The sequence below is a fragment of the Meriones unguiculatus genome (assembly GCF_030254825.1).
Source record: "Meriones unguiculatus strain TT.TT164.6M chromosome Y unlocalized genomic scaffold, Bangor_MerUng_6.1 ChrY_unordered_Scaffold_32, whole genome shotgun sequence".
In the NCBI taxonomy this organism is placed as follows: Eukaryota; Metazoa; Chordata; class Mammalia; order Rodentia; family Muridae; genus Meriones; species Meriones unguiculatus.
Window position 1 is genome coordinate 863,590 of NW_026843711.1, and position 72,089 is coordinate 935,678.

The following is a 72,089-nucleotide window of genomic DNA, read 5'->3' on the forward strand; positions in this document are numbered from 1 at the left end:
ATTTGATACAGATGTAAGCATCTCTGTGGATCCAAAAATATGACACTGATCTATCAGTTGAGGGCAGAGAGCAGCATATTTGAATAACAACAGCCTGGGTTGCTTGAAAATTTCCATAGGATGCCCTGGTCCTACATCTCTATTAACTGCTATGTAACCACCCTGTGGAAGATTGGCTTGATCACAATATATGGCCTATTGGAACTTTATCCCCCACAATTAGGAGACCTACTAATAAGGGAATACATACCATATTTTTCTTTCTGTATTTTAGTTACTTTACCCAGGATAATTTTTTTCCTGCTACCATCCATTTGCCTGCTAATATATTTTTGTCATTTTCTTAGGTAAATCATACTTTGTTATGGAAATATTCCACATTTTCCCTAAAGGACACTGCCAGTCCTAATCTTTAGAACTTGGAAACATTTTGATCTTTAAACATTGTATTGAATGACAAACTATCTGATACCTATGTTCTTTTAGCCTAGAAATCCCTCCATCTTCTTCCACCTGCAGTGATTTGAATTGCACTGTCCTTTTGAAGCTCATCTATTTATGTGTGGAGTCCCCAGTAAAGACATGTTGGAGAAGGGTTAGGAAGTGTGGCTTTTTTAGATAATATAATACCTTTTTTTCCCTATTTTTTCTCAGCCATATTTTCTTTTGTATATAGGAGGGCTACTGATTTTTTTTTTTTGTATCCAGCCACTTTGCTGAAGGGGATTATCAGCTGTAGGAGTTCCCTGGTAAAATTTTTTGGGTCACTTGGGTATGCAACAAAAACATCTGCAAATAGTGATACTCTGATTTTTTCCTTTCTGATTTCTATCCACTTGATCTCTTTCCATTGTATTATTGCTCTAGCAATGACTTCCAGAACAATGTTGAAGAAATATGCAGAGTGGGAGTCTTAACTTGTCCCTGATTTCAGTGGGATTGCTTTAAGTTTCTCTCTGTTTAGGTTGATGTTGGCTATAGGCTTGCTGTTTATTGTCTTTACTGTATTTATATATGTGCCTTGTATCCCTGATCTCTCCAATATTTAAACATGAATGGATTCTAGATTTAATCAAATGCTTTTTCATCATCTAAGGAGATTATCATGTTTTTTTTTTCTTTCAATTTGTTAACATGGTGTATTACATTAATGGATTTCCATGTATTGAACCACCCCTGCATAACTGGGATGAAGCCTAATTAGTCATAGTGGATGATATCTTTGATGTGTTATTGTATTCGGTCAAAGACATAAAGTACCATGGTGTGACCCTAGCAAGCAAGTCAAAGACCTGTATGAAAATAATTTCAATTCTATGAAGAAAGAATTAGAAGAAGATATCAGGAGATGGAAAGAGCTCATAACTTGGCAGGATTAACATAGAAAAATGGCCCTCTTACCAAAAGCCATCTACATATTCAATGCAATTCCCAAATAATTCCCAACACAATTATTTACAGACCTTGAAAGAAAATTCTCAACTTCATATGGAAAAACAAGAAACCCAGAATTGCCAAAAAATCCTCTACAATAAAAGATCTTCTGGACATATGTCCATCCCTGATCTCTTGCTTTACTATAGAGCAACAGTAATAAAAACTGCATGGTACTGTCATAGAAACAGAATGATGGATCAATAGAACAAAATAGAAGATCCACAAATAAACCCACATGCTATGGACACCTGAGTTTTGACAAAGAAGCCAAAACCATACAATGGATAGAAGACAGCATGTTCAACAAATGGTCCTGGTCTAACTGATGTCTATATGTGGAGAAATGTAAATAGATCAAGGCTTATCACCCTGCACAAAACTAAAGTGCAAGTGGATCAAAGACCTCAACATAAAACCAGTTATATTAAATTGGTTAGAAGAAAAAATGGGGAAGAGCCTTGAAATGTTTGACACAGGAGACAACTTCCTGTACAGAACACCAACAGCACAGGCTCTAAAAGCAACAATCAATACATGAAACCTTATCAAACTGAAAAGCTTCTGTAAAGCTTCTGTTAAGATTGGGAAACAATCTTAACCCACCCTCTATGTGACAGAGGACTAGTATCCAGTATGTATAAAAAACTAAAGAAGTTGAAAAAGGACAAATCAGATAATCCAATTTAAAAAATGGGGAACAGAGCTGAACAGAAAAGTCTCCATGAAGGAATATCAAATGGTAGAGAAACACTTAAAGAAATGCTCACTGTCATTAGCCATCAGGGAAATGCAAATCAAAAGTAACCTGAGGTTGCACCTTACACCCTTCAGAATGTCCAAGATCAAAAACTCAAATGACAACACTTGCTGGAGAGGTTGTGGACAATGGGAAACCTTCCTCCACTGCTGGTGAGAATGTAAACTTGTACAACCATGCTGTAAATAATTCTGGTGCTTTCTCAGACAACTAGGAATAGCACTTCCTCAAGATCTAGCTATTCCACTACTAGACATATATCCAAAATGGGCTCAAGTGTACATTAAGGACATGTGGTCAAACATGTTTGTAGCAACTTTATTTTTAATAGACAACGTGGAAACAACCCAGATACCACCCACTCACTGAAAAATGGATACAGAAATTGTGGTATTTTTACAAATTGAAATATCATGCAGCAATAAAAAAAAAAAAAAGGAAATCATGAAATTTGCAGGTAAATGGTAGAAACTGGAAAAGATCATCCTGAGTGAGCTATCCCAGAAGGAAAAAGACACACAACTATATACTGACTCATGTAGACATATAATATAGAATAAACCTACTATAATCCGTACTCTTAAAGAAACTAATCAAGAAAGAGGACTCTGGCTAAGATGCTCAATCCCTATCCCCAAAAGCAAAGAGGTCACACATCAGGAGAAGGAGAAAACAGGAAAGAAGTTAGGAGCCTGCCACAGGGAGCCTCTGCAAAGGCTCTGCCCTTCAGACTATCAAAGCAAATGCTGAGATATGGCCAACTGATGGGCAAAGTGCATGGAATGTAATGAAAGCAATGGGAAATAGTAATATCTGGAGAGGACAGGAGCTCCACAAGAGCAACCTAACCAAAAAATCTGAGCACAGGGGTATTTCCTGAGACTCATACTCCAAATGAGGACCATGCATGGAGAAAAACTAGAGCCCCTGTACAAATATAGCCCATGGCAGTTCAGTGTCCAAGTGGGTTCCATAGTGATGGCAATCTGGACTGCCTCTGACATGCACTGATTAGCCTGCTCTTTGATCAAATCACCCTGATGGGGGAACAGGCCACAGAGGAAGACAATGCAGCCACTGCTAATGAGGTCTGACAGACTTGCATCAGAAGGAAGGAGTGGAAGATCTCACCTAACAGTGGACTTGTGAAGGAGCCTAGGTAGAGAATGGGGAGGGAAGGTAAGAATAAGAGGGGAGTGAGAAGGGATTATGGGGGGATTCAAAGAGAATGAAGTGTAATTAATAAAAATTAAAACAAAAATATTGAAAAAATATATTTTCTTTTGGTGTTATAGTATAAGAGGATGTGCTTTGAGGTTGATATGCCAATAAAAGTGGTCAGACAGAATGCACTCTCACTCTCTCAGCCTCTGCCAATTTATGTCTGTGTTTCTGTCTGTTCAGGTCTCTTTCTTTCTGAATCTGTTGCCCTAGCTCTTTCTCTCTGTCTCCCTCTCTCTGCCTGCAGCTTCAGGTTCAGTATGAAAATCTCTCAGTTCTGCTGTAGGACTGCAACAAGATGACTGCTTGCTAACATGACATTCTGGATGGTCTCTGAAAAAAATATAAGCAAGGTCCCATTTAAACAGTTTTTTTTTTTTTCAAAGAGTTGCCTTGATCAGGGAACATTTTCCCAGTAAGTAATTCACTGACTGAGGACATATCTGTTTATTTAATAAAATCTAATAAAATCTGTGATAATGTAAAACACACATGTCAAAGACTACTGACTTTATTAATGACACTTGAAAGAAATATATGACAATTTTCCTGAAATAAGAGTCTGGACATAAGAACTGTCATCTATGGGTTTGTGCTTTCAGTTGAACAGATTGAGGCATGTAGGTCTGCTCAGCCTTTCTCTAAAGCAGGCTGTCCACTTGGCCTTTTTAATAACTGGCTCCTGAAATTCATACTGGCTTTCACCTGTTGCATGACATCATTCTCCTTCTCAGCAAATCAGCACCTGAGAGAATCTTGAGGTTTCCCTGGAGATGAGTAAACAAACTTTCATAGGTTTCCAGTATCTCTGGCACAGATGACTTTTTCTTGTGAAACCCAAGAAACCATTATCTCATCACTTTTTAACACATCCCACAACTTACTCCTTTTTACCACTGTGACAATGTCAGGTAGTAAATGAAATTTTAATGTTTATTTAACTGGACAGGTTTGTAATTAGGGAAGATTTATAGAGATGTGGGATTAAGGGGAATGTACCAAATTAGAAGGTGGTCTCCTACTGTGCCCTTGGAACTGAAATTTCCTAGTATGTGACTTAGAATTGAGCAGTTACTCATGTACTCAATAAATGTACCTTCAGATTCTTATTGATATAATAGGCTGGCTGGGTCTAGGGTTCCCTGAAATATCGAGTCTTTAAGAGCAGAGAAATAGAAAGAAACCCGATAATTCTTGGGACTTGTTTGATTGAAACAGAAAGAGATAAGTGTACATAAAGGGAGAAATTAGTGGCAATCAACTGTTGATGCTGTTCCACACTTCTATGAGCAGGATTGCCTTGGCTGTCCTGGCTGCATTGGCAGCTGTGTCCTACAGAGTAGTCAGAGAGCAAGCTTCATATGGTCCTGGTGTTTAAACTTAAAAATGGCCCTTCAGAACAAAGAGATGTTTCCGTGTTATATCATATGCCCAACAAACACAGCAGCTGTGTTTCTTGCTGTGTTCCCCCAGACAAACCCTCTAAACATATGGTTAGTGCCAGGACTGTTTGTTCAGTGCTGCCACCTGAGCTCATGGGGTATGAGATAGCTGGGTAACCAATAATTCATGGCTAGGATTCTTTGCTACATACATAGTTCCTGGAAAAAAAAAGTCTTAAAATTAAAATGTCTGCCCCCCTTTAGTGGAATCTATTCTCCATTATAAAGTCATTGTAAAAGTTGTCAACATATAATTTTTATTGATTATGTAGAAATTTCATATAATATACATTATATATCTTTTCCATTGCTCCTAGTTTCAAATTCCTACTCATGTGTCACACTAAATTTTTTCATTAAAATACATTAATTGAAATATGTGTTGTTCATATACTCATTGAAACATGATCACAGTCTCAGTGTCAAGTCCCTTAAAGAAAGCTGAGTTCATCCTTGCTGTATGCTACTACGACCCCAGTAAGAAACCATCAGTCCTGAAGAGCTCTATAGCTCTATAGCTCTGAGTTGATCAAGCTCCTCAACTTGATCACAGTTTTTCTCATGTATTTGCTTATAATGATATTTGTTCAATTTGTATCCCTGATACTGCTTCCTCCCCTTCTCCTGCCCATCCCACCATGCCTCCTTCTCTACCCAAATGCCCTTTCTTTAGTACCCTGATAGGGAAGTTGTTCCTCCTCTTTCTTTTATTTAACTTTATTAATTACACTTTATTAATTTTGTATCCCCCCCATAAGCCCCTTCCTCCTCCCCTCCCAGTCCCACCCTCTCCCCCTTTCTGCATGCATGCCCCTCCCCAAGTCCACTGATAGGGGAGGTCCTCCTCTCCTTTCTGATCTTCCTCTATCAGTTCTCATCAGAAGTGGCTGCATTGTCAGGGTTCTAGGTGATCTCCATGAATAGTCCTTGGTTGGAGTATGAGTCTCTGGGAAGTTCCCTGTGTTCAAATTTTCTTGTTCTATTGCTCTTCTTGTGGAGTTCCTATCCTCTTCAGCTCTTACTATTTCCCACTTCTTACAAAAAATTCCATTTACTCTGCCTGCCAGTTGTCCATCAGGCTCAGCATCTGCTTTGACAGTCTGCAAGGCAGAGGCTTTCAGAGGCCCTCTGTGGCAGATTCCTAGGTTATTTCCTGTTTTCTTTTTCTTTTGATGTCCATCCTCTTTGCCTTTCATGAAGGGGATTGAACATTTTAGTTACCGTCCTCTCTTTTGCTTTGTTTAGATGCACATATCTTAGTGGGTTTATTCTAAGTTGTATGTTTATATGAGTGAGTATATACCATGTTTGTCTATAGCTTCTGGGACAACTCAGTCAGGATGATCCTTTCCAGGTCCCACCCACCATTTACCTGTAAATTTCATGATTTCCTTATTTTTCATTGCTGAGTAATACTCCATTGTATTACTCCATTGTATTACATTGTACATAGATGTACCACAGTTTCTGCATCCATTTTCCAGTTGAGGGGCATCTGGGCTATTTCCAGCTTCTGGCTATTACAAATAAAGCTGCTACAAACATGGTTGAGCAAATGTCCTTTTTGTGTACTTGAGCCTCTTTTTGATATATACCTAGGAGTGGTATGGCTAGAACTTGAGGAAGCTCTATTCCTAGATGTCTGAAAAAAGGAGCCACATTGATTTCCAGAATGGTTGTACAAGTTTACATTCTCACCAGAAGTGGAGAAGGGTTCCCCTTTCTCCACAACCTCTCCAGCATGTGTTGTCACTTGAGTTTTTGATCATGGCCATTGTGATGGGTGTAAGGTGAAATCTCAGGGTTGTTTTGATTTGCATTTCCCTAATGGCTAATGAGGTTGAGCATTTCTTTAAGTGCTTCTCTACCATTCCCTATTCCTCTACAGAGAATTCTCTGTTTAGCTCTGTTCCCCATTTTTATAGTGGATAACTTGGTTTGTTGCTTTTCAGCTTCTTTTGTTCTTTATATATACTGGATATGAGTCCTCTCTCAGATAAAGGGTTGGTGATGAATATTTCCCAATCTGTAGTCAGTCACTTTGTTTTGATGATGGTGTCTTTTGCTTCATTAGAAGCTTTTCAGTTTTATGAGGTCCCATTTATTGATTGTTGCTCTTAGAGACTGTGCTGTTGGTGTTCTGTTCAGGAAGTTTTCTCCTGTACCAATGAGTTCTAGGGTATTCGCCACTTTTTTTTCTAGCCAATTTAATGTGTCTGGGTTTATGTTGAGGTCTTTGATCCACTTGTACTTCAGTTTTTTGCAGGGTGATAAGTATTGATCTATTTTCATTTTTCTACATGTAGACATCCAGTTGGACCAGCATCATTTGTTGAAGATGCTATCTTTTTTCCATTGTATGGTTTTGGAGTCTTTGTCAAAAATCAGGTGTCTATAAGTGTGTGGGTTTATTTCTAGGTCTTCTGTTTGGATCCATTGATTCACCATTCTGTTTCTATGCCAGTACCATGCAGTTTTTATAACTGTTGCTCTATAGTACAGCTTGAGATCATGGATGGATATACCTCCAGAAGATCTTTTATTGTAGAGGATTATTTTAGCAATTCTGGGTTTCATGTTATTTCAGATGAAGTTGAGAATTTTTCTTTCCAGATCTATAAAGAATTGTTGGCAATTTGATGGGAATTGCATTAAATCTATAGATTGCTTTTGGTAAGATGGCCACTTTTACTATGTTAATCCTGCCAAGCCATGAGCATGGGACATCTTTCCATCTTCTCAGATCTTCTCATTCTTTCTTCAGAGGCTTGAAATTTTTTTCATATAAGTCTTTAACTTGCTTTGTTAGGGTTACACCAAGGTCCTTTATGGCATTTGTGGCTATTGTGTAGGGTGTTGTTTCTCTAATTTCTTCCTCAGCACTTTTGTCTTTTGTATACAGGAGGGCTATTGAATTTTTTTGAGTTAATTTTGTATCCAGCCACTTTGCTGAAGGTGTTAATCAGCTGTAGGAGTACCCTCGGAGAGTTGTTGGGGTCACTCATGTATACTATCATATCATCTGAATATAGTGATAATTTTACTTCTTTCCAATTTGTATCCCCTTGATCTGCTTCAGCTGTCTTTTTGCTCTAACAAGGACTTGCAGCAGAATGTTGAAGAGATATGGAGAAAGTCTTGTCCCTGATTTCAGTGGGATTGCTTTAAGTTTCTCTTTGTTCAGTTTGATGTTGCCTATAGGCTTGCTGTATATTGCCTTTACTATGTTTATGTATGTGCCTTGTATCCCTGATCTCTCCAATACTTTAAACATGAATGGGTGTTGGATTTTGTCAAATGTTTTTCAGCATCTAGGGAGATTATCATGTGTTTGTTTTTTCTTGCAGTTTGTTAATATGGAGGATCACATTGATGGACTTGCATATATTAAACCACCCCTGAATACCTTGGATGAAGCCTACTTGGTCATAGTGGATAATATCTTTGATGTGTTCTTGTATTCGGTTTGCAAGTATTTTGTTAACTATTTTTGCATCAATGTTGATAAGGGACATTGGCCTGAAATTCTTTCTTTGTTGAGTTTAGGTACCTAAGTCACTGTAGCTTTATAGAATGAGTTTGGTAATGTTCCTACTGTTTCTATTTTGTGGAATAGTTTGAAGAGAATTGGTGTTCGCTCTTCTTTGAAGGTCTGATAGAATTCTGTGCTGAAGCCATATGGTCCTGGGCTTTTTTTTTTTTTTTTTTTTTTTTTTGGATGAGAGACTTTTGACTGCTTCTATTTCTTTGGGGGACATAGGACTATTTAATTGATTTACCTGGTCCTGATTCAGCTTTGGTAAGTCAAATTGATCAAGAAAATTATCCATTTCATTTAGATTTTCACATTTTTTTTTTTGGCATATAGACTCTTGAAGTAAGTCCTGATGATTGGAATTCCTCAGTGTCTGTAATTATATCCCCCTTTTCATTTCTGATTTTGTTGATTTGGGTGGTGTCTCTCTGCCTTTTAGTTAGTTTGGCTAAGAATTTTTCTATCTTATTGATTTTCTCAAAGAACCAGTCTTGGTTTCATTGATTCTTTGAATTGTTTTACTTGTTTCTAATTGATTGATTTCAGCCCTGATTTTGATTATTTCCAGCTGTATACTCTTTTTTGGTGTGTCTGTTTCTTCTTTTTCTAGGCTTTTTAAGTGGGCCATTAAGTTGCTTGAATGAGCTCTCTCCAATTTTTTCTTGAAGTCACTTAGTGCTAAGAACTTTCCTATTAGCACTGCTTTCATTGTGTTCCACAAGTTTGGGTATGTTTGTCTTCATTTTCATTGATTTCTAAGAAGAATTTAAATTCTTTCTTTATTTCTTCCCTGACCCAGCTCTCGTTTAGTAACAACTTGTTGAGTTTCCATGTGTGTGTATCCTTTTTGCTATTTCTGTTGTTGTTGATGTCCAGCTTTATTCCATGGTGATCAGACAAGATACAAGAGATTTTTTCAATCTTCTTTTATCCTTTCAGGCTTGCTTTGTGATCAACTATATGGTCTATTTTGGAGAAGGTTCCATGAGGTGTTGAGAAGAAGGTAAATTCTTTTGTGTTTGGGTGTAAAGTTCTGTAAATGTCTGTGAAGTCCATTTGATTCATGACCTCTGTCAGAGTTATTGTTTCTTTGTTTAATTTCTTTTTGTTGACCTGTCCTTTGTTGAGAGTGGGCTGTTGAAGTCTCCCATTATTAATGTGTGGGGATCTATATACGGTTTAAATTTTATCAATGTTTCTTTTACAAATGTGGGTGCTCTTGTATTTGGGGCATAGATGTTCAGGATTGTCATGTCTTCCTGGTGGAATTTTCCCTTGATGAGTATGAAGTGTCCTTCCCCATATCTTTTTATTAATTTTGGTTGAAAGTCTATTTTATCAGATATTAAATGGCTACTCCTGCTTGTTTCTTGGGTCCATTTGCTTGGAAAGTCAGCTGCCAAACTCTTACCCTCAGGTAATGTCTATCTTTGTGCCTTAGGCGTTTTTCTTGTATGCAACAGATTGCTGGGTTTTGTTTACATATCCATTCTGTTAATCTGTGTCTTTTTACTGGAGAGTTGAGTCCATTGATGTTGAGAGAGATTAATGACCAGTGGCTGTTAGATCCTTTGATTTTGATGTTGGCTGTGGTCATAAGGTTTTGTGATTTGTTGCTTTTTGTTTTATTGTAGTAAGGTCAATTATTTCCTGTGTTTTCTTGACAGAAGCTAATTTTCTTGGGTTATTTTTCCTTCCAGTGACTTCTGTAATGCTGGATTTGTGTGTTGGTATTGTTGAAATTTGTTTTTGTCATTGAATATGTTGTTTTCTCCATCTATGACGACTGAGAGTTTTGCATGGTATAGTAGCCTGGGCTGACACCTGTGTTCTCTTAGGGGTGCATGATATCCGTCCAGGCCCTTCTAGCTTTCATAGTCTATGTTGAAAATTCAGGTGTGATTCTAAGGGGTTTGCCACTATATGTTACTTGGCCTTTTTCCCTTACAGCTTTTAGTATTTGTTTTTTGTTCTGTATTCTTTCTGTTTTGATTATTATGTGGCGGGAGGATTTTCTTTTCTGGTCAAATTTGTTAGGTGTTTTGTAGGCCTCATGTATTCTTATTGGCCTCTCCTTTAACTTGGGTAAATTTTCTTCAATAATTTTGTTGAAAATATTTTCTGGGCCTTGGAGAAGGGAGCCTTCTTTTTCCTCTATACCTATTATTCTTAGGTTTTGTCTTTTCATATTGTCTTGGATTTCTTGGACTGTCTGTGTCAGGAATTTTTTGGATTTAACATTTTTTTTGACAGATACATCAATTTCTTCCATTGTATCTTCTACACCTGAGAGTCTTTTTTTTCCATCTCTTGTAATCTGTTGGTTATGCTTACCTCTGTAGTTCCTGTTTTCTTCTCTAAATTCTTCCTCTCCATTATCTCCTCCATTTGTGTTTTCTTTAATTTTTCCAGTTCTATCTTCAGGTCTTGATTTGTTTTGTTTACTTCACCTGTCTGATTGTATTTTCCTATTTTTCTTTTAGTTCCTTCTACTCTGTTTCTTTTATTTCTTTTAGTGATTTAATTATTTCTTCTCTGAAGGCTGCAAGGTGTTTGGCTGTATCTTCCCATATTTCTTCATGGATGGCCATAATCTGCTTGTCTTTAACTTCCTCCATTTCTTTACAGATAGCCTTGATCTGTTTGGTTTTATCTTCCTCTAATTCTTTATATATTTTATTTGTTTCCTCTATTATCCTCTTCATCAGCATGGATGTAAGGTCATCTTGATTTTCTATTATGCTGCATTGTCTGGGGCTGTTCGCCCCTGGATGGCTGGGTTCTGGAGATGCCATACTGCTCTGTCTTTTTTTTGGTTGAGCTTTTACGCTGACATCTACCCATTGGGCTATTTTAGGTGTTGGCTGATAGTTTCTGTGCTTCCTGGAGTCCCGAGGTAGGGAGAATCTTGTTGGCCAGAAGATGATATTTCCTGAAGGAGTCCTCCTCTGGTTTTTGGGTATGGTCACTGTATGGCCAATGTTTCCCAGGAATTGCCACTGCTCACCTCAGGTGTATAGACCTGAGTAGTAGCTGTGGTCTTTGTTACGCGGGGGGTGGGATTGTCTCCTCTTACCCATAGAAGTCCTCAAGACAGTTGCCCCACTGCTGTGTTTCTCATTATAAATTTAGTGAGCTGCTGATGTTGTTACAGCTTTCCAGGTACAGTCCTTTTGAAGAACCTGCTGATTCCCTAGCTTTGGGGTTTTCTCCCAACAGGAAAACTCAGTCTGTTATCCTGGGGCACACAGTTCTGTCCGGGAAAGTGAGAAGAGCGCACAGCAAGTGTCTGGGCCAGAGGCTGAGTGCTCCGCTCTGGGCCTGGAGAATGTGAACCTAGGTTGAATTGGCACCTGGGGGCGCCACTATGGTCTGGAGGCTGGTAACTGAGGGCTCCACTCTGGTTTGAAGGCTGGATGCCTCACTCTGGACCGGAAGCTGTGTGTCCCTGTCTGGGATGTTGGCTGCAGGCACTGCTCTGGTCTGGACACTGTGGGTGCAGCCCTCTTGAAGGACCAGGGATTCCCATAGTTTTGTCAGTCTTGCTAGGGATAACTGGTTTTGATTCTTGTCACAGTATCTGAGGGCTGCTGTAATGGCACTCTGGCTTTTGTAGGTCTGAGGATGCAGCTGTGTGCTCCAGTGCCCTAGGGGTATTCAATAATGGCAGCTGAGCACAATGCTCCTGCCTGCATTAGAAAGCTTGAGCCTAGAGTCTGCATGATTCCAGAATGTCTTTTGGTTTTGGGTGTCCTGAGCTTTAGACCTGATGATCCCCAACCCCGCTGTAGGGTTTCCTCCTGCCAGGGACACCCAGTCTTTGCTTTGGGACCACTGATCTCTCTGGGGTGGTGAGTAGACCCCACAGACACAGACTCCTACCCATGGCTCTGCCTTTCTGGCCTTTGGGAGCCTGGGTGTCTGCCTAAACTGGGTAAGTTTCCTTAGACCTTTTTGGGGTGGTGGTATCAGCTGAGTGCTTTGAGATCAGACCAGCCTTTTCACTCCCTGTGGGTTTGCATCCAACAGTGAAACTCAGTCTCTGGTCCCCTGGGGCCCAAGGTTCTATCTAGGGTGACAAATCAGGCGCCCAGGCAGGGCTGTGTGCCGGAGCCTAAGTTCCCTGGCTCTGGCTCCAGGCTGGCTCCTGGGGTGCCTGTGGAACCCGAGTATTTTCCAGGGGATGTCTGGGTGACCTAAGGTCGGTCCCAATTGTTCCCTGCTCCATGGGGTTATCTCTTGACTGGAAAATCCAGTCTGTGATGTTGTGGGCCCACATTTCAGTCTGGAACCATGACCAGATCACACTGGCTTGTGGATCTGGGCTGGTGACCAAGCATCTGGTGAAATGGGGATCTCTTCCAGGGCTTAGCTGGGTGAGTTAAAAGCCGATTGAATTCCCCACCTTGGGGTATCCTCTCACCTGGGAAAAACAGGTCTTTTATGGCTGCAAGTTCTGATTGCTGGTCACTGTGCCGATCCTGCTGTGCTATTGCTCAGAATGAGAGTCCTCCTGGTACGGCCATCTTGTCCCGCCCTCGCTCTTCCCCTTTCTATCTGAACCTAGCATATTAGGTCTCATGAAGGAAAGCTGGACCATCTTCTTCTGTGGCCTGATTCTCAAGGCATTGTTTTCTTTGTGTCCTCAATTTCCTCTACTTATGACAGTTTTTCTGCCTCCTCTCCTGCAGGGTTTACAGAACTCTGAGGGGATGGAGGAGAATTTAATAGGGAAATCCCATTTATACCTGTGTGTTTTAAGATCTGTTTTTGCATAATATCAGACTATGGGTCTCTGCACGCAAGACCATTTGATGCAGAAAGAAAGAAGCATCTCTGTGGATCAAAGAACATGACACTGATCTATGAGTTGAGGGCAGATAGCAGCATATTTTAATAAAAACAGCCTGAACTGATTGAAAATTTCAATAGGATGCCCAAAAGCTCAATTCATTGCATCCAATACCCCTAGAATAAAATGGGTTTGGTCAGAATTGGAATCCTATTGGAACTTTATCTCCCAGTATTATGTGATTTTCTATTAAGTGAATGCATACCTTATTTGTCCTCTGCTTTTTGGTTACTTTACCCATTATGAATTTTCCTGGTTTCACATATTTGCCTGAAAATATCATGTCATTTCACAGCTGAATAATACTCAGTTATGGAGATATTCCACATTTTCCCCAAAGGAGATTGTTAGTCCTGTTCTTTAGAACTTGGAAGTTGCTGGAATTTTAATCATTGTATTGAATGACAAACTATAAATGACAAAGGACAAACTATGTGTTCTTTTAGCATAGATGTCCCTCGATCTTTTTCCAGTTCCTGGTGATTTGAATTGTAATGTCCCCTTGAAGCTCCTCTCTTTCTATGTTGGGTCTCCAGTGAGGAAATATCTGGGAAGTGTTAACAGGTATGGCCTTGTTAGATAATGTAATTCCTATTTGACTTATATTATAGGAGGCTGTGCATTGAGGTTGATATGGCAATGAAAGTAACCAGAGAGAATGGAGTCTGTCTCTCTATTTCTGTCACTTTATATCTTTGTTTCTATATGTTTCGGTCTCTCTATTTCTGAATCTATCTCTCTACCTCTTTTTATCTCTGTCTCTCTCAGACTCCCTTTCAGTGCCTTTCAATTTTGGTTCAGTATGAAAAGGTCTTAGTTCTGCTGAAGAATTACAACATGTTGTCTGCTTGCTGTTATGACATCATGGATAGTCTCTGTAAAAATATAAGCAAGGTCCCAATTAACTGCTTTTTGTTCAATGAGTTGCCTTGTCATGTAGTGTTTTCTCATTAAGTAATTCACTGATTGAGGATGTATCTGTGCATGTAACAAATAATAATGGATTCTGTGATATTATGGGACTCACATGTCAAGGATAAGTGACTTTATTAATGACCACATGAAAGAAATATGTGACAGTTTAACAGAACTATGAGTGTTAGAAACAGGAACTATTATCTCTGTGTTGTGTGTTTTCAGCTGCCCAGATTGAGAAATGTAGGGTTGCCCAGCCTGTCTCTCAATTAGGCTATCCCCTTTGCCCTTTTAATAAATGGCTCCTTAAACTCTTACTTGATTTCACCTATTGTATAACATCATTCTAAATCTAAGCTAATCAGCACATGAGAGAATCTTGAGGTTTCCATGGAGATAAGCAACAAATTTTCCTCAGTGTCCACTGTTTCTGTACATACTTGACTCGTTCTTATGTAACCCAACAAGCATTTATCTCACCCCTTTATCCACATCCTACACCTTTACTCCTGTTTACCTATGTGAAACTGTCAGGTAGGAAATGAATCTTTAATGTTTATTTAATTGGACAGCTTCCTAAGTAGGGAAGATTTAAAGTGATGTGGCATTAAGTGGAATGTACCAAATGACAAGATGGTCTCCTACTGTGGTATTGGATCTGAAATTTCCTAGGTTGTGAATTTGAACTGAGCAGTTACTGGCATACTGACTAAATGTACCTTCACATTCTTGCTGATATTATTGTCTGGCAGTGTTTATGGTTCCCTGGGCTACTGAGTCTTTACGAGAAGGAAAAGAGAAGGTAATTTGACAGTCCAGGCTGCTAGTAAAACAGGGACCACCTGTAAGAGGGAGTATACATAGGGGACAGAGACAGGAAGACTGGAGACAAGACAGATTCCTTATCAAGTCTCAGTTTCCTGAAGGTGAAAATAACACTTATAAAGCAAAGGGTACAAGTAATTTTTTTTTCACAGTAGCAACACATCTGTGCCACCAGACAAGGAATCCAGTAATTCATTCAAGGTTATACCACTTTTGCTCTCTGGTTCCCAAGATTGCAGAGAGCTTGCTATTTACTTCTCAGGCTCAGAACACCCCACATGCAGACTGCCGAGGACTGTCTCTGAGACACTGAACTTAAGTTAGACCCATATCTCCCTTGGGTCAGGAGGCAGAATTCTAATTACCAGATTCCTTCATTTCGCCCTTATGGAGAGTTTGTCTTAGATTGGTGAAATATGTATTTTTCCTTATTTGTCATCAAAGTCTAGGATGCAATTTTTCCAAACCTCTGTCTTTGTTTGAAAAAACCACAATTTTACTTTTACATATCATTGACATACTTCCATTTCAAATGGGGTTGTTAGAGACCTTTAATTTAAATTCATGCAACTGCACTTGCATGAGTTGAAGTTGTTGAAGAAGGAACTGTAACACACAAGGAAGGCAGGCACAGGCCAACATACTCATAGCCACCATGCTCAGAAGTGTCAGGAGAAAATTCCTCACCCACTTGTTGCACCAGACGTTCCAGTCGTTATTAAGCTGCATCATTTTCCTGTGAAAAAACACAGACAAATCCTCATCCCCATATGATTACAGATTAATATTTGCAAATAAATCTTATTCTAGTGGGCATGCGCTACAATGCCTTGTCCTTGAGGATTGTAAGGTATTTTAATTATATGAAAAGATTGAATATGTTAACAAAATCTTTTAAAAGATTTGTTAGTATATCCTGTTCCATTGTCATTTTACAATTGCTTAGGAACTGCTAGACCATTAAAATCCTTTAGACAATGAGTAATTACATACTTTTCAGCTTTTCCTGGTTGAGTAGTGGCAAAAATAAATCCAGAATAGGTATCTATACAAACATGTATTTTAATTGTTTAAATTCTAGTATAGGAGTAATATCCATTCACCAAATCAAATTTTCAACCAGTCCTTTAGGACTGACTCACAAATGAGGAACAGTTTGAAATTGAGGACAAGTACAACAAGGCTTGACTATACTATGGGTCTGTTCCCTAGTCAATCCATATTTAAGTCTCAAGGTTTGACTATTAAGATGATGCATATTATGGGCATCCTGGGCTCTTCTTAACTGTGAACAATAAATTTTGGTGACTTTATCTGCCAATGCATATCCTTTAGACAGGGGTCCTGGCAAATTAGAATGAGCTCTCAAATGTCCTATAAAAAAAAGGGGAAATTTTTTATCAAATTTTGAATTTGTAAAACTAAAATTCCAGCAGGAGAAGATGTTTGAATTTGACCTGCAGTCTCTAACCCAGGCAAAGACTGAGCTACATTTGCAGTATCTGTAAACATGTTCAAAGACTGATTATTAAAACTTTGAAGTGGGAAATAGTTAGCGCTGGAGAGGATGGGAACCCCACAAGGAGAGCAACAGAACCAAAAAATTTGAAAACAGGGAACTTTCCAGAGACTCATACTCCAACCAAATACTCTTCATGGAGATAACCTAGAACCCCTGCACAGATGTAGCACATGATAGTTCAGTGTCCAAGTGGTTTACATAGTAATGGGAAGAGGGACTGCCTCTGACATAATCTGATTGGCCTGCTCTTTGATCACCTCCTCTGAGGGAGTAGCAGCCTTAACAGGCCACAGAAGTTTACAAGGCAGCCACTCCTGATGTGATCTGATAGACTAAGATCAGAAGGAAGAAGAGGACTTGGGGAGGGGCATGGGTGAAGAAGGGGAAAGGAGGTTGGGATCGAGAGGAGAGAAAGGCTTATGGGGGGATACAAAGTGAATAAAGTGTAATTTAAAAAAAAATTGAAACTTAGCCAATACTGCAGATAACTCTGTAATTTGCACAAATATATTAGACACTTGACAAGATTTTTTTTATTAGCATAGGCAGCAACTCCAGATAATGAATCATCAAAGTATTAAAAAAATATTAAAGTATCAACAATTGGGCTAACTTTTGTTTTAAATGGAAAAATCTATAGATTGCACCTATAAAAACTGAATTAATTTCTTTTCTTTTTTTTGTGCCTCAACAGGTTGGACTTTGTCATAATAAGCTTACATATGTTAAAATGTCATATTTATCGGATCTCAGACAAGTCTGAGGGCCAGCATATTTGATTTACTCTTTGTCTACCTTTATCAGCTATATAACATCCTATAAAACATGACGTAATAATCTCAATTTTGGCATATTTTGTAAATGTATGTTGTAGAACCAAATTTTAGGTAGATCTGTATAGGCAAACTTTAATGGTTACCCATTTTAGATTTAACCTAAAAAAAAAAATAATCTGTATATCTAAACAAACTTAACAAAAGAGAAGAACCTAACTAAAATGTTCTATCCCCATCCTGAAAGGCAAAGAGGATGGACATCAGAAGTAAAAGAAAACAGGAAACAACCTAGGAACCTGCCACAGAGGGCCTCTGAAAGCCTCTGCCTTGCAGACTGTCAAAGCAGATGCTGAGCCTGATGACCAACTGACAGGCAGAGTGAATGGAATTTTATGTAAGAAGTGGGAAATAGTTAAGAGCTGGAGAGGACAGGAACTCCACAAGGAGAGCAACAGAACAAGAAAATTTGAACACAGGGAATTTCCCAGAGACTCATACTCCAACCAAGGACTATTCATGGAGATAACCTAGAACCCTGACAATGCAGCCACTTCTCATGAGAACAGATAGATGAAGATTAGAAAGAAAGAGAAAAGGACCTTCCCTATCAGTGGACTTGGGGAGGGGCATGCAAGCAAAAGGGGGGGGGGGAGGAGGGGACCAGGAGGGGAAAAGAGAGGGGCTTATGGGGGATACAAAATGAATAAAGTGTAATTAATAAAAGTTAAATAAAAAAACTATCTAAATAGAGACTAGGTAAAACTCAAATCTTGTACTCAACTATAATCTTTAGCATAACTTTAAATCTGCTAGTTTTAAAGTAAAATCTAAGCAAAACTTGTAAGTCATACTAGGCAGACTGCTCAGACCCTGAATAATCATTTAGCCAGTGTAGCTCATGCCTTAGTTGTACATAAAGGAATTAATGCTCAACTAAAAGGAAGCTTGATGGTGGTCAATCAGAGGATTGACCTCTTGCAGGAGCAAATTGATACCCTATGGCAAATCGCTCAACCTGGCTGTCAATGAAAGTATGCTGGACTTTGTGTCACTAGCATACAACATGAGAATTTTTCCTGTGCTGCAAATCTGTCTAAACAATTGTCGAGCTATATTTTAGGTAATTGGACTGGAGAATTCGATACTACGATGGAGCAGCTGAGAGTGGCCATTGTCACAGTAAATTCTACCAGAGTGGACGCAGAACTAGCCACAGGATTATCAACATGGATTGCTGCAGCCATGAATCATCTGAAGGAATGGGCAGGCATGGGAGCGTTAGCAGGCCTTCTGGTGTTGGTCTCCTTGGTTTGCCTGTGGTATATATGCAAGATTAGAGTCTCACAACAGTGTGATGCAGCCACGATCATTCAGGACTTTACAGCCATTGAAGCAGGACAGTCTCCCCAAGCATGGTTGGATACCATAAAAAGCTAAAATGATATGCTCAGGATGCGAGGCTAAGCACTGCACTCAGGGTCAGCCGCTTTCGACCCAGAGAAGAGCATGTCTGATTGCATGCGGGTTGATGCCCCAGGTCCCGCCTCTGAGAAAAAGGTATCAGACGGGTCTGATGCTCTTTGGGTGGATGACACCTAAATGAACATCGGTACAAAGTCCCAATTTGTTTCTAATATCAGAGATCAGACCTCTACTCTTGCCTGATGCGTCTAAAACAAAAAGGGGGAACTGTAGAGAGCTTCGGAATGCTATGCCTTAAAGATGGAGCTGGTTTCCGCCTTCCACCTTCCCGATGGTGAGTGCTCTCTGTCACGAACAATTCCACATTTGGCTAAGGCTGAGGATCTGGCTTGCTTCCATGTATGTGGACCTATCTGCATTGCCCACGTGGCACGCCTGGGTTGGCTACCCAGAGGCTATTTAAGCTGTGGGCTGGCTTTCCACAGGGTCCAAGGATTGTTCAAGGTTCCTGAATAAACTGCATTGAAAAAAAAAAAAACAATTTATAAAAAGGCTAGCAAATCTTATTAATCCTATCATATTTTATTAAAACTTAACAACAAAAAATTAAAGGTAAAGTTTTATTTAGCATTATACAGAGTTCTAAAATTAGACTGTAGCCCTCAGCAAAAATTCGCTACTCTGGCCCTACCAAATCTATAGGCCAGAAAGAAACAGCATTAAATCATTTATGTAGGTACTGGCAGCCAGGCATATATATAACTGTGCACAACCCTGGGCTAACATAGAACTATAGTCCTACTTTTTGTGTAAAAGAGTATAAGCAAATATTTTGCATTGAAGAATCTCCAGCTTTTTAAATGAAGAACAATATATTTTATAGTTATTTTTTACATGATATATTGTAATGACTGCAATTTTTGTTTAATTGTCTTAAACAGCATGGCTTGGTTTTACTTTGTGAACTTAATTAAATAAATACAAAGATTTTTTATTTCCAAAGTGTTGAGAAACTGTTTTAAGTTCTTTGTTAGTCTGCCCAAGGGTTACTATTTTTAAAATAACAATAACTTTTAAAATGTTTTATAGCTTTTAAAATGATATAATAGCATGAAATATCATAATGCCATTGGGAATTCATGACACAAATGTTATATCACAATATTATTTGATATCATGATACCATTATGATCTTATAACAGCATTTGGATGTCATACTATTGTGATGTCTAATACTATGTGATATCATAAAACAATTTTGCTGTCATAATACTACTGATATAATATTGTTGTGACATTATGAGTGCATTGTGATGATTTATTAGTATTTTTAGGTCATAATGCCATTGTTATGTCAAAATTTCATTGTGATGTCATTCCGCAGTTATGTTAGACAAGCATTATGATGTCATAATAGCATTCTGAACTCATTATACTATTGTGATGTCATAAAACCTTTGTGAAATCATATTACCATTGGATGTCAAACCACTTTCCTGTCATAATAGCATTGTGATATAATTATATTATTATGTTATATTATAATTTTGATGTTCTAATTCTATTGTCATAGTATACCACATGATCTCATAATAGCATTGTGATGTCATAATTCCATTGTGATTTCATACTACCATTATGATGCCAAAATACCATTGTGATATTATAATAGCATTTTGAGGTCACAATGAAATTGTGATCTCAAAATTCCATTGTTATATCATAAGACAACATGTCGTAAAAGCATTTTGGTGTCATAATAACATTTTGATGTCATATTGTCATTAGGATGTTATTTTCACTATTGTGATGCCATCATAGCCTTGTGATGTCATAATTCCTTCATGATGTCATAATTGTTATGTCAAGTGCCATTGTGATATCATAATAGCATTTGGAAGTAAAATTTCCTTTATGATGTCATAATAGCATTTTTGAAGCCATTATATCATTTTGATGTGAGCATAGCATAGGGTTAGGGTTAGGTTTACAATTAGGGTTTTGGATTTGGGTTTTGACATTTATTTGGGCTTTTGCTTCTGCCTTGTTTGACATGGGATGGACAGTTTTGCCTTTTAAATATATAAAGTATAATTTTCGAGTTTTTAGTACTTAACTAGGATGGTGTGTACTTTGTCAACTGTAAGCATCCTGTGTCTATCTTCATTAGGCATTACCAATATTTATTCACCTTGAAAATATCTCATGTTGAAAGGATAAGTCTGCTTCCAGGGCAGTGTGACATGTTAATTTAGTCAGCATATAATTTTTTTTTTTTTTTAATGATATGGCAGGTGTGCAGTTTCCCTATTTTTCTCCCAGCCTACTTTTAGGTCCTTCCATTGACCAACAGAACGTATCTCTTAAGCCAAAATGCTCTTTAGCACCAGTTCTTCTGTGGAAGTCCCACTTTCTGAGATTGGCTGGCCTTTTTAGAGCATTGTGAGATCATCTCTCCTCATATAAACTTAAAATGATGTGAATTCAATCTTTAAAACAGTAAGGACATAACATCTATAAATAAGAAAATCAAACTTACAGAAAATGTTGTCATTTTGAATATTAGATTATCTCTCTAAGTGGCTAAACATCAGGATTTGTACCCTGGCTTTTATTATGTAAATCAGGCTAATCAGGGACTCACATATCTGCCTGTTTCTTTTTACTTTGTGTTTGGATTAAAGGCATGTGCCTTCATCAGCTTGTTCAAATATTTTTTTCTCAAATCAATATAATTGTAACACAAAGCCTTTAAATGAAAATTAAGCAAAGAGACAAGAAAAATTTCAGTTTTGTGTCAGTTGTTATGCTGTGACAAGCAAAGCCCAGTTGGCTGTTTTTGGAATTTAATTGGTGTTTAATGAATTGGTGGACTCCTACCAGAAAGAGCCGACAAGTGTGTTGCAGCCAGAGAGCTTTGATCAAATTTTAGCTGTTATTAATCTAATTTTTATTAGGAAGAGTACCCTTTCTGTTGTCTGTAACTTAGTATTCCATTCCTTGTTTGATTTTTCCATTTTCTTCTTGCACTTTCTTGGAGAAGTCCTCCAGAAGAGCCACCACAATTAAATATATTGCAACCAGATCCAAGACTGTGGCAACCAAAAAAAAGCAAAAGAAGATTAAAATACCCTCTGACATGGCATTTTTTTTTAATTTTAGATGCAGTTTTAGGCAAAGCTTTGTCTAGAGGTCTGTGTGCCTGCAGTTCCTTTCTTTCCATACATGACTGGTGATTTGAGGTGAGCTGAGCCACAGTATAAGGAAGCCATACTTGTGTATCCTCCTGTTAGACTGTAGTAGCAGCCAGTTTTGTTATGTTATGACTCAGGTCTGTCCACAATAGACTGTCTTTTACTCCTGGGCCTGTTTAAGAGTCTCTCTTAAAGAGAGAGTAATTGACCTGGGAATTTTTAGGTTTTAGGTTTGGGTTATTGGGGTTGTATTACTATGAGCTTAATCCCCCCACTAAATTATGTTAAAGAATGATTTAAAGGGTGTGGATACTTAGATTAGTTGGTGGCCTTTTATTATATAGCTGGATTAGCTGGGGGCAAATTGTTGGTAGTTATTAATATTTACTATTGAAATATCTTATAGTTAAGCAGCAGTTATTCCTAAACCAGCTGTAAACCCAAATCATGACACAGAAACAGGAATCATTTAATTAACCTATAGTCCAATGCTGGGCAAAAGTTATTCCTATATCTCCAAGACCACTACCATACAGATTTTGCTCACTGTATGTGTTTTAGTCATATCTTAGGTATGGGCCATCTCTCTATGTGGTACCAAGAAATCTCCTCCTGATTCTCCACCTTTCCTCCTCTGCTTCCTTTCTCTTCCTCCCTCTATGGACGAGGATGTCCCTCCCTATCCTCTCCATTGCTCAGCATTGTATCTGGTTGTTTTATTGAAAATACAAAGAAGAAATGGTGGCATGTTTACACTACCTTGAGACAGGTGACACATAGAATAAACATCACAATACAATTTCTGGATTGAAACCAGAGAGTGGTGGCCAGAAATCAGCATTTGAATTGAATTGAACAAGGGAAAACTGTATTCTTTCCAAAGGAACATTGTACAAACTATTTATTTACTTGTTTATTTTATGTATATATTATAGAGTGTTCTGCCTGCATTCTGAAAGAGGGCACCAGATCTCATTATAGATGGTTGTGAGCCATAGTATGGTTGCTTGGAATAAAGAAGGACATATGTAAGAGTAACCAATGCTCTTAATCTCTAAGCCAACTCTCCAGCTCTGGTCAAAATTTTCTTTAATTCATATCCTTAAATTTTTGGTTTCATAATAGCATTGATATCATAATAACATTATGATGTTATAATACCATGAAGAAATCATAATTCCATTGGGATATCATAATACTAATATGAGGTCATAACAGCATTGTGATGTCATAATACAAGTGTGAAATAATAAAACCATTGGGATGCCATGATACTAATATGATGACATAATACCATTGTGATGTCAAAATTCCATTATGCTGTCATACCAGCATTGGGATGTCCTGATGAATTTGGATACCATAATGCCATTGTGATATCATCATACCGCAGTGATGACATAACACTATTGTGAGTTCATAATAGCAATGTGATGTCATAGTAGTATCATGATGTCATATCATTGAGAAGCATAATGCCATCATGTAGTCATAATAGCATTGTGATTTCATAATAGCATTGAGAGGTCATTCCATTGTTATGTCATTATAGATTAATGATTTCATAATAGCATTGTGATATCATCATAGAATTGTGATGTCCTAATACCCACCATTGTGAAGTAATAACAAAACTGTGATGTCATACTACAATTGGGATGTAATAATACCTTTTGGATATCATACCACCGTGATGGCATAATACCATTGTGATGTCATAACTCTATTGTGATGTCATAATATCATTGTGATGTCACAATACCATTGTCATGTCATAATACCACTGTGATGTCTTCTTTGCATTGTGATATCATAATACCTTTGGGATGTCCTAATAGCATTGTGATGTCATAATACCATTGTAATTAAATGATAGGATTGTGCTGTCAACATAGTATAATGATGTCATAACAGCATTGTGACATCATAATACAATTATGAAGTCAGAATAACATTGTGCTGCCATAATACCATTGGGATATCATAATAGCATTGGTATGGCATTATAGGTTTATGGTATAAAAATTCCATTGCAATATTATACCATATGATGTCATTGCCCTGTGATGTCATAATAGCATAATGATATTATAATACTTTTTGATGTCATAATTCCATTGTGATTTTATCACAATATTGTGATGTCAGACTACCATTGTGAACACATAATACCATTGTGATGTCATAAAATCATCTTAAGAATAAAATCTACTGTGATGTCATTATACCATTTTGATGTCATAATTCCATAGTTATACACTATGACGTTGTCATTACATTGTGGTGTCATAATAGCATGGTGATATCATAATAGCATTGTGATGTCACAGTACCTTTGTGATGTTATAATAGCACTGTGATGTTGTAATAGCATTGTGATACTATAATATCATTGGGATGTCAAAATTCCATTGTGATATCACACTGTTGTGAAGACTTAATAGCATTTTGATATCATAATTCCATTGTGATATCATACCACAATCATTCTGTGATGTTATAATAGTATGGTGATATCATAATACAATTGTAAAATCATAACACTATAGTGATGTCATAAGAGCATTGTAATGTCATAATAGCATTGTAAAGATCTAACACAATTGTGATAGCATAAAAGCATTGCAGTGTCATCACAGCATTGGCATGTCCATATATCATTTGTAAAATCACATCATTGTCAAGTCACAATAGCATTGAAATGTCATAATTCCCTTGTGATGTCATAACACAATCATCTTATGAGGTCATGATAAAATTTTGATGTCATAATACCATTGGGTGGTCTTGTCACAATTTTGATGTCATAGCATTGTGATATCCTTATAATATTTTAATGAAATAATTACTTGGGGATGTCATCATACTATTGTAATGTATCATTGTGAAGTCATACATTTGTCAAGCCATAATATCATTGTAATGTCAACATATCATATTCAGGTCACAACCCCTTTATCATGTCTTAATAGCATTGTGATGTCACAATAGAATTGTGATGTCATAATATAATAGTGATGTCAAAATAACATAGTTATGTCATACCACAATCATGACATAATAGCATTTTGATATCATAATACCATTGGATGTCATGAAGTTTGATGTACTGAAAAATTTTGATGTCCTGATGAAGTTTGATGTCCTGATGTTATTTTGATGTCGTAATACATTGTGATGTTATTAAAGCATTACAAAGTAATTCCATTGTGATGTCATAATAGCATTATGATGTCATCATAACTTTGTGCAGTCATAATTCCATTGTGATGTCATAGTAGCATTGCAATGTCATAATTTCATTGTGAAGTCATAACAACATTGTGATAGCATAATAGCATTGTGAGGTCATCAGAGCATTATGATTTGATTATAACATTGTGAAATCATAATACCATTGGGTAGTCATAAAATTGTGAATTTGTTATAGCATTTTGATGTCATAATTGTGTATGGAAGTCATAAAACTATTGTGATGTCCTCATTGCATTGTGATATCATCATAGTATTATGATGTCTGAATACTATTCTGAAGTCATCTGGTTGTGAAGTCATAACAGCATTTTAATGGCATAATAAAATTGTAATGTCATAATATCATTGTGATGCTTTGATAGCTCTGTAATGTTAAAATATCATTGGTGTGTCATAATATAATTGGGATGTCATGACATCCTTTTGATGTCATCATAGCATTGTGATATATTAATACTATTTTGATGTCATAATACCATTGTGAAGTCTTAGCATTGTGAAGTTGTAATAGAATTTTGATGTCAAATTTTCATTGTAATTACATACAACAATCATGTCACAATACCATTGTGATATCATAATAGCACAGTGATGTCATAATAACATTGTGATGTCACCATAGCATTGTGAACTCTTAAAATCATTGTGATGTCATAACAGAATATTGATATCATAAAACAATCATGTCATAAGAGCATTGTGATGTATTCATAAGAGCATTGTGACATATTGATATCAATCTGATGTCAAAATTCCTTTGTTAAGTCATACCACAATCATGTCATAGTAACACTGTGGTTTTAATAACATTGTTACATCAAAATACCATTTTTCTGAGACGATGGCATTGTAATGTCATAATAACATTGTGACGTCCTAACAACATTGTGATGTCATAATAGCATTGTGATGTCAAAATAGCATTGAAATGTCCTAATATCATTGTAAAGTCATACCGTTGTAAAATCATAATAGAATTGTAATCTCACAATTCCCTTGTGAGATCATAAAAATGCATGCTGTGATAGCATTATGATGTCATATTACCATTGTGATATCAAAGTTAAATTGTGATGACATACCACATCATGTATTAATAGCATTGTGATGTCATTATATCATTGGAATGTCATGATGGATTTTGATGTCATAATGCAATTGTGATGTCATCACACCATTATGATAACACCATAGTGATTTCATAATAGCATTGCAATGTCATATCATTCTGAAGTCCTAAAAGCATTGTGATGTCATAATAGCATTGTAAATTCAAAACACCATTGTGTTGTCATAACAGCCTTTTAATGTCATAATAGGATTCAGAGGTTATATCATTGCCATGTCATATTAGCTTTGTGATGTCATAATAGCATTATAACATCATAATTGCATTGTGATGTTCTAATATCATTGCAATGACATAACACTATTGTGAAATCATAAAAGCATTGCAATGTCATAATCGCATTGGGATGTCATAATGAATTTTGATGTCTTGATTCTACTGTGATGACATAATATCATTGTGATGTCATAATAGCATTTAAATGTCATGCCATTGTGATGTTATAATACCTTTTTGTAGTCATAATAGCATTGCAATGTCATAATAGCATAGTGATGTCATAATAATATTATGATGTTATAATAGCTTTTCAATGTCATAATAGCATTAAAATGTCTTCATAGTATTTTTGTAGACATAAAAGAATTGTCATGTCATAATACCATAGTGATATCATAAGAGAATTATGATGTCATCATAGCATTTTGATATCCTAAAATCATTTTGAAGTAATACATTTGTGAACTCATAATAGCATTTTTATATGAAAATTTCATTGTAATATCATACCACAATCATGTCATAATACCATTGTGATGTCATAATGTCATGGTGCTATCATAATACCATTGTAATGTCATATAGCATGTGATGTCATAATAGCATTGTGAAGTCATAACACCGTTTTGATAACATAATAATATTGTGATGACATCATAGTATTGAGATGTCCTCATATCTTTGTAAAGTCATACCATTGTAAGCTCATTATAGCATTGTAATATCATAATTCCATTGTGTTACCACAATCATGTTGTAATAGCATTGTGATATCCTAATAGTACTGGGATTTCATGATGAATTTCGATTGTCATGATGTCATTGTGATGGTATCATAACAATGTGATGTCATATCATTGTGATGTCATAATAATTTAATTTCATAACTATTATGATTTTATAATAGCATTGTGAAGTCATAACACTACTGTGATATAATAAAAGAGTTGTGATGTCATAAAGACATCATAATGTCATATCCTTATAATATCATTATAGCATTGAAATGTCATACCATTGCCAAATCCTAATAGCACTATGATGTTATAAAAGCATTTGGATGTCATGATGAATTTTGTGTCTTGATGCCATTGGGATATCTTAATAACATTTTGATGTCATAAAGATATCATAATGTCATATCATTATAATATCATTATAGCATTGAAATGTCATACCATTGCCAAATCTTAATAGCACTATGATCTTATAAAAGCATTTGGATGTCATGATGAATTATGTGTCTTGATGCCATTGGGATATCTTAATAACATTTTGATGTCATCATAGAATTGTGATATCATAATACCACTGTGATGTCATAACAGCAATGTGATGACATAATACCATTTTGATATCAAAATTACATTGTGATATCATACCAAAATCATGTATTTATACCATTGGGCTGTCAGTATGAATTTTGATGTCATAATGCCATTGTGATATCAAAATAGCATTGTGATGTCATCATAGAATTATGATGTCATTATAGCATTGTGATTTCATAACAGCATTGTGATGTCATATCATGGTGATGTTATAATAGCATAATGATGTCATAGTAGCTTTGTGATATCATAATAGCATTGTGATGTCATAATATTATTTTGAGGTCATATTAGCATTGTGATGTCCAAATACACTTTTGATATAATAGCTTGGTTATTTCATCATTATTACTGTTATGTCCTAATACAATTCTGATATCCTAATACCATTGTGAATCATCCAGTTGTGAAGTCATCATAAGAGTGTAATGTATTAATAGCATTGTGATTTCATAATATTATTGTGATGTCAAATAGCATTGTAATGTCTTAATAGCACTGTGAAGTCAAAGCAACAATGTGATACATAATAGCATTGTGATATCATCATAGCATTCTAATGTCATAATACCATTGTGAATGAAATGATTGCATTGTAATGTCTTCATAACATTGAGATGTCCTAATATGATTTTAAAGTCATACCTTTATGAAGTCATAATAGCATTGTAATGTCAAAATTCCATTGTGATATCATAACCCAAGCATGTCATAATCGCATTGTGATGTCATAATAGCATTGCTATGTCATAATAACATATTGATCTCTTAAACCCATTCTGATGTCATAATAGCCTATTGACATGATAATATGATTGTGATGTCATATTACCCACTTGATGTCATCATAGCATTAGGATGAAAAATTTTGAAATCATGATACCATTCTGATGTCAAAAAAGCATTGTAAAATCAACATAGCACTGTGAGGACATCATACCATTGTGATGTCATAACACCACTGTGATAACATAATAGGATTGTGATGTCATAATAGCATTTTGAGGTCATATTATTGTGATGTCATAATAGCATTGCATTGTCATAAATAGCATTGTAATATTGTGATAGCATTGTGAGGAAATAACACCATTGTGATGTCATTATCTTAGATGAATCATACTCCTTTATAGAAATATTCCAATTTCCTCCAAAGGAGATTGTCAGTCCTGTTCTTTAGTCCTTGGAAGTTGCTGGTATTTTAATCATTGTACTGAATGACAAACTATGTTCTTATAGTTTAGAAGTCCCTCCATCTTCTTCAGCTTCCTGGTGATTTGAATTGCAATGTCTCGTGAATCTCGACTATTTATTGCTTAATCCCCAGTGAGGAAAAGTCTGGGAAGTGTTAGGAGTTATGCCTTTCTTAGATAATATAATTCCTATTAGAGTTATGTTACAGGTGCTTTGAGATTGATATGCCAATGAAAGTGACCAGACAGGATTGAGTCTCTGTCTCTCAGTCTTTGTTTCTGTTGGTCTAGGTCTCTCTATTTCTGAATTTGTCTCTCTAGCTCTTTCTCTCTCTGTCTCCTTCTCTCAGCCTGCCTCTTGTTGTTCAGGATGACAAGCTCTCAATTCTGTCTTTCTATCAAGCATGCTGTCCACTTGGCCCTTTTAATAACTGGCTCATGAAACTCTTACTGGATTTTACCTGTTTCATGACATAATTCTGCCTATCAGCCAATCACCACCTAAGAGATTCTTGAAGTTTCCATGGAGATGAGTAAACAAACTTTCTTCACTGTCCACTATCTCTGATCCTGTGCAAACCTGACTTTTTCTTATGAATCCCAACAAACCTTTATCTCATCCCTTTATCCAGATCCCACACCATTATTCTGGTTTACCTGTGTGAAAATATCAGTATGAAATTAAACTTTCATATTTATTTAATTAGACAGCTTCTTATGTAGTGAAGCTTCAAAATGATGTGAGATTAAGGGGAATGGATGGAATGGCAACGTTGTCATTAACTGTGGTCTTGGTTCTGAAATTTCCTAATATGAGACTTTGAACTGAACAGTTGTTATTGTCCTCACTAAATGTACCTTCACATTCTTATTGATATAATAGGCTGGCAGGGTCTAGGGTTTCCTGGGATATTGAGTCTTTAATAGCATGGAAAAGAAAAGAAACCAGACAATTTCTGGGACTTGTTTGGATGAAACAGTAAATGATCAGTGAGTGTTAAAGGAGAACTGAGTGGCAATAAACTGTTTAACAGCTGGTGCTGTTCCACACTAGCGTAGTCAACCCTTTATAGGCAGGGTTGCCTTTGCTGACTGGCTGGATAGGCAGGTGTGTCCTACTCAGTGTAAAACCTCCTAGTCCTGGGGTTTTAATTTAAAAATGTTCCTTTACAGCTTATAAATGGTTCCCTGTTAAAGGCCTAGATACAAGACCAGGTGTGTTTCCTAAACCTAGTGTTAGGGCCAGGACTGCTAGTTCAGTGGTGCCACCTGAGCTCATGGGGTCTGAGTTAGCTGGGTACTAGTTCATGGCTGGGATTCTCTGCTACATAAATGGGTTTTTGGAAAGCACACCTTAGAAGGTCATACTCTGCCCTGTTTCGAGGCTCTTTTTCATGTTAAAAGTCATCTTAACATGTTGTGAAAAGATATTTTAAAGTTGTCAGCTATTATGTTTATTGATGATGTGGGAATTTCATATAATATACATTTCCTTTTCCATGTTCAAATTCCTACCTATGTGTCACACTAAATTATTACTTTTTTCTTTAAAATACATCAATTTAAGAATGTGTTGTTCATCTATTCATTGGACCATGATCACAGTATCTGTGCTTAGTCCCTTAAAGAAAACTGAGTTCGTCCTTGCCAGACCATTCTACCACCCCTAGAAGAAGCCATCAGTCCTCAAGAACTCTATAGTTCATCACCTTGATCACAGTTTTTATTTTGTATTTATTTATTATGATTTCTTCACTTTGTATCCTCTCTCCTGTCTCCTCCACTTCTCCTTCAGTCAAAACCATCCTCCTTCTACCACTATATCCTTTCTGTAGTTGCCTAATAGGTGAGGACCTCCTTCTCCTTCTACCTAAACCTAGATTATCAGGTCTCATCAAAGCTCTCTTTATCATCTACCTCTGTGGCCTGATTCTCAGGGCATTGTTCTTCTTGTGTCCTCAGGTCCCTCTACTTATGACACTCTTCCCACCTCCTTTCCTGCAGTCTTCCTGGAGCTTTGATGGGAGGGATAATTTTATAGGAAATCCCATGAAGAGCTGGGTGTTTTAAAGTCACTCTCTTCATAATATCGGACTGTGGGAGGTATGTACACCCATTTGATGCAGAAGGAAGCATCTCTGTGCATGCAAGAAAATGGCACTGATCTATCTTTTGAGGCCAAAGAGCAATATATTTTAATAACGATAGCCTGGGTTTCTTGAAAATTTCCATATGGTGCCCTGGCCTTACAACTCAATTAACTGCCTCCTAATCCCTCTAGTGGAAGACTGGTTTGGTCACAAAAGATAGCCTATTGGAACTTTATCTCCTACTATTAGGAAAATAGTATCCTGAAATCTATGGTATGCATTTCTAATAAGTGAACGTATACCATATTTGTCTTTCTGCATTTTAGTTACTTCACCCAGGATGATTTTTCCTGGTTCCATTTATTTGCCTGAAAGTATCATGATGTCATTTTCTTATCTGTATAATACTCCATTAAAGAAATTATCCACAGAGGGACAAGATGGCGGCGCCGGGAGGACTCTCATTCTGAGCAGCAGCACAGCAGGATCAACACAGTGAACAGCAATCAGAACTCTCGGCCATAAAACACAGTCATTGTGTTTCCCAGGTGAGAGGATACCCCATGGTGGGGGATTCAATCAGCTTTTAACTCACCCGGCTAAACCACAGAAGAGATCCCGGTTCCGCCAGATGCTTGGCTGCCGGCCGCCAGCTCCAGCCCCAGCCCAGAGCCACAAGCCAGTGTCTCTGGTCACGGTCCCAGACTGAACCTTGGGCACCACACTATCAGAGACTGGAATTTTCAGTCGAGAGATAACCCCAGGGTACAGGAAACGATTGGGACCGGCCTTAGGTTACCCAGACATCCCCTGGAAAAGACTCGGGCGGGTTCCACGGGCACCCCAGGAGCCAGCCCAGAGCCAGAGCCAGGGACCTGCCTGCGCGCCTGATTCGCCGCTGGAGATAGAAACGGCAGGTCTGATCTCAGAGCATTCAGCTCACCCCCAACCTGAAAAGGTCCCCGGAAAATTACCCAGCTTAGGGAGCCACTCGGGCTCCCAAAAGCCGCAAAGGCAGACACAGGCAGTTTCTGCACACCAGACAGCTGGCAGAGACTGAGCCGCCATCACACAGCTGTGCTCCAGGCAAAAGCAAATTTCTGTGACCAGCCAGCTGGCAGACACTGAGCAGTGTGCACCAGGGCAAAAAAAGACACTAGGAGTCCGTGTCTCCAGAGAATCCACGGGGAAGGAAGGAAACTGTACTGATCTAAATCACCCAATCCTTCCCTAGAAAAAGTCTAGCAGTCTAGTGGGGCCGAGGCGCCAGCACTCAGCTGTGCTCCAGACACAAGCACAAACAGATGTCCAACTGGGTCACAGCAGCTGATCATTAAATTTGCAACAAGAAACCCAGAAACAGGGCAGCTGCCCTCAGGACTTCCCTGGGTGAGAGGAGAACCCTCTCGACTAACAAAGACCACAGTTACCACTCAGGTCTATATCCCTGAGGTGAGCAACTCCTGAAAAAACACCAGCCATCCAGGGACTATACCCAAAAAGCTGAGAAGACATCCTTCAGGAAAAACCAGCTTTCTGCAAAGGGGAATCTCTCCACCACAGGATCCCCAGGAACCACCAGAAAATAACCCCAAACTCCTAAGATAACACAATGGGTAGAGGCCAGCATAAAAGCTCAAGCAACAAAAGACAGAACAATATGGCATCTCCAGAACCCAGTTACCCAGGGGCAAGTAACCAAAATTAATCAAAAGAGATGGGGAAGGACACTTCATACTCATCAAGGGAAAATTCCACCAGGAAGACATCACAATCCTGAACATCTATGCCCCAAATACAAGGGCACCCACATTTGTGAAAGAAACATTGATAAAATTTAAAGCACATATAGATCCACACACATTAATAGTGGGAGACTTCAACACCCCACTCTCAACAAAGGACAGGTCAACCAAACAGAAATTAAACAAAGAAACAATGTCTCTGACAGAGGTCATGAATCAAATGGACCTAACAGACATTTACAGAACTTTACACCCAAACACAAAAGAATTTACCTTCTTCTCAGCACCTCATGGAACCTTCTCCAAAATAGACCACATAGTGGGTCACAAAGCGAGCCTCAACAGATACAAGAAGATTGAAATAATCCCATGTATCTTGTCTGATCACCATGGATTAAAGCTGGACCTCAACAATAACAGAAATAACAAAAAGCCTACACACACGTGGAAACTGAACAACTTGTTACTAAATGACAGCTGGGTCAGAGAAGAAATAAAGAAAGAAATTAAAGTCTTTCTAGAAATCAATGAAAATGAAGACACAACATACCCGAACTAGTGGGACACAATGAAAGCAGTGCTAAGAGGAAAGTTCATAGCACTAAGTGCCTTCAAGAAGAAATTCGAGACAGCTCATTCAAGTACCCTAATGGCTCACTTACAAACCCTAGAAAAAGAAGAAGCAGACACACCAAGAAGGAGTAGACGGCTGGAAATAAACAAACTCAGGGCTGAAATCAATCAATTGGAAACAAATAAAACTATTCAAAGAATCAATGAAACCAAGAGCTGGTTCTTTGAGAAAATCAACAAGATCGACAAACCCTTAGCCAGGCTAACTAAAAGGCAGAGAGACACCACCCAAATCAACAAAATCAGAAATGAAAAGGGGGATATAACTACAGACACTAAGGAAATCCAAACAATCATTAGGACTTACTTCAAAAGTCTATATGCCACAAAATTTGAAAATCTAAAGGAAATGGTTAATTTTCTTGATCGATTTGACTTACAAAAGCTGAACCAGGACCAGGTAAATCAACTAAATAAACCTATATCCCCCAAATAAATAGAAGCGGTCATCAAAAGTCTCCCATCCAAAAAAAGCCCAGGACCAGATGGCTTCAGCGCAGAATTCTACCAGACCTTCAAAGAAGAGCTAACACCAATTCTCTTCAAACTATTCCACAAAATAGAAACAGAAGGAATATTACCAAATTCATTCTATGAAGCCACAGTCAACTTGGTACCTAAACCTCACATAGACTCTACAAAGAAAGAGAATTTCCGGCCTATCTCCCTTATGAACATTGATGCAAAAATACTTAATAAAATACTTGCAAACCGAATCCAAGAACACATCAAAGATATTATCCACTATGACCAAGTAGGCTTCATCCCAGGTATGCAGGGGTGGTCCAATATAGGGAAATCCAGCAATGTGATCCACCATATTAAAAAATTGAAAGAAAAAAACGACATGATAATCTCCCTAGATGCTGAAAAAGCCTTTAACAAAATCCAACATCCCTTCATGTTCAAAGTATTGGAGAGATCAGGGAGACAATGCACATATCTAAACATAGTAAAGGCGATATACAGCAAGCCTATAGCCAACCTCAAACTGAACGGAGAGAAACTTAAAGCAATCCCACTGAAATCAGGGACAAGACAAGGCTGCCCACTCTCTCCATATCTCTTCAACCATAGTGCTGCAAGTCCTTGCTAGAGCAATAAGACAGTTGAAGGAGATCAAGGGGATACAAATTGGAAAGGAAGAAGTCAAATTATCACTATTTGCAGATGATATGATAATATACATGAGTGACCCCAAAAACTCTACCAGGGAACTCCTACAGCTGATAAACACCTTCAGCAAAGTGGCAGGATACAAAATTAACTCAAAAAAATCAGTAGCCCTCCTGTATACAAAAGACAAAAGGGCTGAGAAAGAAATTAAGGAAACAACACCCTTCACAATAGCCACAAATGACATAAGGTACCTCGGAGTAACCCTAACCAAGGAAGTCAAAGACTTGTATGAAAAAAATTTCAAATCTCTGAAGAAAGAATTAGAAGAAGATATGAGAAGATGGAAAGATCTCCCATGCTCATGGCTTGGTAGGATTAACATAGTAAAAATGGCCATCTTACCAAAAGCAATCTACAGATTCAATGCAATGCCCATCAAATTACCAACACAATTCTTTACAGACCTGGAAAAGAAAATTCTCAACTTCATATGGAATAACAAGAAACCCAGAATTGATAAAACAGTCCTCTACAATAAAAGATCTTCTGGAGGTATCTCCATCCCTGATCTTAAGTTGTACTATAGAGCAACAGTTTTAAAAACTGCATGGTACTGGCATAGAAACAGAATGGTGGATCAATGGAACCGAACAGAGGACCCAAAAATAAACCCACACACTTATGGACACCTGATCTTTGACAAAGACGCCAAAACCATACAATGGAAAAAAGATAGCATCTTCAACAAATGGTGCTGGTCTAACTGGATGTCTACATGTAGAAAAATGAAAATAGATCCATACTTGTCACCCTGCACAAAAGTGAAGTCCAAGTGGATCAAAGACCTCAACATAAAACCAGACACATTTAATCGGCTTGAAAAAAAAGTGGGAAATACCCTAGAACTCATTGGTACAGGGGGAAACTTCCTGAACAGAACACCAACAGCACAGGCTCTAAGAGGAACAACCAATAAATGGGACCTCATGAAACTGAAAAGCTTCTGTAAAGCAAAGGACACCGTCATCAAAACAAAGCAACCACCTAAAGATTGGGAAAGAATCTTCACCAAGCCTTTATCTGACAGAGGACTCATATCCAGTATATATAAAGAACTAAAGAAGCTGAAAAGCAGCAAACCAAGTAATCCACTTAAAAAATGGAGAATAGAGCTAAACAGAGAATTCTCTGTAGAGGAATACCGAATGGCAGAGAAGCACTTAAAGAAATGCTCAACCTCACTAGCCATTAGGGAAATGCAAATCAAAACAACCCTGAGATTTCACCTTACACCCATGAGAATGGCCAAGATCAAAAACTCAAGTGACAACACATGCTGGAGAGGTTGTGGAGAAAGGGGAACCCTTCTCCACTGCTGGTGGGAATGTAAACTGGTAAGACCACTCTGGAAATCAATCTGGCACTTTCTCAGACAACTAGGAATAGCGCTTCCTCAAGATCCAGCCATACCACTACTGGGCATATATCCAAAAGAGGCTCAAGTACACAAAAAGGACATTTGCTCAACCAAGTTTGTAGCAGCTTTATTTGTAATAGCCAGAAGCTGGAAACCACCCAGATGCCCCTCAACTGAAGAATGGATGCAGAAATTGTGGTACATCTACACAATGGAATATTACTCAGCAATGAAAAATAAGGAAATCATGAAATTTGCAGGTAAATGGTGGGATCTGGAAAGGATCATCCTGAGTGAGTTGGCCCAGAAGCAAAAAGTCACACATGGTATATACTCACTCATATAGACATACAACATAGGACAAACCCACTAAAACCTGTGCATCTAAAGAAACTAGGCAAGAGAGAGGACCCTAACTAAAACGTCCAATCCCCAACCAGAAAGGCAAAGAGGATGGACATGAGAAGAAGAAGAAAACAGGAAACAACCTAGGAACCTACCACAGAGGGCCTCTGAAAGCCTCTGCCCTTCAGACTATCAAAGCAGATGCTGAGCCGGATGGGCAACTGTTGGGCAGGAGAACAGAATTTTAGGTAAGAACTGGGAAATAGTAAGAGCTGGAGAGGACAGGGTCTCCACAAGGAGAGCAACAGAACAAGAAAATTTGAACATAGGGAACTTCCCAGAGACTCATACTCCAACCAAGGACTATTCATGGAGATAACCTAGAACCCCTGCACAGATGTAGCCCAGGGCAGTTCAGAGTCCAATTGGGTTACATAGTAATGTGAAGAGGGACTGCCTCTGACATAATCTGATTGGCCTGCTCTTTGATCACCTCCCTCTGGGGGGGGGGGGAGCAGCCTTACCAGGCCACAGTAGAGGACAATACAGCCACTTTTGATGTGAACTGACAGACTAAGATCAGAAAGGAGAGGAGAACCTCCCCTATTAGTGGACTTGGGGAGTGGCATGCAAGCAGAGGGAGGAGGTAGGGTGAGATTGGGAGGAGAGGAGGGAGGGGCTTATGGGGGGATGCAGAATGAATAAAGTGTAATTGATGAAAAATTTAAGAAAAAAGGGAAAAAATAATTTAAGAACCTTAAATGACTTTCAAAATTGGAGGAAAACATGGAGTTAGTCAATTGGCATGGAGCATGTCTCGCCCCTGGGGGCACTGGTCTCCTGAACCTACTCAGACCTCGGACACCACCACTGCTAGTTCTAGAACTGACGCAGGATGTTTCAACGAGGGGTTAAGGCTTCTCATAATATTTCCTATAAGCCCACACCTGTTTGTCTATATCCCCCATTTTTATTCATTATTAGCCAGATAGAGCCAAGTAATTGTGTTAATGATACTTGCTTTTTTGCCCAATGCTGGAATGCTAGTAAATTTAGGTATGCCCTGGTTACTCGCATGCCTCACTGGGTGCCTGCGCCCATTGATGCCCCTCACACTATGACTCTCTTCAGACAGAAAAGGGATCTTGGAACTACAGCCACCATTGTTACTACCATCTCATTGGTGGCTGTTGGAGCTACCACCAGGGCATTAGCCATGAGTCATACTGGGCAGACTGCTCAGACCCTGAATAATCATTTAGCCAATGTAGCTCATGCCTTAGTTGTACATAAAGGAATTAATGCTCAACTAAAAGGAAGCTTGATGGTGTTTAATCAGAGGATTGACCTCTTGCAGGAGCAAATTGATACCCTATGGCAAATCGCTGAACCTGGCTGTCAATGAAAGTATGCTAGACTTTGTGTCACTAGCATACAACATGAGAATTTTTCCTGTGCTGCAAATCTGTCTAAAAAATTGTCGAGCTATATTTTTGGTAATTGGACTGGAGAATTCGATACTACGATGGAGCAGCTGAGAGTGGCCATTGTCACAGTAAATTCTACCGGAGTGGACGCAGGACTAGCCACAGGATTATCAACATGGATTGCTGCAGCCATGAATCATCTGAAGGAATGGGCGGGCATGGGAGTGTTAGCAGGCCTTCTGGTGTTAGTCTCCTTGGTTTGCCTGTGGTATATGTGCAAGATTAGAGTCTCACAACAGTGTGATGCAGCCATGATCATTTAGGCCTTTACAGCCATTGAAGCAGGACATTCTCCCCAAGCATGGTTGGATACCATAAAAAGATAAAATGATACGCTCAGGATGCGAGGCTAAGCACTGCACTCAGGGTCAGCCGCTTTGGACCCAGAGAAGAGCATGTCTGATTGCATGCGGGTTGATGCCCCAGGTCCCGCCTCTGAGAAAAAGGTATAGGACGGGTCTGATGCTCTTTGGGTGGATGACACCTAAATTAACATCTGTACAAAGTCCCAATTTATTTCTAATATCAGAGATCAGACCTCTACTCTTGCCTGATGCGTCTAAAACAAAAAGGGGGAACTGTAGAGAGCTGCGGAATGCTATGCCTTAAAGATGGAGCTGATTTCTGCCTTCTACCTTCCCAATGGTGAGTGCTCTCTGTCACGAACAACTCCACATTTGGCTAAGGCCGAGGATCTGGCTTGCTTCCATGTATGTGGACCTAACTGCATTGCCCCTGTGGCATGCCTGGGTTGGCTACCAAGAGGCTATTTAAGCTGTGGGCTGGCTTTCCCTGGGGTCCGAGGATTGTTCAATGTTCCTGAATAAACTGCATTAAAAAAAAAAAAATTATCCACATTTTTTTTTCCCAAGGAGATTGTCAGTATTGTTCTTTACAACTTGGGAGTTGCTGGGACTTTAATCATCGTATTGAATTACAAACTATCAGGATAACTGTGTTCTTTTAGCCTGAAAGTCTCTCCATCTTCTTCTACTTCCTGGTGAGTTGAGTTGCAATGTCCCCTGGAAGCTCATGTATGTACAACATTAGTTCACAGTGAGGAAATGTTTGGGAAAAGTTAGATGGTATGGCCGTGTAAGATAATGTTATTCCTATTGGACTTATATTATACAATGGTGTGCTTTGAGGTTGATACACCAATTAAAACCACCAGACACAATGGAGTATCTGTCTCTTAGTCTGTCACTTCATATTTTGGTTTCTGTAGGACTTGGTCTCTCTATTTCTGAATCTGTCTCTCTAGCTCTTTCTCTCTCTGCCTGCCATTTGTGGTTCAGTATACAAAGCTCTCAGGTCTGCTGAAGGACTACAACCAGATGACTGCTGGCTGACATGACATGATGGGTGGTCTCTGTCAAAATATAAGCAAGGTCGCAATTAAATGTTTTTTGTACAAAGGGTTACATGTAGGGCTGCTCAGCCTTTCTCTCAAGCAGGCTATCCACATGGCCGTTTTGATAAGTGGCTCCTGAAACTCTTCATGGGTTTCACCTGTTTTATGACATTATTCTCCCTCTCAGCCAATCAGCACCTGAGAGATCTTGAGGTATCCATGTAGATGAGAAAACAAACTCTCCAATGTACCTTGTATCTCTGATCCTGTGTACATGTGACTTTTTCTAGTGAAAATCAGCAAGCCTTTATCTCATAACTACTTTTTCCAGATCCCACACCTTTACCCTTGTTTACCTCTGTGACAATGAAAATTTAATGTTTAATTGGACAGCTTCCTAAACAGGGAACTTCAAAGTAATGTGGGATTAAGGGGAATATACACAATGCCAAGGTGGTCTCTTACTGTGGTATTGGATCTGAAATTTCCTAACTTGTGACATTGAACTGAGCAGTTACTCACTTCCTGACTAAATGCACTTTCATGTTCTTAATGATATAACTGGCATGGTCAGTTTCTTACCTCCAGACAATGTCAGGTAAGAAATGAAATATTTTGTTTATTTAATTTGAAGTAGAGAAGCCTAAAAATGATGTGGGAATGCATGGGATGATAAGGTTGTCATGTACTGTGATCTTGGATCTGAAATTTTCTATGTTATAACTTTGAACTAAGCAGTTTTTTCTGTACTCACTAAATGTACCCTCACATTGTTATTGATATAATAGGCAGGCAGGGTCTAGGGTTCCCTGGGATACAGAGTCTTTAAGAGCAGAGAAAAGAGAAGGAACCCTCATAATTCCTGGGACTGTTTTGGCTGAAGCAGGAAAATATCATTGACTGTAAAAGGAGAACTGAGGGGCAATACAGTATTTAACAGCTGGTGCTGTTCAACACTAGTGTTGGCTAACCTCCATGACCACTGTTGCTTTGGTTGACCTGGCTGGATCTGTAGGTTTGTCCTACTAAGTAGTCAGTAAGGAACCCTCCTATTCCTGGGGATTAAAGTTAAAAATGTGCCTTCAGGACAGAGAAATGGATCCCTATCATATGCTGATGACACAAGAGAAGCTGTGTCTCTTCTTGTCCTCCAGACAAACACTCTAATCATGCAGGTAGTGCCAGGGCTGCTTGTTCAGAAGTGTCACCTGAGCTCAGGAGATCTGTTGTAGTTGGGTAACCACTAGTTTATGGCTATGATTCTCTGCTACATAATGAGTTCCTGGAAAGCATACCTTATAATATAAGTCAAACTACTCCCTTTAGCGGAATCTTTACTCCATGTTGTAAATATTACTTTTATTGATTATGTGGGAATATTACATAACATAATTACACTCCTTTTCCATTGGGTAGGTTCAAATTCTTAAACATGTGCCACTCTATATTTTTTTCTTTAAAATAAAATAATTGAAGTAAATGTTGTTTATATACTCATTGGAACATAACCAGATTCTCAGTGACATGCCTCTTTAAAAAAAAGAAAAAGAAAAAAGAAAAACTGTGATCAAGGGAATGATGTATAGGGCTCTTCAGGATTGATGGCAACAATGATTTCCATTGATCTATCTTTCTTTCTTTCTTTCTTTCTTTCTTTCTTTCTTTCTTTCTTTCTTTCTTTCTTTCTTTCTTTCTTTCTCTTTTCTTTATTAATTACACTTTACTCACTTTGTATCCCCCTCATGGTTCCCTCCCTCCTCCCATCCAAATCCCTCCCTCCTTCCACCCTCTGCCTGCATGCCCCTCCCCAAGTCCACTGATAGGGGAGGACTTCTTTTCCTTCCTTCTGATTCTAGTCAATTAGGTCTCATCAGGATTGGCTGCACTGTCTTCTTCTGTGGCATCTTAATGTTGCTTCCCACTCAGGGCGAGGTAATAAAAGAGCAGGCCAATCATTTCATGTCACAGACAGTCCCTGTTCCTATTACAATGGAACCCACTTGAATACTGAACTGCCATGGGCTACATCTGTGCAGGGGTCTTAGGTTATCTCCATGCATAGTCCTTGGTTGGAATAGCAGTCTCAGGAAAGACCCTGTGTTCAGATTTTTTGGTTCTGTTGGTCTCCTTATGGAGTTCCTGTCCTCTCCAGATCTTACTGTTTCCCACTTCTTTCCTAAGATTCCCTGCACTCTGACCAAAGGTTGCCAATAACTCTCAGTATCTACGTTGATAGTGTACAGGGCAGAGCTTTTCAGAGGTCCTCTATGTCAGGCTCCTGAATGTTGCCTCTTTTCTTTTTCTTCTGATGTCCAGCCTCTTTGCCTTCCTGGATAGGAATTGAGCATTTTAGCAAGAGTCCTCCCTCTTGATTAGTTTCTTTAGGTGTACAGATTTTAGTAGGTTTATACTATATTAAATGTCTATATGAATGAGTATATACCATGTGCATCTTTCTGCTTCTGGAATATCTCACTAAGGATGACCTTTTCCAGATCCCACCATTTACCTGCAAATTTCATGATTTCCTTGTTTTTTATTGCTGTGTAATATTCCATTGTGTAGATAAACCACAATTTGTGCATCCATTCCTTCACTGAGGGGCATCTGAGCTGTTCCCAGCTTCTGGATATAATAAATAAAGCTGCTACAAACATGGTTGAGCAAATGCCCTTATTTTGAACTTGAGAATCTCTTGGATATATGCCTAGGAGTGGTATAGCTGGATCTTGGCAGGCACTATTCCTAGTAGTCTGAGAAAATGCCAGATTGCTTTCCAGAGTGGTTGTACAAGTTTACATTCCCAATCTGTAGACTGTTGTTTTGAGGACAGTATCCTTTGCTTTACAGAAGCTTTAAGTTTCATGAGGTCCCATTATTGATTGTTGCTCTTAGAGCCTGTGCTGTTGGTGTTCTGTTCAGGAAGTTGTCTCCTGTGCCAATGAGTTCAAGGGTATTCCCCAATTTTTCTTCTAAGCGGTTTAGTGTGTCTAGTTTTATGTTGAAGTCTTTGATCCATTTGGACTTTAGTTTTGTGCAGGATGATAAGAATGGGTCTATTTGCATTTTTCTGCATATGGCCATCCAGTTAGACCAGCACCGTTTGTTAAAGATGCTGTCTTTATTCCATTGAATGGATTTGGCATCTTTGTCAAAAATCAGGTGTCCATAACTGTGTGGATTTATGTCAGGTTCTTCTATTCAATTCCATTAACCCACAAGTCAGTTTCTATGCAGTAACCATGCAATTTTTTAGTATTGTTACTTTATAGTAAAGCTTGAGATCAGGGATGGTGATACCTCCTGAAGATCTTTTACTGTAGAGAATTGTTTTAGCAATTCTGGGTTTCTTGTTGTTCCATATGAAGGGGAGATTTTTTTCATTTAAGGTCTGTAAGAATTGTGTTGGTAATTTGATGGCAATTTTTTTGAATCTGTGGATTGCTTTTGATAAGATGGCCATTTTTCCTATGTTAATCTTGCCAAGCTATGAACATGGGAGATTTTTTCCATATTCTCATATCTTCTAATTCTTTCTTCAGAGACTGGAAATTTTTTTCATACAAGTCTTTGACTTGCTTGGTTAGGTTCACACCAAGGTACTTTATGTTTTTTGTGGCTATTGTGAAGGGTGTTGTTTCCAAAATTTCTTTCTTGTCCCTTTTGTCCTTTGTATACAGGAAGGCTAGTGATTTTTTTGAGATAATTTTGTATCCAGCCACTTTGCTGAAGGTGTTAATCAGCTGTAGGAGTACCCTGGTAGAGTTTTTGGGGTCACTCAGGTATTCCATCATATCATCTGCAAATAGTGATACTTTGACTTCTTCTTTTCCAATTTGAATCCCCTCAATCTTGTTCAATCATCTTATTGCTCTAGCAAGGACTTCCAAAACTATGTTGAAGAGATATGGAGAGAATGGGCAGCCTTGCCTTGTCCCTGATTTCAGTATGAAAGATTTAAGTTTCTCTCCATTGAGTTTGATGTTGGCGGCTTGCTGTATATTGCCTTTACTATGTTCAGGTATGTGTCTTGTATCCCTGATCTCTCCAAGACTTTAAACATGAATGGATGTTGGATTTTGTCAAATGCCTTTTCAGCATCTAAGGAGATGATCATGTGGTTTTTCTCCTTCAGTTTGTTTATGTGGTGGATCTTATTGATGGATTTCCATACATTGAACCACCCCTGCATGCCTGGAATGAAGCCTCCTTGGGTGTAGTGTATGATGTCTTTGATGTGTTCTTGGATTCGGTTTGCAAGTATTTTGTTGAGAATATTTGCATCAATGTTCATGAAGGAGATTGGCCTGAAATTCTCTTTCTTTGTTGGGTCTTTGTGAGGGTTAGGTATCAAGGTGACACTGGCTTCATAGATGAGTTTTGGTAGTGTTTACCTCTGTTTCTATTTTGTGGAATAGTTTGAAGAGTATTGATGTTAGCTCTTCTTTGAAGGTCTGTTAGAATTCGGTGCTAAAACCATCTGGCCCTGGGCTATTTTTGTAAGGTAGATTTTGATGACAGCTTCTATTTCCTTAGGGGATATAAGGACTATTTAATTGGTTTACCTGGTCTTGATTCAACTTTGGCATGTAGAAACGGTCAAGAAAATTGTCCATTTCATTTAGATTTTCAAATTTTGTTGCATATGCACTTTGAAAGTAAGACCTAATTATTGTTTGGATTTCTTCAGTGTCTGTGGTTATATCCCCCTTTTCGTTTCTGATTTTGTTGATTTGGATAGCCTCTGCTTTTTATTTAGTTTGGCTAACGGTTTGTCTATATTGTTGATTTTCACAAAGAACCAGCTCTTGGTTTCATTGATTCTTTGAATTGTTTTATTTGTTTCTAATTTATTGATTTCAGCTCTGAGTTTGATTATTTCCATCTGTCTACTCCTCTTAGGTGGGTCTGCTTCTTCTTCTTCTTCTTCTTTTTTTTTTCTTCTAGGGCTTTTAAATGATCCATAAAGTTGCTTGCATGAGATGTTTCTAATTTCTTTTTGAAGTCACTTAGTGCTATGAAATTTCCTCTTAGCACTTCTCTCATAAGTTTGGGTACATTGTGCCTTCATTTTCGTTGAATTTTAGGAAGTCTTTAATGTCTTTCTTTATTTCTTCTCTGACCCAGCTGTCATTTAGAAGCAAGTAGTTCAGTTTCCATGTGTGTGTAGGCCTTTTGCTATTTTTGTCATTGAGGTCCAGTTTTAGTCCATGGTGATCAGCTAGGATACAATGGATTATCTCAATCTTCTTGTATCTGTTTAGGTTTGCTTTGTTACCAAATATATGGTCTATTTGGAGAAGGTCCCATGAGGTGCTGAGAAGAAGGTAACTTCTTTTCAGTTTGGGTGAAAGTTCCTGTAGATGTCTGTGAGGTCCATTTGATTCATGACCTCTGTCAGAGTTATTGTTTCTTCATTTAATTTCTGTTTTGTTGACCTGTCCTTTTTTGAGAGTGGGGTGTTGAAGTCTCCCACCATTAATGTGTGGGGGGGTCTATGTGTGGTTTAAGTTTCATTTAAGTTTCTTTTACAAATGTGGGTGCCCTTGCATTTGCGACATAGGTATTTAAGATTGTTATATCTTCTTGGTGTATTTTTTTCTTGATGAGTATGAAGTGTCCTTTTCTATCTCTTTTGATTAATTTTATTTAAAAATCTACTTTATTAGCTATTAGGATGGCTACTCCTGCTTTCTTCTTGGGTCCATGTGCTTGGAAAACCGTCTTCCAACCCTTTACTCTCAGGTAATGTCTATTTTTGTGATTTAAGTGTGTTTCTTGTATGCAACAAATTGTTGGGTCTTGTTTACGCATGTATTCTGTTAGTCTGTGTGATTTTATTGGAGATTTGAGTTCATTGATGTTGAGGGAGATTAATGACCAGTAGCTGTTAGATCCTTTGATATTGATGTTGCCCATGGTAGTGTGTTGGTGTGTTTGGCTACTTTTGTTTTGCTGTAGTGAGGTTATTTATTTCCTGTGATTTCTTGAAAGTAGTTAGTTTTCTTGGGTTGTATTTTTCCTTCTAGTAACTTCTGTAATGCTGGATTTGTGTGTAGGTATTGTTGAAATTTTTTGTGGTTGTTGAATATCTTGTTTTGTCCATCTATGAGGAGTGAGAATTTTGCTGGGCACAGTACCCATCTGTTTTCTGTTAGGCTCTGCATGATATGCATCCAGGCTCTTCTGGCTTTCATAGTTTCTGTTGAGGAGTCAGGTGTGATTCTGATGGGTTACTTGGCCTTTTTGCCTTGCAACTTATAGTATTTTTTCTTTGTTCTGTATACTTACTGATTTGATTATTATGTGATGGGAGGATTTACTTTTCTGGTCTAATTTATTAGGTGTTCTGTAGGCCTCTTGTATTCTTATAGGCTTCCCCTTTAAGTTGTGGAAATTTCTTCAATGATTTTGTTGAAAATATTTTCTGGGCCTTGGAGGAGGGAATCTTCTTTTTCCTCTATTCCTATTCTTCTTAGGTTTTGTCTTTTTATGATGTCTTGGATTTCTTGGATGGTTTGTGTCAGAATTATTTTTAGATTCATTATTTTATTTGAAGGATACATCATTTTCTTACATTGTATCTTCCACTCCTCAGATTCTTTCTTCCATCTCTTGTTGTCTGTTGGTTATGCTTACCTCTGTAGTTCCTGTTTTCTTTTTCCCTAGGTTCTCCCTCTTCCTGATTTCTTCTGTTTGTGTTTTCTTTAATTCTTCCAATTCTATCTTCAGATCTTGAACCATTTTGTTGATTTCCTTCACCTATTTGACTGTATTTTCCTGTTTTTCCTTCAATTCCTTCAGCTGTTTGTTTGAACATTCCTCTGTTTCTTTCATTTCTTTCAGTGACACAGATCATTTGGCTGCATCTTCCTGTATTTCTTTATGGATGACCATAATCTGTTTTATTATATCTTCGCCTAATTTTTTCTTCATTTTATTTACTTTCTCCATTAATCTCTTCGTTAGCATAGATGCAAGGTCTTCTTTTTGAATTTCACTTATGTTAGGGTGTCCAGGACTACTTGCCCCTGGATAACTGGTTTCCGGGGATGCCGTGTTGTTTTGCCTTTTGTTGGTTGTGCTTTTTTGCTGGCCTCCACCCATCTATCTGTTTTAGATGTTGTCTGTTAATTTCTGGTGCCTGCTGAGTCCTGGGGCAGGAAGAATCCACTTGGCAGGGTTCTGAAGTTTTCTGCTTTTTGGGTATGGTCAACTGAATGTTGGTGCTTCTCAGGAATCGTCACAGTTCATTTCAGATGTATGGACCTGTGTGGTAACTGTGGTATTCAGGAAGGCTCTCCTCTCATCAGGAGAGGTCCTGGTGATGGCTGTCCTGCTGCTGGGTTTCTTGCTATGAATTTTGTGAGCAGCAGCTTTTGCTCTTAAGGTGTAATTTTTTGAACTGAGCACTTACTGGCATACTGACTAATTATGTATATTCACTTTCTTATTACGATAATAGGCTGGCAGGGTCTAGGGTTTCTTGTGGTATTGATTCTTTAAGAGCAGAAAAAAGAGAAGGAATATAGATAATTTCTGGGACGGGTTTGGCTGAAATAGAACAAGATCTATGTCTGTAAAAGCAAAACTGAAGGACAAGATATTATATGACAGTGCTACTATTCTACACTAGTGTTGGCAACCCCCTCTATGAGCAAGTTTTCCTTGGCTGCCATGGCTGGATGGGCAGCTGTATCCTACTCAGTGATCAATAAACACATTTCCTGGTCCTGGAGTTTACAGTTAAAACTGAGACAGAAAAATGAGTTGGTGTTGTATGCCTAGGATACAAGAGCAGCTGTATTACCTGCTGTGGTCATCCAACAAACCCTGTAAATGTAGTGTTACTGCCAGGACTGTTTGTTTAGAGGTATCACCTGAGCTCATGGCATCTGATATGGCTGTGTAGACACTTGTTCAGGGCAAGGACTCTGCTACATAATGAGTTCCTGGAAAGCATGCCTTGCAAAGTCAAACTCTGCCCTCATTTAGCGGAATAATTGCTCCATGTTAAAAGTCATTGTAGAAGTTGTCACCATATTATTTTTATTGCTTATGTGGGAATTTCATATTACATATATTACACTCTTTTACCATTGCTTTCGGGTTCAAATTCCTACTTATTTGTCAAACTAATTTAAATCAAAAAATATTTATTGAAGTGTTGTTCATATATTCATTGGATTGGTCAGAGTCTCAGTGCCAAGTCCCTTAAAGAAAACTGAGTTCATCCATGACCTACCCTAGCACCACCCCCAAGAAGAAAATTGTCATTCCTGAAGAGCTCGAAAGTTCATCACCTTGATTAGCATCTTCTTATATATTTGTTTGTTATGATTTGCTCACGTTGTGTCCCCTATGCTGTCCCCCTTCACCTTCTCCTTCCATTCACATCCCACCATCCTTCTTCTATGTCTATGAACTTTTTCTAGTTCCGTGAGAGGGTAGGTTCTCATCACCCTTCTGTCTGACCTTAGCTTATCAGGTCTCATCAAAGCTTGTTGCATCATCTTCCTTTATGGCCTGATTCTCAGGGCACTGTTCTTGTGTCCTCTATTTTCCTCTGCTTATGACTCTCTTCCTGCCTCCTCTGCTGCATGCTTAGCAGAGAACTGAGGGAAGGTAGAATTTAATAGGGAGATCCCATTTAGACCAAGGTGTTTTAAAGTCTCTCTCTACATAATATTGGACTGTGGGTCTCTGCATGCAATCCCATTATATGCAGAAAGAGGTATTTTTGTAGACCCAAGAACAAGGCAGTGTTCTATCAGTTGAGGGAAGAGAGCAACTTATTTTAATAATAACAACAGCCTGGGTTGCTTGAAAATTTTCATAGTATGCCCTGGCCTAACAACTCAATTAACTGACATCCAATTACCATACTTTTGGACACAATAGATGGCCTATTAGAAATTAATCCTCCACTATTAGGAGACCTTCTAATAAGTGAATACATACCATATTTGTCTTTTGGCAAATTAATTACTTCGACCAGGGTGATTTTTTCCTGGTTCCATCCACTTCTCTGAAAATATCTTGTTGTCACTTTCTTAGCTGAATAATACACCATTATGGAAATATTGAACATTTTCCCAGAAGGACATTATCAGGCCTGTTCTTTAGTCTTTGGAAGTTGCTGGGACTTTAATCATTGTATTGAATGAAAAAGTTTCAGGATAACAATGTTCTTTTACCCTAGAATTCCCTTCATCTTCCTCTACTTCCTCGTGCTTTGACTTGAAATGTCCATTCCAAGCCCATCTATTTACATGTGAAGTCCACTTTGAGCAAATGACATTTTAGGGTTAAGACTTATGGCCATGTTAGATAATATAATTCCTTTTGTTTACCTATTTTTTCTCAGTCCTTTGGTCTTTTGAATACAGGAGGGCTACTGAATTTTTGAGTTACTTTTGTATCCAGCCAGTTTTTTGAAGGTGTTTATCAGCTGTAGGATTTCCCTGGTAGAATTTTTGGGGTCACTCAGGTAAACTATCATATCACCTGCAAGTAGCAATACTTTAATTTCTTACTTTCCAATTTGTGTCCACTAGATCTCCTTCAATTGTTTTATTGCTCTAGCAAGAATTTACAAAAATATGTTGAAGAGATATGGAGGAGTTGGTACCCTTCCTTTTACCTGATCTCTCCTTTTAGTTTGATATTGTCTATAGGCTTGCTGTGTATTGACTTTACTATATCTAGATATGTGCCTTGTATCCCTGATCTCTCTAATACTTTAAACATGAATGGAAGTTGAATTTTGTCTAATGCTTTTTCAGCATCTAAGGAGTATATCATGTATTTTTTCCTTTCATATTTTGAATATGTTCAGTTACATTGATGGATTTCTGCATATTGAACCACCCTTGTATATCTGAGATGAAGCCTTCTAAGTCATAATGGATGACATCTTTGATATGTTCTTGTATTCAGTCAAAGACATAAAGTACCTTGGTGTAACCATAAGCATGAAAATCAATGATTTGTATGGGAGCGTTAGCAGGCCTTCTGGTGTTGGTCTCCTTGGTTTGCCTGTGGTATATATGCAAGATTAGAGTCTCAAAACAGTGTGATGCAGCCATGATCATTCAGGCCTTTACAGCCATTGAAGCAGGACATTCGCCCCAAGCATGGTTGGATATCATAAAAAGTTAAAATGTTATGCTCAGGATGCGACGCTAAGCACTGCACTCAGGGTCAGCCGCTTTGGACCCAGAGAAGAGCATGTCTGATTGCATGCAGGTTGATACCCCAGGTCCCGCCTCTGAGAAAAAAGGTATCAGACGGGTCTGATGCTCTTTGGGTGGAAGACACCTAAATGAACATTGGTACAAAGTCCCAATTTATTTCTAATATCAGAGATCAGACCTCTACTCTTGCCTGATGCATCTAAAACAAAAAGGGGGAACTGTAGAGAGCTGCGGAATGCTGTGCCTTAAAGATGGAGCTGGTTTCCACCTTCCACCTTCCTGATGGTGAGTGCTCTCTGTCACGAACAATTCCACATTTGGCTAAGGCTGAGGATCTGGCTTGCTTCAATGTATGTGGACCTATCTGCATTGCCCACGTGGCACGCCTGGGTTGGCTACCCAGAGGCTATTTAAGCCGTGGGCTGGCTTTCCCCAGGGTCAGATGATTGTTCAAGGTTCCTGAATAAACTGCATTGAAAAAAAAAGAAAACAAATCAATTAAAATGAAAAAAATCAATTGTCAAAAAAAATTTTCAAATCTCTGAGGAAAGAATTTAAAGAACATATCAAAAGATGGAAAGCTCTCCGATGCTCATAGCTTGGCAGGCTTAACATAGTAAAAATGGCCATCTTATGGAAAGCAGTCTACAGAGTCAATGCAATTCCCATTAAGTTACCAACACAATTCTTTGCAGAACTTGAAAGAAAAGCTCAATTTACATGGAAAAACAAGAAACACAGAATTGCTAAAACCATCCTCTACAAATAAATATCTTTTGGAGGTATCTCCATCCCTGATCTCTTGCTGTACTATAGAGTAACAGCAATAAAAACTGCATTTTACTGGCATAGAAACAGAATGGTGGAGCAATCTAACCAAATGGAAGACCAGAAATAAACCTACACACATATGGACACCTGAGTTTTGGCAAAGATTCCAAAACCATACAATAGAAAAAAGGAAACATCTTCAACAACTGGTGCTGGTCTTACTGGATGTTTACCTGTAGAAAAATGCAAACCAATGCATATTTATCACAGTGCACAAAACTAAAGTCTACGTGGATCAAAGACATCAACACAAAACCAGTTACATTAAATCAGTTAGAAGAACGAGTGGAGAAAAGCCTTAAACTCATTGGCACAGGAGACAATTTCCTGGACAGAATACCAACAGCACAAGCTCTATTAGCAACAATCAGTAAATGGGGTCTCATGAAACTGAAAAGCTTCTGTAAAGCCAAAGACAGTGTCATCCAAACAAAGTGAATGGCTACAGATTGGGCAAGAGTCTTCACTATGCCTCTATGTGACAGAGGCCTATATCCAGGATATATAATGAGCTAAAGAAGATGATAAACAACAAATCATGTAAGCCAATTAAAAAAAAAACATTGGGAACAGAATTAAACAGAGAATTCTCAATATAGGAATATTGAATGGCAGAGAAAAATTTAAAGAAATGTTTGACATCATTAGCCATCAGGGAAATGCAAATCAAAACGACCCTGAGATTTTACCTTATGCCCATCAGAATGGCCAAAATGAAAAAATCAAGTGACAACACATGCTGGAGAGATTGTGGACAAAGGAGAACACTCCTCCACTGCTGGTGGGAATGTAAAATTTACAACTACTCTGGAAATCAATCTTGCACTTTTTCAGACAACTAAGAATAGCGCTTCCTCAGAATTCAGCCATTCAGCTCTAGCCATAAATCCAAAAGAGGCTCAAGTACATAATAAGGATTTTTGCTCAACCACGTTTTCAGCACCTTTATTTGTATTAGACACAACTCAGATACCCTCCTCTCCCCAACTTAAAAATGGATACAGAAATTGTGGTACATCTACACAATGGAATATTACTCAGCAATAAAAAAAAAAAAAAACAAGGAAATCATAAAATTTGCAGGTAAATGGATGGAACTAGAAAAGATCACCCTGTATGAGCTATTCCAGAAGCAGAAAAACACAGATGGTATATACTCAACTAACAGACATATAAGATAAACCTACTTAAATCTGTACACCTAAACTAATCAAGAGAGAGGACTCTTTCTAAAAGGCTCAATCCCCATCCTGAAAGGCAAAGAGGATCAGAAGAAGGAGAAAACAGGGAACAAGTTAGGAACCTGCCACAGAGGGCATCTGAAAGACTCTGTCTGCCCTGTAGACTATCAAAGCAGATACTTAAACCTATGTCCAACTGTTAGGCAAAGTGCATGGAATCCAATGAACAAAGGGGGAAATAGTAAGATCTGGAGAGGACAGGAGCTCCACAAGAAGAGCAATGGAACCAAAAAATCTGAGCACAGGGGTATTTCCTGAGACTCATACTCCAACCAAGTACCATGCATGGAGATATCTTAGCACCACTGCACAAATATAGACCATGGCATTTCAGTGTCCAAGGGGCTTCAAGACTAAAAGGAACAGTGACTGCCTCAGACATGAAGCAATTAGCCTGCTCTTTGATTACCTCTCCCTCATGGGTGAGCACCCTTACCAGGTACAGAGGAAGACAATGTAGCCACTCCTGATAAGATCTGATAGATGAGCATCAGAAGGAAGAAGTACTCCCCTTTCTGTGGACTCTGGAAAGAGCATGTGTGGAGAAGGGGGAGAGAATGTCAGATTGGAAGGGGATTATTAGAATGGGGGATACAAAATGAATAAAGACTAATTAATACAAATTAAAATTAAAAATATAATTCCATTTGGAGTTATATTATAGGAGGTGTGCTTTGAGGTTGATATGCCAACGAAAGTGACCAGACAGAATGGAGTCTCTGTCTCTCATTCTCCGTCACTTTATATCTATATTTCTTTTAGTCTCTGTCTCTCTATTTCTGAATCTGTCTCTCTACCTCTTTCTTGCTCTGTCTGTCTCTCTCTCTGTCTTCCTCTCTCTGCCTGTGGCTTGTGATTCAGTATGAAACTCTGAGTTCTGCTGAAGGGCTACAACAAGAGGCCTGCTTGCTGATATGACATCCTGGATGATCTTTGTAACAATATGAGCAGGGTCCTAATTAAACACTTTTGTTCAAAGATTTGCCTTCATCAAGATGTGTTTTCCCAGTAAGTAATTCACTGACTGAGTACATATCTGTGCATTTAACAAAAAATAATGGAATATGTGATAATGTGATAGTCAAGTGACTTTATTAATTACCAGTTGAAAGAAATATGTGACATTTTTGCTGAACTAACATTCTTGGACATAGGAACTGACATTTCTGGCTTGTGTGCTTTCAGCTGCTCAGTTTGAGTCATGTAGGGCTGCTCAGCCTTTTTATCAAGCAGGCTGAACACATGGCCCTTTTTATAACAGGCTCTTAAAACTCTTATTGGCTGTCTTTTTATTATTATTATTTTTTCTCTTATTGGCTTTCACCTGTTTCATGAAATCATTCTCCCTCCCAGCCAATTAGCACCTGAGATAATTTGAGGTTTCCATAGAGATGAGTAAACAAACTTTTCTCAGTGTCCAGTATGTCTGATCCTGTGCACATGTGACTTTTTTTTGTGAAACCCAACAAGCCTCTATCTCATCCCTTTATCCACATCACACAGCTTTGATCCTGTTTACCTCTGTGACAATACCAGGTAGGAAATGAAACTTAATTGTTTATTGAACTGGAACTTCAAAGTGATGTGGGATTAAGGGGAATGTACTGAATGACAACGTGTTCTCCTAGTGTGGTCTTGGATATGAAATTTCCTAGTTTGTGACTTTGAACTGAGCTGTTACTTTTGTACTCACTAAATGTACATTTATATTCTTATTGATATAATAGCAGGTCAGGGCCTAGCATTCCCTGGAGTATGGAGTCTTTAAGAACAGGAAAATAGAAGGAAACTAGATAATTCCTGGGACTGTTTTGGTTGTAACAGAGAAAGATTGATGTACTTAAGAGGAGAACTGTAGGGTTTTAAAGTATTTGACAGTATTTGACAGTGCTCTTCCACACTAGTTTTGGCAACTCTGAATGATCAGGTTTGCCTTGGCTGACATGGGTGGATTGGCAGCTGTCTCCTACACCATGGTCAGTGAGGAATCCTACTGGTACTGAGATTTACCATTAAAACTAGCCCTTCAGGACAAAGAAATGGGTCTGTGTTATGTGACTAGGATGGAGCAGCTGTGTTACCTGCTATGTTCTTCCAGCCAAACACTCTAAATGTGGTGTTAGTGCAGAACCGCTTGTTTGGAGTCAAAATCTGTACTCCTTTAGCAGAAATCTTTTCTCCATGTTAAAATCATTGTAAAAGTTGTCAACACATTATTTTTATTGTTTATGTGGAAATTTCATATAATATACATTACCTTCCTTTGTCAATTCTCCCAGGTTCAAATTCCTACCCATGTGTTAATTTTTAATACATCAGATCAAGTATGTGTTGTTCATATATTTATTGTAACATGATCAGATTCTCAGTGCCAAGTCCCTTGAAGAAAACTGAAGTCATCAATGCAGCATTGTGACACCACCAACAATAAGAATCCATCAGTTCTGAAGAGCTGTATATATCATCACATTTATCAATGTCTTTCTTATATATTTATGAACATTTGTTCACCTGTATCCCCACAGTTGCCCCCTCCCCTCTACTCCTTCCAGTCTCATTAAGTCTCCTTGTTCTACCCCTATGCCCTTTCTCTAATTCTCTGATAGGGGAGGTCCTCCTCTGCCTTCTATCTTATCCTAGCTTATTAGGTCTCATTAAGTCTAGCTGCATCATTTTCCTCCAGCCTGATTGTCAGGGCATTTTTCTACTTGTGTCCTCAGTTCAATTAAGAAACTCCTTCTGCCTCCTCTCCTACAGTCTTACCTAGGCTCTGAGGGGAAGTAGAATTTCATAACAAAATCCCATCTAGACCTGGGTGTTTTAAGGTCACTCTCTGCATAATATAAAATGGTGGGTGTCTCTATGCAGTCCCATTTGATGGATACAGAGGCATCTTTGTGGATACAAGAATATGGCATTGATCTTTCAGTTGAGGGAAGGGAGCAACATATTCTATTAACGACAGCCTGGGTTGCTTAAAAATTTTCTTAGTAGGCCCTGGCCCAACAACTCAATTGGCTGACATCCCCCATCCTAGTGGAACACTGGTTTCATAATAATTAATGGCCCATTGGAACTTTATCCCCCACTGTGAGAAGACCTTCTAATAAGTGAATAAATAATAAATTTGTCTTTCTGCATTTCAGTTACTTCACACAGGATGATTTTTCTTGGTTCCATTCATTTGCCTGAAAATATTATGTTGTCGTTTTTTTAGCAGAATGATGCTCCATTTCTGGAATATTCCACATTTTCCCCAAAGGAGATTGTCAGTCCTGTTTTTTATTTCTAGGAAGTTGCTGTGAGTTTAATCATTCTATTGAATAACTAATTTTCAGGATAACTATAGTATTTTAGCTGAGAAATTCCTCCATCTTCTTATACTTCCTGGTGATTTGAATTGCAATGTCCCTTTTAAGCTCATCTATTTACACATTCAGTCCCCAGTGTGAAAATGTCTGGGAAGGGTTAGGATGTATGACCTTATTAGATAATATAATTCCTGTTGGAGTTATAGGAGGGTGTGCTTTAGAGTTTGACATACTAATGAAAGTGTCCAGACAGAATGGAGTCTCTGTTTTTTGGTCTAGGTCAATTTATATCTTTATTTCTGTAGGTCTCTGTCTCTATTTCTGAATCTGTCTCTCTAGCACTTTTTCTCAGTGTGAAAAGCTCTCAGTTCTTTTGTAGGATTACAAGAAGATGATTGCTTGCTTACATCATATCACGGATGGTCTCTGTAAAAATATAAGCAAGGTCCCAATTAAATGCTTTTTGTACAAAGTGTTGCCTTGTTAAGCGAGTGTTTTCCTAGTATGTAATTCACTGAGGACCTATCTGCATTTAACAAATAATAATGGAATTTGTGATAACGTGAAACTCACAAGTTAAGGACAAGTGACTTATTAATGAACACTTGAAAGAAATATGTGACACTTTTCCTGAACTAAGAATCTTGGACAAGAAACTGTCATCTCTGGCTTGTGTGCGTTAGCTGCCCAGACTGAAGAATGTAGGGCTGACCAACCTTTCTTTCTTGGCCCTTTTTAATAACTGGCTTCTGAAACTCTTACTCGCTTTCACCTATTTCATGACATTATTCTCCCTCTCAGCCAATCTGTACTTGAGAGAATCTTGAGGTTTCCATGGAGATGAATAAACAAACATTCCTCAGTATTTTTGATCCTATGCACATGTGACTTTTTCTTGTGCAAACCAACAAGCCTTATCTCATCCTTTTATCCCGATCCAGTACCTTTACTCCTGTTTACCTGTATGAAAATGATAGGTAGGAAATGACAATTTAATGTTTAATTGGACAGCTTCCTAAGTATGGAACCTTCAAAGTGATGTGGAAATAAGGGGAAAGTACTGAATGACAATGTGTTCTCCTACTGTAGTCTTGGATCTAAAATTTCCTAGGTTGTAACTTTGAACTGAGCAGTTACTCATGAACTCAATAAATGTAACTTCACATTCTTATTGATATAATAGGCTCGCAGAGTCTAGGGTTCCTGGAGTATTGAGTCTTTAGGAGCATGGAAAAGAGAAGGAAACAAGACAATTCCAGAGACTGGTTTGGCTGAAAGAAAAAAAATAATGTTGAGTATAAAATGAGAGCTGAGAGTGAATAAACTATTTGACAGATGGTGCTCTTAATAAGTGAATACATACCATATTTTCCATATGCAATTTAGTTTCTTCAACCAGGATGATTTTTCCTGGTTCCATCCATTTGCCTGAAAATATAATGATGTCATTTCCATAGCTGAATAATACTCCATTATGGAAATATTCCACACTTTTTTCCAAAGGAGACTGTCAGGCCTGTTCTTTAGTCTTTGGAAGTTGTTGTGCCTTTAATCATTTTATTGAATGACAAACTATCTGGATAACTATGTTCTTTTAGCCTAAAAGTGTCTCCATCTTCTTCTACTTCCTGGTGATTTGAATTGCAATGTCCCCTTTAAACCAATCTGTTTACATGTGGAATACAGTGAAGAAATGTCTGGGAAGGGTTAGGAATTATGGCATTTCTAGATCATATAATTAATTTTGGTTTCCTAATTTCGTTTTCAGCCCTTTTATCTTTTGTATAAAAGAGGGCTACTGATATTTTTGAGTTAATTTTGTATCAAGCCACTTAGCTGAAATTGTTTATCAGCTGTAGAATATACCTGGTAGAATTTGATATCACTTAGTATACTATCATATCATCTCCAAATAGCAATAGTTTGACTTCTTTTTTTTCTGATTTCTAGCCCCCAATTCTCCACTAAATTTTTTATAGCTCTAGCAAGGACTTCCAGAATTCAGTTGAAGAGATGTGGAGAAAGTTTGCAAACTTGATTTGTCCTAATTTCAGCATGATTGTTTTAAATTTCTCTTCTTTTAGTTTGAGGTTGGCTATAGGCTTGCTCTATGTTGCCTTTACTATGTTTAGATATATGCCTTGTATCCCTAATCTCTTCAATACTTTAAACCTGAATGGATGTTGGAGTTCATCAAATGCTTTTTAAGCATGTGAGGAGATTATCATGTTTTTTTTCTTCCTTTCAGTTTGTTAATATGGTGGAATACAATGATGGATTTCTGTATAATGAACCACCCCTGCATACCTTGGATGAAGCTTTCTTGGTCATAGTGGATGATATCTTTGTTATGTTCTTGTATTCAGACAAAAACATAAAGTAATTTGGTGTGACCATACGCAAGCAAGTCAAAGACCTGTATGATGAAAATTTCAAGTTTCTGAATAAAGAATTAGAAGAAGATAACAGAAGATGGAAAGCTCTCCAATGCTCATGGTCTGGCAGGCTTAACATTGTAAAAATGGCCATCTTAACAAAAGCAATCTACAGATTCAATGCAATTACCAACACAATTCTTTACAGCTATTAGAAGAAAAATTCTCATCTTAATATGGAAAAACAAAAGAACCCAGAATTGATAAAACAATCCTTCACAATAAAAGATCTTCTGGAGATATCTCCACCCCTGATCTCAAGCTATACTATAGAACAACAGCAATAAAAAAATGCATAGTCCTGGCATTTAATCAGAAATGTGGATCTATGGAACCAAATAGAAGACCCAGAATAAACCCACACACTTCTGGACAACTGAATTTTGACAAAGATGCCAAAACCATACAATGGAAAAAAGATAGCATCTTCACCAAATGGTGCTGGTCTAACTGGATCTCTACATATAGAAAAATGCAAATAGATCCATATTCACACCCTGCACAAAACTAAAGTGAAAGTGGATCAAAGATGTCAACGTAAAACCAGATTCATTAAATCGGTTAGAAGAAAAAGTGGTGAAGAGTCTTGAACTCATTGGCACAGAAGAAAACTTCCTGAACAGAACACCAACAGCACAGGCTCTAAGAGCAACAATCAATGAATGGGTTCTCATGAAACTGAAAAGCTTCTGTAAAGCATAGGACACTATCATCAAAACAAAACAAATGCCTATAGATTGAAAAAGCATCTTCACTAAGCCTCTATGGGACAGAAGACTAATATCCAGTATATATAAAGAACTAAAGAAGTTGAAAATCAAGAAATCAAGTAATCCAATTTAAAAATGGTGAACAGAACTAAACAGAATTCTCAATACAGGAACATCGAATGGCAGAGAATCATTTGAAATCTCAATATCATTAGCCATCAGGGAAATGCAAATCAAAAGAAGCCTGATTTTACCTTACACCCAACAAAATGGGCAAAATCAAAAACTCAAGTGATAACACATGCTGGAGAGGATATAATTGAAGAGTAACCCTCCTCCATTGCTGGTGAGAATATAAACTTGTACAACCACTCTATAAATAAATCTGGCGCTTTCTCGGACAACTAGAAACAGCGCCTCCTTGAGATTCAGCTATACCACTCCTAGGCATATATCCAAAAGAGGCTCAAATTCAAAATAAGGACATATGCATAACCATGCTTGTAGCAGCTTTATTTGTAATAGTCAAAACCTGGAATCAACACAGATGACCCCCAACAAAAAAATGGATACAGAAATTGTGATATATCTACACAATGGAAAAATGGATACAGATATTGTGGTACATCTACACAATGGAATGTTACTCAGCAATAAAAAAAAAAAAGAAAGAAAATCATGAAATTTGCAGGTGAGCTGTTGGAAATGGAAATGATCACCATGAATAGGCTCTCCCAGAAGCAGAAAGACACAAGGCACATAGACATGTAGAAATATTATACAGGATAAACCTACTAAAATCTGTACACTTCAAGAAACTAATCAAGAGAGAGGACTCTGGCTGAAAGTCAAAGAGGATGGATAGCAGAAGAAGGAGAAAACTGGGAACAAGTTAGGAGCCTACAACAGAGGGCATCTGAAAATCTCTGCCCTGCCAACTATCAAAGAAATTGCTGAGACTCATGGCCAACTATTGGGCAAAGTGCATGAAATCTAATGAAAGAAGTGGGAAATAGTAAGATCTGGAAATGACAGGAACTCCACAAGGAGAGCAACAGGACCAAAAAATCTGAGGTCAGGGGTCTTTCCTGAGACTCATACTCCAACCAAGTACCATGCATGCAGATAATGTAGAACCCCTTCACAGGTGTGGCCCATGGCAGTTCAGTGTCCAAGTCGTTTCCATATTAATGGGAACAGGGACAGCCTCTGACATGAAGTGATTATCATGCCCTTTCATCTCCTCACCATGATGGTGGAGCAGCCTTACCAGGCCTCAGATGAAGACAATGAAGCCACTTAAGATGAGATATCATAGGGTAGGATTAGAAGTAAGGAGAAGTCCTCCCCTATTATTGGTTTGGGGAGGAGCATGCATGCAGAAGGGGGAAGGAAGATGGGATGGGGAGGGAATAAATGAGGGGTTAATGGGGAGAGACAAAGTGAATAAAGTGTAAATAATAAAAATTAAAGTGAAAAAATATTAAAAAAACAATTACGTTTGTTGTTATAATATAGGAGGTTTTACTTGTAGGATGAAATGCCAATGAAAGTGACCAGACCAAATGGAGTCTCTGTCTCTAAGTCTAGGTAACTTTATATCTTTGCTTCTGTTGGTGTTGTTCTCTCTATTTCTGAATCTATCTCTCTCTAGCTCTTGCTCTCTCTGTCTCAGTCTCCATCTCTCAGCCTGCTGCTTGTGGTTCAGTATGAAAAGCTCTCAGTTCTGCTGAAGCACAACAAAAGATGACTGCCTGATGACATGACATCCTGGATGGTATCTGTAAAAATATAAGCAAGGTCCCAATAAAATGCTTTTCATTCAAATATTTGCCTTGGTCAGGGACCATTCTTGCAGTAAGAAAGTCATTGACTGAGGACATATCTGTGAATTTAACAAATAATAATGGATCTGTGATAATGTGAAACTCACTTGTCAAGAACATGTGACATTATCAATGAAGACTTGAAAGAAATATGTGGCACTTTTCCTGAACTAAGAGTCTTGGACAGTAATTTACATCTCTGTGCTGTGTGCTTTTAGCTGCCCAGATTGAGACATGTAGGGCTGCTCAGCCTTTCTCTCAAGCAGGCTGTTCACTTTGCTCTTTTATTAACTGGCTCATGAAACACTTACTGCCTTTAGCCTCTTTTATGATCTTATTTCTCTCTCTGTCAATCACTACCTGAGAGAACCTTGAGGTTTCCATGGCGGTGAGTAAACAAACTTTCCTCACTGTCCAATATCACTCACCCTATGGACACATGAGTTTTTCTTTTGAATCCCAACAAGCCTTTATCTCATCACTTTTTCCAGATCCCACACCACTACTCCTTTTTACCTTTGTGACATTATCAGGTAGGAAATGAAACTTTAATGTGTTTCTAATTGGACAGCTTCCTAAGTAGGGAAGCTTCAAAGTGATGTAGATATAAGGGGTAATGTACCGAATGACAATGTGGTCTTCTACTGTGGTCTTGGATCTGAAATATCCTAGGTTGTGACTTTGAACTGAGCTGTTACTTGTGTACTCATTAAATGCACCTTCACATTCTTATTGATATAATAGGCTGGCAGGGTCTGTGGTTCCTTAGTGCATTGTGTCTTTAAGAGAAGGTAAAAGAGAAGGAAACCAGACAATTCCTGGGACGGATTTGGCTGAGACAGAGAAATATCTGTGAGTGTAAATGGTGAACTGAGGGGCAAGATATAATTTCACAGGTGGTGCTATTTCACAACAGGTTTGCAAACCCTCTATGACCAGAGTTGCCTTGGTTGACCTTTCTAGATCAGCAGCTATGTCCTATTCAAGTATAAGTGAGAATCCCTCCTTGTCCTGTAGATTACAATTAAAACTGATCCTTCAAAACAGACAAATGGTTCAATGTTATATCCCTAGGATAAAAGAGAAGCTGGGTTTTTGCTATGGTCTTCCAGATAAACTCTCAAATGTTAGTGCCAGGACTGCTTGTTCATAGGTGCCACCTGAGCTCATGCTTTCTGAGGTATCTAGCTAACCACTAGTCCCTGGCTAGGATTCTCTCCTACAAATTGAGTTCCTGGAAAGCATGTCTTACAAAGTTAAAATCTGCCTTCCTTAGAGAAATCATTTTTCCATATTAAAAGTCATTGTAAAAGTTGTCAGCATATTATTTTTATTGCTTATGTGGGAATATGATATAATATACATTACACTCCATTTCCATTGCTCCCAGGTTCAAACTCCTACCCATGTGTCACACTAATTTTTTTTCTTTAAAATACACCAATTCAAGTATGTGGTATTCATATAGGCACTGGAACATGATCAGAGTCTCAATGCCAAGTCCCTTAAAGAAAACAGAATTCATCCTTGGGCAAGCTGGCCAAAACCCAAAGAAGAAGCCATCAGTTCTGAAGACCTCTATACTTTATCACCTTGATCACAGTTTTCCTTATGTATTCATTTATTATGGTTTGTTTCTTTCTTTTCACCTCTGCTGCCCCCTCATCTCGTTCTAGTCCAGCCAAGCCTCCTTATACTTCTTTGAAATTTATAAAATTCCCCTGATAGTGGAGGGCCTCCTCCTACCTCTAACTGATCCTAGGTTACTTAAGGTATCATCTATGCTATCTGCATCATCTTCCTCTGAGGACTGATTCTGGGAAATTGTTCTCCATGTGACCTTCATTCCCTCTTCTTATGACACTCTTTTTGCCTTTTCTCCTGCAGGCTTACCAGAACACTGAGTGGAGAGAGAATTTCATATGGAATACGCATTTAAAGCTTGTTGTTTAAGGCTTCTCTCTGAATAATACCAATCTGCTAGTCACTATATACAATATTATTTGATACAGAAGCAAGCATCTCTGTGGATCCAAGAACATGGCACTGATCTATCAGTTGAGGGTAGAGAGCAACAACAGCCTGGTTTGCTTGAAAATTTTTGTAGGATGCCCTAGTCCAAAAACTCAATTAACCACCAACCAATTCCCCTAGTGGAAGACTGGCTTGGTCACAACAGATGGTCTGTTGTAACTTCATTCCACACTATTAGTAGAATTCATAATAAGTGAATACATACCATATTTGTCTTCCTGCATTTTAGTAACTTCACCCAGGATGATTTTTCCTGGTTCCATCCATTTGCCTGAAAATATCATTACATCATTTTCTTAGCTGAATGAATCACTGTTATGGATTCTACAATTTCCTCAAAGGAGAATGTCAGTCCTATTTTTTAGTTCTTGGAAGTTGCTGGGACTTTAATCATTGTATTGAATGAGAAACTATCAGGATAAGTATGCTCTTTTAGCCTAGAACTCTCTCGATCTTCTTCCACTTGTTTATGATTTGAATTGCAATGTCCTCTTTAAGCTCATTTATTTACATGTTTAGTTCCCAGTGAGGAAATATCTAGGGAGGGTTATGAGTTATGACCTTGTTAGATAATACAATTCATATTGGAGTTATATGATAGGAGGTTGTGCTCTGAGGTTGATGGGCCAATGAAAGTGACCAGATAGAATGGAGTCTCTGTCTCTCACTTTATAACTTGTTTTCTGTAGTTCTGATATCTCTATTTCTGAAACTGTTACTTGAGCACATTCTCTCTGACTCATTGTCTCACTCTCTTAGCCTGCTGTTTGTGGTGCACTATGAAAAGCTTTCAGTTCTGCTGAAGGACTACAACAAGATGACTGCTTGATGATGTAACTTCCTGGATTAGATCTGTAAAAAATATATGCAAGGTCCCAATTAAATGCTTTTTGTACAAAGAGTTGCCTTGGTCAAGGAACATTTTCATAGTAAGTAATTCACTGACTGAGGACATATCCCCACATTTAACTAATAATAATGGAATCTATGATAATGGGAAATTCACATGTCAAGGACACATGAACATAGTAATAAAGACTTGAAAGAAATATGTGACATTTTAATGAACTAAGAGTCTTGGACACAGAAACTGACATCTGTGGGTTGTGTGCTTTTAGCTGCCCAGATTGAGGGATGTAGGGCTGCACAGCCTTTTGTGCAGAAGGCTGACCACTTGGTCCTTTTAATAACTGGCTCCTTAAACTCTTACTGGCTTTCACCTTTTGTATGGTATCATTGTCCCTTTCAGCCAATTCGCACCTGAGAGAATCTTGAGGTTTCCATGGAGATGAATAAACAAACATTCCTCAGTGTCCAGAATCTCTGCACACTTGAGTCTTTATTGTAATACCAAACAAGCCTTTATCTCATCCCTTTATCCAGATCCCACACATTTACTCCTGTTTACTTCTATGACAATGTCAGGTAGAAAATGAATCTTTAATCTTACTTTATTTAATTGAACAACTTCCTAAATAGGGAAGTTTCAAACTTATATGGGATGAAAATGTGGTCTCCTACTGTGGTCTTGAATCTAAAATTTCCTAGGTGGTGACTTTGAACTGAGCGGTTATTGGCATACTGACTAAATGTACCTTCAGATTTGTTTTGATATAATAGGCTGGCTGGGTTCCCGGGGTATTGAGTCTTTAAGAAACTAGAAAAGAGAAGATCAACTAACAGTCCTGTGGGCTTTTCTAATATGGTCCACCTGAAAAAATGGATGTAAATGGGGGGACAGAGACACAAAGAATGGAGACAAGACAGATTCCAGTTGAGTCTCAGTTTACTGAACAAGCAAACACAAGTTATACAGCAAAGGGTTCAAGCAGATTTTTTTTCACAGAAGCAACACATCTGTTCCACCAGACAAGGCATCCAGGAATTCACTCAAGGTTACACCAAGTTTGCTTTCTCTTTACCAAGGTTGAAAGGAGCTTTCTATCTATTTCTCAGGCTCAGAACAGCTCACTTGCAGAGACTGAAAAGGATAGTCTCTGAGACATGGAACTTAGATACGACCTGCAAATGCCACGGCTATGAGGCAGAATTCCAATTACCAGACTCCTTAAGTTCTCCCTTCTTTATTTTAAGGAGAGCCTCTCTTAGGTTGGCAAAATTTGCACTTTTTCCTTACTCGTCATCAAGGTCTCAGTTGCTATTTTGACGAGCATTTGTCTTAAGTTGGAAAAAACCTCAATTTTAATCTTCCCTGTCATTGACTTACCTCCATATCAATCGGGGTTGTTAGAGATCTTTAAATTCATTCATCTGCACTTGCATGCATTGAAGTTGTTGAGGAAGGAATTGTAACACAAAAGGAAGGCAGGCACTGGCCCACAAATCCACTCTCATGATGCCTGCAAATGTCACTCCCCACTATAAGCACAGAGTCAAAGAATGACAAGCTCCTCCTAAGGCTAATAAATATATCCCAGGCTGTATTGGCCAATTCTAACCTATGTTTCTTGGCAGATTCTTTGTCTTGGATCTTATTTTTCACTATCAAAATGTCCAATGAGAAGTTTTTGCTAGATCCAATACAAGAAAGGTGATTTTTGAACCTGAGTCCAATTAAATTCTGTTTCATCATACCAAGAATCAGAAACCCTAACAGGAATTATAACAAAAGCAGGTTGCTTAACAACTAATACTGAAAGAGCATTATTATCAGTACTAACAAAATTAGTAAGATTAGAATATACACAGTCGCTTGAATAGGTATTATTGTTCTTAAAATGTCTTACTATAATGTTTCCAATTAGGAATAAATAAGGAGGAATAACACATGCCAAAACAGAAGTATACTTGATTAATTTAGCAAAGCTACTTGCATTCCCAGAGAGAATGCCTATGTATCCCAAGGCAGCCCCCAATTTCCATATATAAGTTTGCCAATTTTTATTTGAAGTCCTCCAAAGTCCAGCACTAACAGCTTTTTCTAAAACAAATGGAATCTGACTGCCTTTACCAGGAGCCAAGTTCTTAATATCCTTAACAATAGACCAGCCCAGTCTGAGACTGTAAATGCAGGGTCATTGTCCCAGTGGTAGATGGTGGGTGTTTCTCCCATGTATCTTGTCCAAGTAACCATCAGTGGAGGATAATTGTGTTGATCCCCTTTCTCACAGGGTGGGTAACTCATTGGAGATGTAAGACTGTTATTCTTAACTCCCATAGAACAGTCAATAATATCCCTCCAATGTTCCACTTTGCCTGCTTGAAAAGAGAGGCTTGAGCTGCCACCCTAACTTTAAAGTAGTAGGCATTCTGACCTATTTCCTGGACAGCGGAGACTGGTAAGCAGTCCTGATGAACTCTCTCTGGTAAAGCAAAGAGGATGACCTCTTCCTCTTCCTGAATGTTAAGTATCTGTTTTACTTGCCTTCCTTTAAAAGCAGGAAAACATGGCAACCAAGAGTTGTCAACATAAACAAGGACTTCTGGATCATCAACAGAAACTGGATGTAGTAGAGGTGGATTAGGAAAGTACTCCCAACCAACAGTCATCTTGACCAAAGGAGTCTTCATTGACATCATTATAATTGTCAGGAGAAAACTCCTCATCCACTTTTCACACCAGAAGTTCCAGTAGCTATAGAGATGCACCATTTTCCTGAAGAAAATCACAGACACTTCCTCTTCCTCATATGAGCATCGAATCGAGTTTTTGCCATTGATTTGTTAAAGGATCCCTCCATTTTACTTTAGCAAAAGTTTTCTTGGTTTCTGTATGCCAAAATCTATCTGCTACAGATTTACCATGCTTATCTAAATTTAAAAAAATGCAAAATGAAAAGAACATGACTAAAATGATTCTTATGTGTCCAGTGGAGTAGGTTTCCCCCTTCTTTGTTTTTTGCAAAGAAATCTTAATTGTTTGGGTGGCATGCTCTACCATGCCAAGTTCTTGAGGATTGTAAGGTATTTTAGTTATATGAGAAACTTGAAACTGTTGACAAAATCTTTTAAAATATTTGCTAGTATATCTTGTTCCATTGTCAGTTTACAATTGCTTAGGAACTTCTAGAACATTAAAATCCTGTAGACAATGAGTAATTGCATTCTTTGCAGCTTTTCCTGCTTTTCAGTGGCAAAAATAAAATGAAAATAAAAAATATTAAAAAATATAATTCCTTTAGGATTTATATTATAGGAGGTTGTGCTTGTAGGTTGATATGCCAATAAAAGTGACCAGACAGAATGGAGTCTGTCTCTCGATCTGGGCCAATTTATATCTGTGTTTCTATTGGTCTTGGTCTCTCTATTTCTGAATCTGTTTCTCACTCTCTGTCTCTCTCTGTCACCCTCTCACTGCCTTCATTTGTGGTGAAATGAAAAGCTCTCAGTTCTGCTGAAACACTGAAACAAGATGACTACTTGCTGACATGGCACCTGTTTCATGACATCATTCTCCCTCTCAGCCAATCAGTACCTGAGAGAATCTTGAGGTTTTCATGGAGATGAGTAAACAAACTTTCCTCAGTGTCCAGTATCTTTTATCCTGTACACATGTGACTTTTTCTTGTGAAAGCCAACATGCCTTTATCTCATCCTTTTATCCAGATCTCACGCATTTAGTCTTGTATACCTCTGTGACAATGTCAGGAAGGAAATGAAAGTTTACTGTTTATTGAATTGGAAAACTTCCTAAGTAGGCAAGCTTCACAGTGATGTGGGTTTAAGGTTAATGTGCCAAATGACTTGGTGCTCTCCTACTGTGTTCTTGGATCTGAAATTTCCTAGGTTGTGACTTTGAATTGAGCAGTTACTGGCATACTCATCTAATGTACATTCACATTCTTATTGATATAATAGGCAGGCCAGGCCTAGTGTTCCCTGGGGTATTAAATCTTTAGAGCAGAGAAAAGAGAAGGAAACTTGGTAATTCCTGGGACTAGTTTGGCTGAAAAAGAGAAAGTTCTGTGAGTATAAAAGGAGATCTGAGGGGCAATGAAGCACTGGACAGCTGATCTGTTTCAGAGTAGGGTTGTCAAACTTCTATGAGCATGGTTGCCTTGTCTCACCTGGATGGATTGGCAGCTGTGTCCTACTCAGTGGTTAGTTAGCAATTCTCATTGACTTGGTTTACAGTTTAATCTCATCCTTCAGGACAAAGAAGTGGGATCTGTTATATGCCTAGGACACAAGAACAGCACTGTTTCCTGCAATGGTCTAAAGGAACACCGTCCAAACATAGTGTTAATGCCAGTAGTGCTTGTTCAGAGGTGCCACCTGAGCTCATGAGGTCTGTGGTAGCTGTGTAACCACTAGTTCAAAGCTATGATTCTCTGCTACATAATGAGTTCCTGGAAAGCATAACTTACATAGTCAAAATCTGCCCTCCTTTAGTGGAATCTTTTCTCCAGGTTAAAACTCATTGTAAAAGTTGACAACATATCATTTTATTGATTATGTGGGAAATTCTGATACTATACATTACACCCCTGTTCCATTGCTCCCAGGTTCAAATTCCTACCTATGTGTCAGACTAAAATTTTGTGTCTTTAAAATACATCAGTTGAAGTATGTATTATTCATATACTCATTGAAACATGATCAGAGTCTCAATGCCAAGTCCTTTAAAGAAAACTGAGTTCATCTTTCCTGCACGCTGGTTATACCACCAAGAAAAAGCCATCAATCCTGAAGAGCTGTATAGTTCATCACGTTGAACACAGTTTTCTTATATATTTATTTATTACATATTTTTCAATTTGTATCCCCTCTGCTGCCCCCTCCCCTTCTTCTTGCAATCCCAACAACCCTCCTTCTTCCACCCCAATGACCTTTCTCTAGTTCTCTCATTGTTGAAATCCTCCTCCTCTTTCTTTCTCAACCAAGCTTATCAGGTCTTATAAAAGCTGGCTGCATCATCTTCATCTCCAGTCTGATTCTCAGGTTATTGTTGTCTTTGTGTCCTGAATTTCCTCTGATTATGACACTCTTTCTGCCTCCTCTCCTTCAAGCTTAGCAGAGAATGAAGGGAATGTAGAATTTCATAGGGAAATCCCATTCAATGCTGGGTGTTTTAAGATCTCTCTCTCTCTCTCTGCATAATATCTGACTGTGGGTCTTTGTATGCAATCTGATTTGATGCAAAGGGAAGCATCTCTGTGGATCCAAGAATATGATCAATTAGTTGAGGACAGTGAGAAGCATATTTTAATAACAACAGCCTGAGCTCCTTGAAAATTTCTGTAGGATGCCCTTGCCCAAGTGCTCAAGTTATTGCCACCCAATCCCACTTGTAGATGACTGGTTTTGTCATAATTAATTGGCCCATTATATCTTTATCCCTACTATTAGGAGACCACCTAATATGTGAATACATTCCATATTTGTCTTTCTCCATTTTAGTTGATTTACCCAGGATGATTTTTCCTAGTTCCATCTATTTGCCAAAAAATATTATGATGTCATTTTCTTAGCTGAATAATACTGCTTGCTGTAAATATTCTACATTTTCCACAAAGGAGATTGTCAGTGCTGCTGTTTGGAACTTGGAAGTTGCTGGATCTATAATCATTGCATTAAATGACAAACTATCAGGATAACTGTATTCTTTTAGCCTAGTAGTCCCTCCATCTTCTTCCACATCCTGGTGATTTGAATTGCAATGTCTTCTTGAAGTTCATCTATTTATACGCTGAGTCCCCAGTCAGGAAATGTCTGGTGAGATTTAGGAGGTATGGTCTTATTAGATAATATAATTCCTATTGGAGTTATATTTTAGAGGGGTGTGCTTTGAGGTTGCTATGCCACTGAAAGTGTCCAGACAGAATGGAGTCTCTGTCTTTTGATCTAGGTCAATTTATATCTTTATTTCTGTAGGTCTTCATCTCTCTATTTCTGAATCTGTATCTCTAGCTCTTTCTCCCTCTGTCTCTCAGTCTCCCTCTCGGCACCTGCTTCTTGTGATTCCGTATGAAAAGCTCTCAGTTCTGCTGAAGGACTACAACAAGTTGTCTGTTTGCTGTTGTGACACCATGGAATGTCTCTGGAAAAAATATAAGCAAGGTCCCAACTTGTTCAAAAAGTTGCCTTTGTCAGGGAGCATTTTCCCATGAAGTAATTCACTGACTGAGGACATATCTGTGCATTTAATAAATAACATTGGAATCTGTGATAATATGAAGTTACATGTCAAGGACAGGGGACTTTATTAATGACAACTTGAAAGAAATATGTGACATCTCTCCTGAACTAAGTGTCTTGGACACAGGAACTGTCATCTTTGAATTGTATGTTTTCACCTGCCCAGACTGATGCCTGTAGGGCTGTTCAACCTTTCTCTCAAGCAGGCTGTCCACTTGGCCCTTTTAATAACTGGCTCTGGAAACTCTTACTGGCTTTCACCTACTTCATGACTTCATTCCTCCTCTCAGCCAATCAGCAACAAACCTTCTTGATATCATAATTGCATTGTGATGTTATGATGAATTTTGATGTCATGATGCCATTGTGATGTCATAGTAGCATTGTGATGTCACAGTAGCATTTTATTTCCTAATATCATTGTGAAGTCTTACTGTTGTGAAGTCATAACAGCTTTTTGATTTCAAAATTTCATTGTGGTGTCATAACACACCCATGTTGAAATAGCATTGTGAAGTATTAATAGCAATGTGATGTCAAAATAAAATTGTGAAATCTTTGTCCCATTGGGATGTCATAATATTTTAATGTCATAATAGCATTGTGATTTCAAAATACCTTGTGATGTCATAATAGCATTGTGATTACCTATCATTGTGATATCCTAATAGTATTGAGACACCATAATAGCATTGTGATGTCATAAGAGCATTGTGATGTCATAATAGAATTGATATGTCTTAATATCATTATAAAGTCATACTGTTGTGAAGTCATAATAGCATTATAATGTCATCATTCTATTTTGTTATCATAACACAATCATGTTGTAAGACCATTGTGATGTGATCAAGCATTGTGATGTGATAACAAAATTATGAAATCTTAATACCATTGCAATGTCATAGCATTGTAATGTCATGATTGTATTATGATATCATAATACCTTTGTGATATTGTAATAGCATTGTGGTTTCATATCATTGTAATGTTTTAATAACATTGTGATATCATAATAGCATTATGAAGGGTGTTTTAATCCCTTTTGGCTTCATTTTGTCTGTCATATTCATGGATCAGGTTGGAATATGTTCAATGGTGTTGGTTCTTCGACATTCCTTCTCCAAGAAATTTCAAGGAGATAATGGGAAAAAGCCAAGCATTGGAGTCCTAAGTTACAGATAAGAAAAAGGACATTCTTCCTAACAATTAGATTAATAATGGCTAAAATTCAAAGCTTTCTGGCTGCACGATACTTGTCAGCTCTTTCTGGAAAGGGTCTGCCAATTTACTGAAACATCAACTAATTTCCAAAAAAAAAAAACAACTGAACTTTGGTTGTTACAGCTTAAATTGTCACAACTGACCCCAAATTTAAAATATTCTTGTCTCTTTATCTGAACGAGTTGGTGAAGGCATGTGCCTTCCTTCCCAACACAAAGTAAAAAGAAACAGGCAGATCTCTGAGTTCAGGATCAAGCTTATTTACATAATAAAACCCAGAATGGCAACTTCTGCTTTTTAGCCATTTGCAGAGATACTATAAGATTCAAAATGACAAAATTTCCTTAATGTTAATGTCACACTTCTCTGAAAACTGCCTTATCCTTTTAAACATAAGAAATTTTCACAGGGGAAAAATGTTGGTCATACTTAGATAAAAGTCTTAAAGATGGCAAAGTACATGCCAACCTAGTTTAGTCCTAAAAATTAAAAAAATATATATGTTCATATATTTAAAAAACAAAACTGTCCTTCCCATATCAAAAAGGTGGTAAGCCAAAGAATAGCCAAAGCCAATGTAAAAATCCAGGTGCAAGATGCCTAGAATATACTTAAATGCTAAGTGTAAAATTATTTATATTTATATACTAATGCTAAGAGAGTTTATATAAAATTTGGCTATAAATGCATAAATGCCCATCCTGTATAAAGAAAAAAATGACAAGCCAAAAAGTAGCCACTATCGATATAAAGCCCAGGTACAAGATGTCTAGGGTATGCTTAAATGCTAAAGGAAAAGGGAGTTTATATAAAGAAGTTTGGCTATAAAGGTCAAAAAGGAGTTTATATAAAGTTTACTTAAAATATGCATTTTCTATTCCTCAACTCAACCATCTTGTCTGTCTAATAGAAAGTTTCTCTAGGGAAATAGGTAGCAGCTTAGCCTAATATCACATGCATGCAAGAGTACAAAAAGATTTTTTAATCTATGCAGCCTTGTTTTGATGATAATGATTGTATGTTCAATAACAATGGTAACTTATATTGCTAATCCCTTTACATGGGAACAACTCTAAAACTGACTGAGACATAAAAATGTGTCTCCAGCCAAAACTTCAACAATACTTGGCCAATAAATTCTTCGCTATAATATCCTAAAAATGTATTATGCTAACCTTTAATTGATATAGATTAAATTGGCTTACAGTTTACTTTCATCCTGCACATCTCTTACATTTATAATTTTTGAACTGTATATATTCACTAACTGACACAAGATATTAGATAAACTTACTAAAATCTGTACACCTAAAGAAACTATTCAATAGGGAAGACTCTGGCTAAAATGCTCAATCCCCATCACAAAAGGCAAAGAGGATGGATACCAGAAGATGGAGAAAACAGGGAACAAGTTAGGAGCCTGCCACAGAGGGCCTCTAAAAGGCCTGCAGACTTTCAAAGCAGATGCTTAGACTTATGGCCAACTATTGGGCAGAGTGCATGTAATCTAATGAAAGATGTGGGAAAAAGTAAGATCTGGAGATGACAGGAGCTCCAGAAAGACAACAACAGAATAAAAAAATCTGTGCACAGGGGTATTTCCTAAGATTCATACTCTAACCAATTACCATAGATGGAGAGAGCACCCCATGCACAGATGTAGAACAATGCAATTTAGTGTCCACGTGGATTCCATAGTAATGGGAATAGGGACTACCTCTGACATGAACTGATTGGCCTGCTCTTTGAAAACCACATGGTGATGAGGGACCAGCCTTAGCAGGTTACCGAGGAAGACAATGCAGCCACATCTAATGAGATCTGATAAACTAGGATTAGAAGGAAAGAGGGGAAGTCCTTCCCTATTAGTGAACTTGGGGAGGGGCTTGTATTGATAAGGGGAGGAAGGGTGCATTGGGAAGAGAGAGGGGTTATGGGGGTATACAAAGTGAATAGAGCATAAATGAA